This window comes from Sabethes cyaneus, chromosome 2 (genome assembly GCF_943734655.1).
Source record: "Sabethes cyaneus chromosome 2, idSabCyanKW18_F2, whole genome shotgun sequence".
Classification (NCBI taxonomy): domain Eukaryota; kingdom Metazoa; phylum Arthropoda; class Insecta; order Diptera; family Culicidae; genus Sabethes; species Sabethes cyaneus.
In genome coordinates this window covers 220,443,390-220,513,042 of record NC_071354.1, presented here as the reverse complement: position 1 = coordinate 220,513,042, position 69,653 = coordinate 220,443,390, and the positions used below count along the sequence as shown (strand labels likewise).

General features: G+C 41.3%; 8 protein-coding genes across 13 annotated transcripts; 5 read left to right on the top strand and 3 right to left on the bottom strand.

The window, feature by feature from the left end:
- Window positions 1-3,632: 3,632 nt before the first annotated feature.
- On the top strand, window positions 3,633-5,686 carry LOC128737860 (uncharacterized protein DDB_G0281497). Its single transcript, XM_053832593.1, has 2 exons — window positions 3,633-4,684; window positions 4,840-5,686. The coding sequence occupies exons 1-2, from the start codon at window positions 3,633-3,635 to the stop codon at window positions 5,684-5,686; spliced, it is 1,899 nt and encodes a 632-aa protein (XP_053688568.1).
- A 13,105-nt stretch (window positions 5,687-18,791) lies between these two features.
- Window positions 18,792-19,554, top strand: LOC128736676 (uncharacterized). Its single transcript, XM_053831165.1, has 3 exons — window positions 18,792-18,883; window positions 18,953-19,365; window positions 19,424-19,554. Exons 1-3 carry the CDS (start codon window positions 18,792-18,794, stop codon window positions 19,552-19,554), a joined length of 636 nt encoding a protein of 211 aa, XP_053687140.1.
- Window positions 19,555-19,604: 50 nt separating this feature from the next.
- Window positions 19,605-24,240, bottom strand: LOC128736893 (probable nucleoporin Nup54). Its single transcript, XM_053831393.1, has 4 exons — window positions 24,094-24,240; window positions 21,185-21,517; window positions 19,870-21,129; window positions 19,605-19,803 (listed from the first exon to the last, which is right to left on the bottom strand). The coding sequence occupies exons 1-4, from the start codon at window positions 24,152-24,154 to the stop codon at window positions 19,670-19,672; spliced, it is 1,788 nt and encodes a 595-aa protein (XP_053687368.1). The 5' UTR covers window positions 24,155-24,240; the 3' UTR covers window positions 19,605-19,669.
- Window positions 23,128-23,707, top strand: LOC128736894 (uncharacterized). The gene is made up of 3 exons (XM_053831394.1): window positions 23,128-23,305; window positions 23,369-23,510; window positions 23,566-23,707. The coding sequence occupies exons 1-3, from the start codon at window positions 23,128-23,130 to the stop codon at window positions 23,705-23,707; spliced, it is 462 nt and encodes a 153-aa protein (XP_053687369.1).
- Window positions 24,241-27,681: 3,441 nt separating the features above from the next.
- On the top strand, window positions 27,682-54,973 carry LOC128733977 (mitoferrin). Of its 4 annotated transcripts, none has more exons than XM_053827907.1 (3): window positions 27,682-27,982; window positions 29,305-29,427; window positions 52,244-54,973. In XM_053827907.1, exon 3 carries the CDS (start codon window positions 52,418-52,420, stop codon window positions 53,579-53,581), a length of 1,164 nt encoding a protein of 387 aa, XP_053683882.1. In that variant the 5' UTR covers window positions 27,682-27,982; window positions 29,305-29,427; window positions 52,244-52,417; the 3' UTR covers window positions 53,582-54,973. The 4 variants fall into 4 exon arrangements, with proteins under 4 accessions (XP_053683882.1, XP_053683883.1, XP_053683885.1 ...); XM_053827908.1 differs by lacking the exon at window positions 27,682-27,982 and adding an exon at window positions 28,750-28,887; XM_053827910.1 differs by lacking the exons at window positions 27,682-27,982; window positions 29,305-29,427 and adding an exon at window positions 41,306-41,438.
- A 9,325-nt stretch (window positions 54,974-64,298) lies between these two features.
- LOC128737537 (programmed cell death protein 5) lies at window positions 64,299-65,178 on the bottom strand. Its single transcript, XM_053832205.1, has 2 exons — window positions 65,030-65,178; window positions 64,299-64,869 (listed from the first exon to the last, which is right to left on the bottom strand). The coding sequence occupies exons 1-2, from the start codon at window positions 65,081-65,083 to the stop codon at window positions 64,537-64,539; spliced, it is 387 nt and encodes a 128-aa protein (XP_053688180.1). The 5' UTR covers window positions 65,084-65,178; the 3' UTR covers window positions 64,299-64,536.
- A 465-nt stretch (window positions 65,179-65,643) lies between these two features.
- On the top strand, window positions 65,644-67,135 carry LOC128734442 (nuclear envelope phosphatase-regulatory subunit 1 homolog). Of its 3 annotated transcripts, none has more exons than XM_053828646.1 (5): window positions 65,644-65,811; window positions 65,872-65,943; window positions 66,005-66,139; window positions 66,212-66,379; window positions 66,505-67,135. In XM_053828646.1, exons 1-4 carry the CDS (start codon window positions 65,784-65,786, stop codon window positions 66,376-66,378), a joined length of 402 nt encoding a protein of 133 aa, XP_053684621.1. In that variant the 5' UTR covers window positions 65,644-65,783; the 3' UTR covers window position 66,379; window positions 66,505-67,135. The 3 variants fall into 3 exon arrangements, with proteins under 3 accessions (XP_053684621.1, XP_053684620.1, XP_053684619.1); XM_053828645.1 differs by having other exon boundaries at window positions 66,444-67,135; XM_053828644.1 differs by having other exon boundaries at window positions 66,212-66,414.
- Window positions 67,131-67,828, bottom strand: LOC128734443 (transcription elongation factor SPT4). The gene is made up of 3 exons (XM_053828647.1): window positions 67,596-67,828; window positions 67,367-67,529; window positions 67,131-67,302 (listed from the first exon to the last, which is right to left on the bottom strand). The coding sequence occupies exons 1-3, from the start codon at window positions 67,662-67,664 to the stop codon at window positions 67,184-67,186; spliced, it is 351 nt and encodes a 116-aa protein (XP_053684622.1). The 5' UTR covers window positions 67,665-67,828; the 3' UTR covers window positions 67,131-67,183.
- Between the last annotated feature and the right edge of the window lie 1,825 nt (window positions 67,829-69,653).

Sequence of the window (69,653 nt, the reverse complement as noted above, 5' to 3'; positions counted from 1 at the left end):
AAATAGATGCGTGCCTTAAACAAGTATCACACCATTGGAATCCTGTTGGCATTTTGAGATATAGAGATAGATTGTTTTAAAAAAACCCCACTGTGCGCTGTTTTACTTCTTCCAGTAAAATGGATCGATAGAAGACAATTCGATATAAGACAGTTTTTACCTCGATATAATACAAATCCCCTTGACATAACTGGTAACGATACCAGAGCTAAATTCTCATTCTAAACTCGGCGCCACGAAGATGTTCATTATTTCAAAATAACCCTAAAACTTGAAAAAAACTAATAGCTCAAACAATAATAAATAATTCAAAAAACGTAAACACACAACACAGAGCCAATTGGTGACTGCTAATGCAATTTTTTTTGAAAAAATCTTGTTTCGATATAAGACAGCTTTTCGAAATTATAATTTGTCTATCGAGGTATCCCTGTATAGAGTAAGGAGGGGTAAAAGTGCGATGCGGGTAAAAGTGCGATTCAATGATTTATCGGTGCAGATTCCGAGTAAATTTTCTACATTGGCATGGATGGGTGACAACTTTGACAGCTTGAATCTAACGTAAACTTTGGTTGCTTACGAAGCATAGTTGCTGAGTTATGTGTAATTTTTCGTTATACGGCAAATACGATATCAAAAGGAGGATATTACTTGTTGAAAATTTGTAGCAGCGTTTTGCATCACTCACATATCTGTTTTGAAAATACGGTGAAAAGAATTTACAAAATATATTTCGCTTTTCCGTAATTTAATCTGACCCCGTCAAGCGCGAAGCTAAAAGTTCGATTCACGGACGGGGCAAAAGTGCGATTCATGGACGAGGCAAAAATGTATAGCTAATTATATACAGCTTTAGGCACTATATTACAGATACTAGAAATGAAAGATCTGCAGAAAACTGTGTGCTCTACAGATGTTGGCCGAAGAAAAACAATGTGTTTCCGCTGATAAAACAAAAAACAAACGGTTGGAAAAGTTTTGATCTGACGGAGGCTGCAATACATCAGCGCAAAATAGAAAAGGTGCAAATTGAGAATATTCCTTACCGAAACATAACGCAGATTGAAGATAATATGGTTTTGTTAGCTACTGCTGGGCTAATTTCATGGATTCTAGCTTCGAACTTTTGCCCCGTGGTATTCGCACTTTTGCCCCGCTAGTGGGGTAAAAGTGCAAATCTGCACTTGATCAAAAGAAAGAAGAATTTATTTTGCAAAACACTATTACCGCAGATGATTCATAGTTGAATGTAAAGACATTGAGTTACTGCATCACTATAAAATATATTATGTTGTTGTCCATCTTTATATCTCACGAAAATTGATGACAACTTCAAACATCGCACTTATGCCCCTCCCTACTCTATGTATTGTGATGATACAAAAATGGTTATGTTAAAATGGCTTGGCTGTGCTGCAGGTTGAGAAATCAAAATTTTTGCTAGTCGAACATTGTTTACAATGTTTTATCCATTTTTTATGATTGTAAACTACTATATAAATAAGCTAAAGGTTTTTGAAATATGCGTTGTGCATTTTTATGCTTTATATTTGGTTGACGGTCAAATAAACATTGGCGTCCCTACCGATCGCTATTGTCTTGTCTTGGCCATCATTTTCGACAGAAATTGGTCTAAATTTATTGCTTGATGTTGGAAAAATACCTTTGTTTTTATTATTGTAAAAAACGAAAAATGTCTCAACCTGCAGCAACAATGTTTTTTCGCGAATTTTAGGGACTTTCACGGAAATGACCATAATTTCTTTATTTTTCTAAAATCAAATATTTTGCAATTTTCTCTCTATAGACAATAGAAATACATTTCTAATGATGTATAACACTCATAATTAAAACATTCTGATGAAGTTTCATGAAGCGAAAACAAAATTGGTCTCAACCTGCAGCTCCCCTAGAATTAAATGTAAAAATATCTAATATTTTTGAATACACTCAAACCGCTTTTTACGCGGCTACGTTCCGCGTAAATGCCGAAAAACCGCGTAAATGGCGACGTTCGCGTAAATTCCGAAATTCGCGTAAAAAAACCTCGTGGATGCTAAAAAAAACGCGTAAATAGCGACTTCGGTGTATTATCATAGCGTCATAGTATCATAGTATTTTGATCTATTGTAATATCATCCTGGTGATTTTTCTGTATTCCGCACTTCGTTCCTTCTGCAGTCTATTAATTAGACGAACTGCTTATCATCCGTGCTTGAGTGTCGGTTTTTCATTCTTTTTCTACTCCATATTGTTTACTACTTTTCAATCAAATTTGCCTTTCAGAGCCAGAAAATGCGAAGGCTAGTGATAATTTGTTCTTGGATAAGAAATACCATTACGCACTTAGAGCCAGTACCATTAAAGTTCATTAAATTAAATTGTTTGATTCACTACACTTGAAAACAGAAATAATCCACAGTCTGATGCATTGCGCTAAAATAATATTTTTAAAATAGCTTTCTAAGAATTGTTAAGTTACTCTTTGTAGAATTTCAGTAGAATCAGTCCATCCGATGTCTAGTGATTTTAGCATGGGTTTATCCTTAGGCTTCTCACCCTTTCTTCATGGTGAATTCTATAATTATCCTTTTTGACAGTGCAAAAGTCCTCGCAATGCAATGAGATCAATGGTCCACACTTGAAAAAAAAACGCTTAGCTCACGAAAATACAGATTCCTCGAGAGAAAGTAATAGATTTTTAGATATTTGTTTTTGATAAATCGACACAGGCGTGCCCAGGCCCACTGAGAAACGTGCCTCACTTGCGCTACAAAATTACACGTGAAAAAAAAACTAAAAAATAAAGCCCGGTATTTCAAGTCTAAATTAAAGTCGAGTTTCATTTTCGATTGCAAGTAAAAAATTAAATTCAACTTTAAATTCTATTTCGAGTTCAACTTTAATTTCAAGTCCAATTTAACGTCCAATTCAAGACTAGTTTCAAGTAAAGTTTCCAGTTCAACCTTAAAACCTATTTCAAGTCCAATTTCATGTTTCATTGCAAGTCTAATTTGAAGTTCAAATTCAAGCTTAATTTAGAGTCCAATTTCCAATTCAATTAAGATTTTAGTCTAAGTTGGTTTAAACTTAAGTCCAATTTCTTGCTTTTCAGTAATATATAATTCCGATTTCGTGTCTAATTTTAGGTCGAATTCGAACTCAAAATTCAGGTCCAACCTCAAGCCAATTTCAAGTGCAACTTTTATATCAATCTGAAATAAAACTTCAAGACTAAATTGATCCATAATTGTGACTTCTTTCATGTCAATTTAAAGTCTAATTTCATGTCCGATTTAATTCCTAAAGTCAAGTCCAATTTCATGTCGCATTTCATATATATATTTATTAAAGAATATGTTTTCTTTCACTTATCCATAGGTCAAGATGCATTTTGCCCGGATTTGGTACGTACTTGTAAGATTACCGCAGATCCACAATCCGGACGAAACTCCCCCGAGCCAGCATCGAACGCCAACAGCAACGACCAAGACGTCTACGTAGAAATAGAAGAACTAAACCAAAGCCTCTCTGCCGTTCAAATTGCGACCGCAACCAATGCTGACATACCTAGTACATCGACCACGGGAACCGATAGTCAAACTACCGAAACCACGACGACCGTCTGTGATATGGGTCAGAACTTGAGCATCCGAAGACCGAAGATATCACTTACATGGGTCCTACGTGAACAATCGCAACAGCAATCACAACAACAGCAGCAGCAGCGTCAGCATTCTTCCCGGAGTCACCGACGATCGGTAAGCCCACCGAATGTCAATCTCCATCACCATCATCATCAGCACGTGACTCAATCGCGCCGAGCATCACCTGTGAAAGCGATCATTGGCAACAGCTCGGCACCTGTTCAACCGCCGAACACCACAACCGGTAGCCAACTTGTGGTTCCAGTCAGAAAGAAATCCCGCACACGCAGCAAGGAGCGCTTGTTTAGCGAAAAGTACGTCAGCGATAATAATCTGACGGAGTACCACAATGAGCTGAAGCTAAAAGCCAGCGGCAATTGCATTGCGCAAAATGGAGCCACAGCAGCCGCAGCAAGTGAGCATCATAACCACAACGGCATTTATCGCAAAAGTAATCGAAGCTATCGGAAGAATAGCGATCGGCTAAGGAAAAAGGAGCGCTCTCAGATATATCCCAGCTTAGTTCAGAGCGAGACCGTTGACGTCCTGCTAAATAACAATAACAATAATAATAATAATAACAACAACAATAACAGTATTATCATTAATCTAAACCAAGAAGACCAGTTGCTGAAGGAAAAATCAGCGGCAGTTTCGTTGAAAAATACCTACTCGGAGCCCTCCCTCTATACCACCGTTTCGGAACCATCCTCCTCTAAGAAGCATCGCCACCGACGCCGACGGGAACGCTACCGCTCGCAACGGTTCGGCTACGAGATTCAAAATGTCGACGAGTTTCTCTCGAAATGTTCCTTGTCCTCGCCGGGTAACATTCCGGTGGTACTGTCCTCAGCTGCCACCCTCTACCAAACCCGCCCCGGCAGTTACCAGATCGAGATCCCGCTGCCCCTCGGGATGGTCGTAAATGCCGTGTTCAAAAATCAAAACTGGCTGTACGTGCAAACACCGCACGCCGAGGAGGGTTACGTAGCATACGAAACGTGCCTGCCGCTGGGAATATTGCCACCAAACCAAAGGTGAGTGGGCGGTGCCTAGCTACTGCCTTCAGTAGTTGTAAAACAAAAAGGTTTACTTCGTATCTTCTCAGAGGAGTAAATACTAGTAGTAAACCTTACATTTTGTTGTTAGCTAATCCATCTGTTGCTTCAAATTAACCTGTATTTTTTCGCAGATCGAGCTCGACTTCGAAACCGACGCCATGTTGGGAATCGAACAAGGACGTTTTTCCCCGGCCAAGCGGAAACCTGACCGACAGTGAAAAGGAAATTCAACAACTACGCGGCGGCACACGTTCGGAAGGTCGCCGAACGCCCAGGCTGAAGCGAGGGGGAACCAGCAGCCGCAGTGTAACGTCGGTCACATGCAATAGCGAGAAAAACCTAGACTCGCTGTACCTGCGAGTAGCTAATCAGCTTAAATCGGTTGACTCACAGACACAATTTGCTCAACTTAAACTTACGAACAAGGTGCTCATCGGAAACGGTAGCAAACTGGAAAAAGTGCTGAACTTTGAACAAACAAAAGAGAAAACCGATGCCACTGCCACCGGTGCTACTGTAACTAACGGAGGAGATTACTGTTCCCTGCAGTCTCAGCCCGTGTTTCATCATCATCATCATCTTCACAAAATTCTGGTAAAAAGTGGCAGCGCCGGTAGCGGTTCAACCAGCAGTGTCATCAATGGAGGACATTACCATAAGACTGTAAACAATATTAGTTATAGTAGCAGTAATAATACTAATAATAATAACAATAACAATAATGTTAAGTTAGTCAGCAACAATAGCAGCAATAACCTGCGCTCAACAGCCGCAGTCCGGCAGACCCTGCTGGCCATAACCGACAGCTACTGTTCGGATTCCGTCAACGTGCAAAAGGGCGACGTGGTCACGCTGCTGGCCTGCAAAGAGTACCAGGAGAAGGGTCTGAAAAATTTCAAACAATGGTTTTTCGTACGGACTCGTGACGGCCACGAAGGCTACATTCCGGCAGAAGCTGCCGGTCATGGTTTTCTCTAGAATTGGCTAGGAGTAAGGAACTCGTCATATGTACGAGTTGACATATGTAGTAGGATGAAGTTGTATAAATTATTAGCTGTTCAGGTACTGTAAGCACTGTGTTGGACTTAGGCGTTGTTTGTTTATAACCAAATAATATTTAAATTGCAAAATGAAATGAACAAAAAATGTTGGAAAAAATATGATGACACATTGAAAATTGTGGTCTTCTTTAACTACTAACGAAATTCCTTGCATCAAACATTGAATACGTGATTTTTAAGTTCTGGAAGCATACTTATTTGAAAGACTGAATGCAACTTTTACTGAAACTCGTGTCAATTTTCTGAGGTGTTCTGTAACCGCAAGGTTTCCTAGTCTGCTTGACAAGCGAGTAGTCGTGGCAGAATGAGACCATTGCATGTCAAGGGACTTTGGCATGGATTTATTCTGAGGATCCTCCACACAAATTACATTACATCCGGGTGCATCCGATAGATGTTGTCAATATCATTCATCTCGAATTACGCCCCTAGGTATTGTATATCGTTGATGTAATTGTGTTGCAGGTTTTACCAACGATCATTGTTAGCGTCATTTCTTACGTTACTCTCACAGTTCTGCCAACAACAAAGATCATAGATAATCTGTTTTATCCATTACAGGCACATCATGTTCTTTTGATTAGTTGAATCTGTCGCGGTCGATAAAACCACGAGGATGATGATGTAGGATTCTCTAACAAGCATTTTCCGTTGGCTTCGGCATTTATTGGCACTATTGATGTCAAAAATATGTATACGAATCAGATGTCTCTTCATTTCGCTATGACGGCACCGCACGACCTCTTTTCCACCTACAGAACTGCCCGTAGCTGAATGCGTGAAAATTATTTTCGACATATTCTGTCTTTTGCACTCTTTAACAAATCGCTATTCTGCTTCACGCAAACTCGAAACTAATGTAGGTGTCTCCACTGCGGCGCCGTCATAGCGAATTTTCATGGAATCGGTATTTGTATTTATTGTGGCGTCAAATCCCCATTTTATAACTAAACTTATAGTTGAAGTAAGTTCTCGTCAGAAAAATGCTCAAGATTCTCCATAGTTGCCTGTAGCATATGAAGTGAAGTATGATATAACAGTTTCTGCATCGGCACGTCGGCACTTTAATAGTTGCTTTTAAACAATATCTAGTTTTATAATAGATACAGATATGCGTTTCTAAGGTTGGTAAACCTGGATTGTAAATGGTTGAATAATGCGCTCCAGAACTATCACGAAGTTCCACAGCCTCTTATTTAGCAACTCCTATCTCTACCTCCTCGTGGTACCATCCGAGATACGCTCCTTAGTGGAAATCGGACAACCGGTGGAAACTAGGGTCGTATGCGGACAGAGAAGGGGGCACTCATGCGAAGGCTGAGTGTAAACTCTCCGCTTGCAAATGACGGATCTCGGTAGAAGCATGTTCGATGAACCTGAAAATACCGAGAACCTGAGCAGAGGGTCCAAAGCCCCCAAAGGAGGATGGTTTTAATAGCTATTATCCATGGCTAAAAGTAAAAACATGAATGGATAAACCCCTAATCCAAGGTGTCATGCGACCCGTGCCGAGGGATGAATGGTGGGGGGGGGTTCTATAAATACTCAGCCTCAAACGGAGCCTGTGGAGTACCAGAGCGCCCTCCACAGTAATCAGCCCTTACCGCATCATGAGGGGCTCTGATGTGGCGGACTTTTCTTTCCCCTCAACTCGTGGGATTCTTATGGAAGACAAAATCAAAAATATAACAAGTGTGGATACGGTGGAAAACCCGTTCGCTAGAGGAGGCATCCAGCGTTCTCCACCAAGGGTGGAGAAGGATGCAACTAGGAGCGCTAGTGTGGGTGGCAAAGGCAGCGGTATGCCTACCACGCCGGACACAGCGATGAACGGCCCAGCGCTTATCAGGGCGATGGAGAAAAATAGAGATGCTGTACCTAAAGTGGTAGCAGCGTCACAGCAGCTCGAGATAATAATCGAGTTCACGTCAGGTCGCGGAAATTTCTCCAAGGACCTGAAGCAGAGCTTGCTCATGCTTCGGAGAACCTTGAATGCAGCGACCAAAACGCACAACGACCTCGTGGCCCGTGCAGGAGAGGCTAAGAAGGTGACCGTGAAGGCGTCGAAGGCAGTACAAACGGACGCTTGCCCGTTGACGGAGTGTCGTAACGCGGCCCAGGAGGCTACGGAAGGCGCTACCAGCAGCGGTAAGGCATCCGCTAAGCGCCCGAGACAGTCCCCGGGGGATAGCACCCCTGGCGGACCGAAAAAACGCCTGATCGGTAAAAGCCCTCAGGCTAGCGGGTTGGCAGAGCTAACCGATGAACCAGCGGGAAGCTCCAAGACAGGTGGCCCGTGGACCGAGGTTAGGGCCAAGAGAAAAGGCGGAGGAGGCTCCAGTAAAAAAACTGCTCCACCTAAACCGGCAAGAAAGCGAGCGAAGAAGGGCGACGCTCTTATCCTGAAAACCGACGGGTCGAAATACTCGGAGGTTCTGAAGGCCATGAGAGGAGACGCCCTACTCAAGGATCTGGGCGCGGACGTACGGAGCATCCGCCGCTCACGCACGGGCGATATGATCCTCGAGTTAAAGAAGGACGCCACAAAGAAGAGTTCCGCATACAAGCCAATAGCGGAAGGAGTGCTCGGGGACGGAGTGAAGGTACGTGCTCTCACACCAGAAGTGACTCTCCAGCTTAAGAACCTGGACGAGATCACCGAAGTGCGTGAGGTCGTACAAGCTCTCAAAGAGCAAAGTGGAGTGGTGGTGGCAACCGAGGCGGTTCGCCTACGCAAGGGTCCGGCCGGGACCCAGGTAGCCACCATACGACTTCCGCTGATTGACGGAAACAAAGCCCTGAAAGCTGCTAGGCTAAAAGTGGGGTGGTCGGTATGCCCACTGAGCGTGTCCAAGCAGTCGGAAGCTTGCTTCCGGTGTTTCGAGCACGGACATAAAGCCTGGAACTGCAAGGGGCCAGATAGGAGCCAGTTGTGCAGGAGATGTGGCAGTGCTGGCCATAAAGCAAAGGACTGCGCGGAGCCTCCTAAGTGCCTGATCTGCACCGGTAAACGGGACGCAAAGCACGTAACGGGAGGTCCAAGGTGCCCGGCCGGTGCGCCGGCGACTAAGCCACGTTCATAGTGCAAGTGACACAACTCAACCTGAACCACTGCAGCACAGCTCAGCAGCTGTTACACCAAGCAGTTTCTGAGTCAGCAATGGACATTGCCATAGTCTCGGATCCATATCGCGTCCCTGCCGGAAACGGCAACTGGGTCTCGGATAGGTCTGCGACGGCGGCTATATGGACAACAAGCAGGTTGTCCCGGTTCAGGAGGTTGTGTCAACTGCAGACGAGGGGTTTGCGGTTGCCAAAGTGGGTGGAGTGTTCTACTGCAGTTGTTATGCTCCGCCGAGTTGGTCTATCGAGCAGTTTACGCGGATGGTAGACCGAGTATCAGTAGTGCTGTCTGGTTTAAGGCCGGTGGTTGTGGCGGGCGACTTTAACGCTTGGGCGGTAGAGTGGGGAAGTCGTCGCACGAACCATAGGGGTCGGATTCTGCTTGAAGCTCTGGCAAAGCTTAACGTAGATCTGGCCAACGTCGGCAACACAAGTACCTTCAGTAGGAACGGTGCGGAGTCTATCATCGACGTGACTTTCGGCAGTCCTGGTCTGATAGGAGACTGGCGGGTAGATAATGGCTACACTCACAGTGACCACCAGGCGGTCCGCTATGGTGTCGGTCAGATAACGAGGCGGCAGGCGGCGAGTAGGGCCAACACTCCAACCACCCGTGGATGGAAGACATCATACTTCGATCCCGAAGTATTTGTGGAAGCGATCCGGAGAGAGTGCGGTGATCGCGGTATGCCCGATCCGAACGCTGATCATTTGGTTGAGGTACTGTCGCGAGCATGTGACGCTACCATGCCTAGGAAAGGTCGTCCTAGGTATGGCAGGTCACCGGCTTACTGGTGGACAGATGAAATTGCGGAACTCCGCGGAGCGTGCTTTCGTGCGAGGAGAATTATGCAAAGAGCTCGTTCGGATGAAAGCAGGGCTGAATGTCGAGTAGCACTCGTTGCTGCACGCGCAGCGCTTAAGAGCGGGATAAAAGCTAGTAAACGAGACTGCTTTGAAAGGTTATGTGCTAGTGCCAATGCGAACCCGTGGGGTGATGCCTACAGAGTCGTAATGGCAAAGACCAAGGGTGTGATGGCGCCCGCTGAGCAATCGCCAGAGATGCTGGAGCGGATCATCGAGGGCCTCTTTCCGCGCCACGAGCCAAGGCCCTGGCCTCAGACCGCTGAGTCGTCCCACGGCCGACGTTCCAGTATCTCAGACCATAGCGTAGGATGGTCGGCCTCCCAGCCGAACATCCAAAGTAACGTGGGCGACGGCGGTTTGGAGGTCGGGGAGGAAGTGACGGTTACGAACGAGGAACTCATTGATATCGCTAAATCCCTAAAGGTGAGCAAGGCACCGGGGCCAGACGGTATCCCGAATATGGCCTTTAAAGCGGCTATTTTGGAGGCTCCCGAATTATTCGGGGCAGTAATGAATAGATACCTGGCGGCTGGCCACTTCCCGGACAGATGGAAGCGACAGAACCTGGTCCTATTGCCGAAGCCGGGAAAACCTCCGGGTGTCCCCTCGTCATATAGGCCGATCTGTCTACTCGATACTGCCGGCAAGGTGCTGGAGAGGGTTATCCTTAACAGACTCGTACAGTACACGGAGGGTACAAACGGTCTGTCAAGGAACCAATTCGGCTTCCGAAAAGGCAAATCTACGGTGGATGCCATCTTGTCTGTCACTAAGACAGCCGAGGTGGCAATCCAGCCCAAGAGGACAGGTATTCGTTATTGCGCAGTTGTCACGCTCGACGTGAGAAATGCGTTTAATAGCGCTAGCTGGGACTCCATAGCCAGCTCGCTTCGGAACGTCCAAGTGCCGGTGTCGCTGTACAGAATTCTGGAAAATTATTTCCAGAATCGTGTGCTATGCTACAACACGGAGGATGGCCAGAAATGCGTTCCAATCACCTCAGGGGTTCCGCAAGGTTCCATACTGGGCCCGGTGTTGTGGAACGTCATGTATGACGAGGTGTTGAAGCTAAAGTTTCCGGTAGGGGTGGCAATTGTCGGCTTTGCGGACGATATCACCTTGGAAGTCTACGGTGAATCTATCAGAGAGGTTGAGTTGACGGCTGCTCACTCTATAAGCATTGTTGAAGATTGGATGCGATCCAGGAAACTGGACCTAGCGCATCATAAAACGGAGGTTATCGTGGTTAACAACCGCAAGTCGGTGCAGCAAGCAAATATCAGTGTCGGGGACTGCACTATTTCGTCAACGCGGTTCTTAAAACTCCTTGGAGTCATGGTCGACGACAAGCTCAAGTTCGGGAGCCACGTCGACTATGCCTGCAAGAAGGCTTCCACAGCTATTTCGGCATTGTCTCGTATGATGTCTAATAGCTCTGCGGTATATGGCAGCAAGCGAAGGCTTTTAGCCAACGTGGTCCAGTCCATACTCAGGTATGGCGGGCCGGTGTGGTCATCGGCGTTAGGTACCAAAAGCTATCTAGCCAAGCTGGAAAGCACCTATCGTCTCATGTGCTTAAGAGTGGCGAGTGCGTACCGCACAGTTTCACATGACGCAATCTGCGTCTTAGCGGGTATGATGCCTATTGGTATCATCATCAGCGAGGACGTAGAGTGCTTCAACCAACGTGGAACTAGAGGCATACGGAGTACCACAAGATCGGCCTCGATGATCACATGGCAGCGGGCATGGTCTGATTCCACAAAAGGCCGGTGGACACATAGACTTATCCCGGAACTATCCGGATGGGTCAACAGGCGTCATGGCGAAGTCAACTTTCACCTGACACAGATTCTGTCAGGGCATGGTTGTTTTAGACAGTATCTGCACAAATTTGGGCATGCGGAGTCCCCCGAGTGTCCTGAATGCGCGGACGTTGAGGAAACTGCAGAACATGCTTTCTTCATATGCCCTCGTTTCGAGGGCGTGAGAAGCAACATGATGGCAGTTAGCGGACAGGACACTACTCCGGATAACTTAGTCCAAAGGATGTGTTCTAGCTCGGACGTCTGGGGTGCGGTCAATGCGGCTGCTACCCAGATCGTACTTGAGCTACAAAATCGTTGGAAAGCCGATCAACGGCGAATAAACAGCCTAACTACCATAGTCCAGTAGTTATCTAAGAGCGTGCGTTAAGCACAATAGCCCCTCCCTGAAGTAATACCGATAAGGTGGTTCCAGGGGGGATTGAGGCTGGAGACTCGAGTAGGGTTTTAGTGGGTCTGGATCTCCACGATCTTCACGGGATACCAAACCCCACTCCCTGAGCTGTCTTTTCAGGTGTCTGATAGCAGATTTCCCTACTCGCTAAAAAAAAAAAAAAAAAAAAAAGGTTGGTAAACGGCTGGACAATGCGTGAAACAAACCCCATAGTGGTTCTCAGCCTCTAATTCAGCAACTCCTATCCCTACCTCTTCGTGGTACTAGCCGGGATACGAGCAACCTTAGCGGAGATCGGGTAACCAACCAACTAAGGTCGTATGATGAGCCTCTGGCGACACAGTACAAAGTTCTCGGCAAAAAGTATACGATACAGCATTGTTAAAGCGAAAATGCTGCGGCTTCGACTTTTTATCATATCCTAAGATCTCTAACAACTACTCGCAAGCAAGGTAGCGAAAGACCAACCAAAATTATGGACGCAGAAGTACTTCGTTCTCTTTCTCGTACCTTCAACAACAGAGATTCCGTGAGCCAACGGGATGCTACTAAAAAGTTCAACTCCCGGAAATGATCGAACATACATTTAAACATACATTTGAACAGAAAGTGATATTGTACATTGCGATTTCCGAGAAAGGTATTCCTAAGCTTTGGTTTGGCTATCAATCAAAATGTGTACCAGAACGAATGTTCGAAGAAAATTTCCCGTTTCTACAAATACATCATGCAGATGGACAATACATCCTTCAGCCGGGTAAAGCATCATCGCATCATTACGCCAAAAAAACATAATCGTTCCTGAATACCCATTTGATCCCATTTGTACCCAAAAACCACAACCCGACAAATCTGTCTCACTGTCGCCTAAAAAAACATTTCTTTGGGATTTTGAGCTCCTTGGTGTACAAAAATAATTGGAGAACCACGAATTGCAAACAGTTGATTGGTAGAACATGACGCCCGTATAACGTTCCTGCTCTGACATCAAACGGACAACAGCCGGACCGTTTTCAAATGTACACTAATTGTTTTTCAACAATGGATAATGTATCTTTAATCTCGGAAAATGATTGGCGGAACTAGGAGAGATTTAGCTCCCCCCCCCCTAGAAAAATAGACTTCTTGGCTGACCAATTAAACAGTCGAAAGAAATGAGCGCTAGGTCCGCCAATGGATAAATCAGATCTTCCTTCTTCATGCATTTTTGTCTGTTTTTGACAGCTTGGGAAATAAATTCCAAAATTTTAGTTGTCACCCGTTAGTCAGAATATGGGAAACAGAACAGTACACTCAAAAAAAATCGACACGTCGCATCCACGTGAAAAATCATGTAAACTTCTGTACAGCAAGTTACGTGAACTTCATGTACTAGTTAATGGGAAAACTGATAAAACCTACCGGAATCGCACGTAAACTGGTTAGTATGAGTGCGAGTTACCAACAATTTACGTAAATGTTACATGGAAAGTGTGATGGATGAGAATTACCTATGTTTTCAGGTAAACTTGACGTGCCGATTTTTTTGAGTGTAGAAGGAGGAAGTAATATACAAGAAGAGCGATAAGTTGGAATGTGACAACTATCGAGCGATCACCATTCTCAACGTTGCCTATTAAAGTGCTTTCTAAGATCATGTTTCTCTATCTATCACCGCTTACAAATGGATTTGTGGGAAGTTATCAAGCCGGTTTCGTAGACGGGCGATCAACAACTGATCAAATCTTTGTTCTGCGACATATCCTACAAAAGTGTCGCGAATAACGGGTGGCAACTAAAATTTTGGAATTTTTTCGCGGCCCTTATGCTCAACAACAAACGAGCTCAGAGAGAAATGAAAGTATGTATGTGTTAGCTCTCTCTCCTCTTTTTGTTAATATTTTTTGTTTTGTTTATGCTTGCCCAGTTTTGCTAAAAATGGCCTCGAACCAAGACGCATTTCGGGAGCGCGTTGTACACTTCTACGAACTGCAACAGAAATCTTGGCAAAAAGTATACGGTACTACATTTGAAAAGCAAATATGTTGCGGCTTCGACTGTTTCGCATATCCTATGATGCCCAACAACTATTCGCAAGCAAGGTAGTGGAAGACCAGTCAAAATTATGGACGCAGAAGGACACCGTTCTCTTTCTCGTTTCTTAAACAACAAGCACTCTGTTTTGGCTATCAATTAAGATGCACCAGAAGAAGTGTTTGAAGAAAATTTTGATCCCGTTTCTACAAAAACATCATGCAGATGGACAATACGTGTTTTGGCCGGATAGAGCATCATTGCATTACGCCAAAAAACACAATCGTTCCCGAATACCCGTTCGATTCCATTTTTACTCAAAAACCATGACTTGAAAAATCTGTGTCAGTGCGCCCAATCGAAGATTGGATCGATCGCCCAAAATTCTTCGGGATTTGAGTTCCTTGGTGTACAAAAATAACTGGAGAGCCACGAATTGCAAACAGTTGATTGGTAAAATCAAGAGATGCATTCGCAAAGTTGACATGACGCCCGTATAACGCTCCTGTTTCGACATCAAACGAAAGCTTCGCCGAATAGCCGATTGCGGACCGTTTTCAAACGTACACTAATTTTTTTTCAACAATGGATAATGTATCTTTAATTTCGGTTAATCAGATCTTCTTCATGTATCTTTGTCTCTTTTTGAGCTTGAGCTTGAGCTCAGCTTCAGCTTGAGAAAAAAATTCCAAAATTTTAGTTGCCTCCCGTTACCAAGTCCCTACGCACTACCTGTTGATACATTTCAAGGCCGCCTACGACACTATCGATCGTGAAGAGCTATGGAAAATTATGGACGGAAGCGGCTTTCCCGGGAAGCTGACAAGACTGATTAAGACGACGATGGATGGTGTACAGTACTGTGTGAGGATATCGGGCGTGTTATCAATCCCGTTTGAAATACGAAGGGTACTTCGACAAGTCTATGGTATTTCCTATCTCCTGTTCAACATCGCGGTAGAAAGTGTTATTAAACATGCCGGTTTTAGCATGCTAGGCACGATCTTCAGTAAATCTAGCTAATATATCTGTTTCGCAGTGGACGTGGGCATTGTCGGAAGGACGTTCCAGGAGGATGCCAAGCAGAGTATACGAAACTGAAACGTGGAGCAGTGAAGGTTGAATTAGTGGTGAATACGTTTACAATAACCTGTTAGCAGGAGGAATCGAGCGCGATCGAGCACACATAGGCAGTAGTGTGATAGTCGACGGTGACGAGTTCGAGGTGGTGGACGAATTTGTATACCTCGGGTCGTTGATGACGTCGGATAACAACTGCAGCAGAGAAATAAGCAGACGTATTCATGACGGAAGTCGTGCTTATTACGGATGCCACAAGACACTAAGGTCTGGTAAGCTTCTCCGTTTGGCTGTTTTTGAACCCAGTAACTCGATACTTAGACCAAGTGTATAGCAAGACCTGGAAAGTGTGGAGCATTCGAGAAATTGTAGACGGACAGGCATGGACCGAGTTTGTAGGCAGAACATTGTTATGCAGGTAAAATCCTAAAGGACATCGCACCAGGGTAAGTAGGTAAGTAAGTAAGCTGAAGTCCGATTTCTAGTTAAATCTTAAGTCAAATTTCAAATAAACTTGAAGTTCAAATTCAAGCACCAATTTGAACGTAAGCTCAAGTCCAATTTCAGGTTGACTGATAAGCCCGGGCTGAGGCCCGTGCTGCACCTTCTTGCGTAAAAAAGTAAAAATAGATTCGCCATTCTACTTGATTACATCGTGTTGGTGTTACCAGACCACAATATGCTTTTGAAAGGTCGGTGCCCTACTTTATGTTTTTGTCCTGGCACGTCAATGTGCATAATTCTGGATACCGACGAAAAAATCGATTCAAGCATGTCCGGAAATCATGATCAAGACGAGATAGGAAGTTTCACTTCATTGCTACTGATAATAGGCCGTATGAATAACAGAATTCGCTTTACTTCTTCACAGATTTTACGCTCCCACCGTGACCAGCATGAAAACCAACCGGGTTACGGGGCTTTCCTACAGGCTAGAACAGGGATGAAAAAAAATCGCTTCTAGCGATCAAGATCATAGGAGCGATCAGATTCAGATTCATTGAAATCACTTTGTAGCGATCTGTACAAATTATGATAAACCTTATGTCAGATCATGTTCATTGCATGATTGTGTTGAGAAATATAACAGATACAGACGATTGGTTGTGTTCATCGTATGAATCACAATACAAACAATATGTGTGACCTTTTTTCTCGCAGCTAGGTAAGATGTAACACTGTGATCGACTGCTGAGACTGTTTAGAGAACAATATCTTGTCAACGCTAATGGTTCACTGTTTGTCATGATCTGTACGGATCGTGATCTGTGCGTGCGGCGGTAGCTCACAGATTTGATCAAAACCACTGATTTTCCATCCCTGGGCTAGAACAAAGATTTTGATTTAGAGCCCAAGGGTTGACTACTTTGAAATTTCGTGACGATCGGTGGCGTTTAACATGCCAGCATATGCCAGCCACCATCGTAAAGTATTTTATTTTTTGTTTGTTGTACGATGCTTGGTTCATAAAAATAAAATTTTGATGCAGACAGTCTTCAGGAAATTAATTCTTGCCGGTCATAACTCAGAAACCCAAAAAAACCTATCGTCAATTTTTTGTCGGGCAGAATTGTCGAATATGATGTTAAACATAATATTTTCCTCTACAAAGTTTTCCACAACAAGAGAACATTCATTTTAAGAAATCTTTTCCGCGCAATATTTTACCAGCATTTTTGACAAAATCTGTTGCATGTTCATAAGAAACGTTTTTTCTACGATGGTTGTGAATTTTCAAAATAAGTGATTCTCGAGGAATTTGAAAAATTACTCTTTGTTTTCTAGGAAAATATAGGGATCATTCAATAATGACGTCCATTGCTTATGGGGGGAGGGGGGTGTCAATTTTGTGACAGGTTGTGACAAAGGGGGGGAGGGGGTCTAGGCAAAAGTTACATCCGTCGAAAAAAATTGCATTTTCATCAAAAGGCAGCAAAAATATGTTTCTCAGTCATTCATCACTCATCGATTTATCTCGATCTTCGAACTTATTGTTCCAGCTGACGCGGCCCTTGAAAGTCAGGCACAATTTGTCAATGTTAACTAGATAGACCACGCGTTACGTTGAAGGATATATGTAAATCATATTATGTTCATTTGTAATCAAAGTTTCTAGCTTTTTACTAAACATTGGATAGAAAAGTACAATGAACTCTAAAAGCTATCGTCACGATGTAGTGAAACCTGCTTCGCCGACACAGATTGAAGCTTGTTTTGAAGCGGAGCCGTGCTACTTCAATTGAAACCAAAGCTTCATTTCTTCATTGATTTATAACAATTTGCAGTTGAATGTTGTTAGAGCCCTTGTTCGCAGTTATTATTTGTTATTTTCTATATTTTTTTTTACATACACTAACTCTTAAAAGGTTAAGCTATTTTTATAAACCACTTTTTACTTTCAACACGCTTTTCATTTTAATTTTGAGTTTTTGTGTGACGTCCAAGGGGGGCGGGGGGAGGTTGAGTTTTGTGACACGATCAGACCGACGGGGGAGGGGGGCGGGGGGGGGGGGGGTTGGTGTCTAAAAAAGCAGAAATTTGGTGGACGTCATATTTGAATCGTCCCATACCTAAAACTACGAATTTTTTAAAATAATTTCTCGTTCGTCAGTCAACCAATTGATCCATGCACAAAATTTAATTAAACTCATAGATACTTCAACCCAATTTCGATTCTACAAATCTCATAAACTTAACCTTCTGCGTCTGAGGTGCCCTAATCTTAACGATTATGCTGATGTGGTAGTCTGCTGGACACCTAAGCTTAACTTAATAATTCTTATTATTAAATTATGTATTTTTATTTTTGAATTGAGAACAAATGTTTAGCAACCTATTGGATGTAATAAAACCGCAGGTATGAGTTGGGAAGACATTGCAAACTTTAGAATCAAATTACAATACATAACGCATCTCTTGCATTTGTCTGATTTTTTAGTGTCTGTCAGACTACCACCTCAGCCGCAGAAGGTTAAAAGGCCCCGAAATAATTCTAAATTAAGTTTAAAATCACTGGAAAATACCTGTGAAGATTAGAAAATGATAAAGCAGAAAACGATTGCGAATTATGCCCAAGGTTGCATGATGTAAGTATTAACTCTTAACCTTCTTAACCAGTCACAATAATGACTAATTGTCCCTTTATAACTTTTTCGAACAATAATTAAATATTTCAATAATAGCAGGACAAAAGAGTTGTACACTGGAGAATGGACAGTAAAGAATGCAGCAGCAGTAAATTGACGTAAATCCTTTTTAAATTGAAGTAAATCCTTTTCTCGACCGTTCTAGAAAATCCTAAACAACACGTACGCACAAGTGGAATAAAGTTAAGGGATGTTTGTCTTATTAACGGGTATAGAAGCTGGTAGCTTTCACGAAGAAATGAGGGATACCAGCGGCCATAAAGCTGTTTATGTTACCACGCAACATGTTGCCACCTGAGGTACCTTCTACGTGTGGCTACGAATCAAACGACTCCAACGAATTTGATCCATCGTACACAAGTGCAGTTTATATCCAACTTCAAATGTAATCACAAGCAGGCACCGACTTGCTTAGCCGAAATTAAATAGTAATAATTAATTTATGCTTATTAGAAGGTAAATATTTTCATCATCCAAAAAAACTGCAAAAACATATTAATATTATATCAGAATTGGACGGCTTTCTGTGCTATTTTGGTACACGCGGTGGAGTTTTTTGCGCTAAAAAGAACGATGAAATCTATTAAGAAACCTGGAGGGGAACGTCCTTTGCCGGACCGAATTCAGCAGAACAGTATGGAGCCCATCGTACGAGATGGCAAAATGTAAGACTTTGAATAAGTTATAATCTAGGATTAGGTAAAACTTTTGATTGTGTTTTCTGCTCCTAACAGTCGAGAACAAATCGAACTGGAGAATAAAGTCCGCCGAGAGTACCCGAAGAAATGGGGTTTCATAACGCAGCCGGAGACGACCGACTATATGAACCTCAGAAAGAACAATCAACGACTGAAGGACCTGCACCAGCAAAAGGGCGAAAAAATTACCATACGTGAGTACGACGGACATGGGGAGTCGTACTTTCTTTCGCGGCAAATGTTTAAGACACTGCTGGATACTTGCCGCTGCGGCCGGAAGAAAGTAGCCAACATGCATGCTTTGAAGTGTTTGGAAAAACCAAAAACCGTGTACGAGAAAACGGACGATGAAGAAGAGGAAGAGGACACCAAGAAGGATCAGGTAAAAAAGGAAAAACTTGAAGAAAAAAGTACCAGTTATATTCCGAAGGTGCCGACTTTGAGCTCCGGTAAGATTTTATTTAAACGAACGGATAGGATGACTGATAATCAAAACTTTTTGGTCAGGAATGTACGGTTGGCCGCAGAACCGCTTCGTCGAGATGGAAAGAACGACCTACTATATTTCACCACGCTACACCATGCCTGGCTATCCGATTGTGGATTGTCATCCGTATCATAACATTATTTTGGGTTAACTTTCAACACAGAATCTACGCACTGATGATCATCATTTCACGAACAGAAAAATGTATTTCATTCAATTTCCTCAATTTGAAATTTAAGAAAACAGACCTACCTTTACAAAGCAACTTAGCTCTGTATCAGCCGAGACATTCCATCCGAAATCACTTTGAGATCTTTCAGGTCTTTATTGACGGTCTCCACCAGATAAGCCATCGCTTTCTGTTGCATGGTAAGGAAGCTTTTCATTTCTTCTGATGATTCTGTAAAAGTAAAGGGATTCATTAGGGTAACCTCTAGAAAATAAAGTATTGGATATTTTCCACAACCTTTATCCAGCGTGTACTCGTTGACTCCCCCGGCATGGGCCCACTGGTTGCGTTGCATCCGCATCTGCGACAGCAGTTCGCTCAGTTTTCCCTTGAACTGTGTTGGAGTGGAAACCAGCGCGTGCATATTCTCCAGCTTGCTGCGAATGATTTCCTCCTCCGGCGACAGGGTTAGTCCCATTTTGCGTGTACTCTCCTGCTTCACGATAATCTTCAGAATTCGATGGCTAAGCTCGGCAAACTTCCGCCGGTGTTCCATTATTTTGGCCGTAGTATTAGTGTGTCTTTGCTTTAGTTGCTCGATTTCCTTTTCGACCTTCGCGAGATAGGAAACATGAAGGTCGGTTTCGGCGTCCTGGCACTTGATGCGCCATTTGAGCTCTTGGAAACCAATCATCGGTGCCGGAATGAATCGTTTTGGATCTGGATTGTCAATTTTTGCCTGCTGCCACATGCGTGGATCGATGCCTTTCGGGGGATTATCTAGGTATTCTTTCAGTTGATCCTCTTCCGGTAGGACTAATGCAACAATACTCTCAATACCTAGCGAGGTCAGCTGTTGTTTGGGTGCTGGTTGATTCAAATAGTTAGCTACCTCCGTAGCTAGAATTCTTTTTGTTTCGTTGGAATTCATAGCCTTTTCTTCGATGTATATGATGACCTGCGATTTGGTGTCTCCGACTGGTTTGATGCCGTCTACAGTAATTGCGAAATTCGGTTTGTTTCCGAGAACTTGATTCAAGCTAGCAATAAACTGCTGTTGTTGATCTTTTATTTGGGCAGCGGTTTTATTGGTTGTCAAACCAACGAGGCCCATCTTATTTTCCTTTCCTGGCAGTTTTGTATAGCCCATGGTCTTGAAACGACACAGATAGTTGCTTGGTGTTATCTCCACCGGCGCATTGTGGTGTGAATAAAATGCCTTTCCAGTGCCGAGCATGGCCTGTAGATAATTCCACTTAGCAAGCACTGTATCGCGCTCATCGCCAAAGATGGACACGTTGAAAATCGATTGTGCGAATGCTTCTTCTGGTGTTAAAGCCGGAGGCTGTTGTTGCTGCTGTTGTTGGAAACTCTGACCAAAACCTAAGCCACCAGTATTGACCGCTTGCTGTTGACCAAAGGCACTGCCTGTACCGAAGGCGGTTGCGCCGAAACCACCGAAACCGGTTCCGGTATTTGTGTTTGTCTGACCGAACAGCGAAGGTGCCGAGCTAGTCGCTGTCGTTCCAAACCCACCGAACCCACCAAAAGCAGGAGCTGTAAAAATAAAAATCAAATAAAATTTATCGATTTTGTTGTAAAGAACACTCACCGCTCGTAGTTGTGGTTCCACCAAATCCTCCAAAGCCGGTGTTGGCCGAAGTAGTGGCCGTTCCAAAGCCACCGAATGTCGGAGCAGCCGTCGACACGGCCGTTCCGAACCCAAATGCAGGCGTTGCCGTGGCCGTGTTGGTACCGAAGCTAAACGCCGATGTACTAGCGGCTACTGGAGCCACCGCCGGCGTAGCTCCGAAGCCTCCGAAACCGGTACTAGTGCTGGTATTAGCTTGGCCACCGAACGGCAGCGCCGCCGAACTGGTCACGGTCGTTCCGAACGCAGGCGTCGATGTCTGTGCATTGAACGAAAAATTTCCAAAGCCGCCCGCTGAAATAAGTACAGAAACGGAGCAAATAATCAATAGGCGTAGTGTCCGTTTCGTCTGAGTGGCACGCGTCCCAAAGTGACATGTGCGAACTGCACGAATGTTTACCATTTGCAATCCTTCTTTGATTGTAAGCAGTCATGTTTAGATTATTGCACTTTATGCTTGGCCACCTTTGTGACCGAAGCAAAGCGTATCAGCTGGGCTTTGATTAGATGAAGCTACTTTGGACGTATTTAATTCCTCGTGAATTATTACTTAGCCCATCGAGATCAATAATAAATTTGATTTTTAACCTCCTTTGTTAAAATTTTACTCTCTCGTAAAGGTGTCCAAAGAAACCCAAGCCAACGGTAACCGGTTTCTTCCTAATTCGATTACTTCGAAGGCAGTTCGTTTCGTGCTAGTCGAGCGAGGAAAGGAGAAATGCTCAAAGTAATAAACCGGGAAATTTACAATAATCGAATCTGCAGAACACTCGACCGGTGTCCTGTCAACGCGCCGTGATTGTTGTGGCATAGCTAATCGGCTTTGCTTTTGTCAGCTTTTTGTTAGCCGTCACACATTCCCTAAGACATTCCCATTTCGTATAAGACAAAGATATTTTGGTAATAATGTACTAGAACCAATCGTAAACCTATTAGTTCCCTACTGTCGGTCAGTCTTAGTCGGTGGGTTCAGTCGACATAACGGTGCACTATGAGACACTCAGTGTAAAAAGTTAGAGAAAAAATTAGAGATGTCGAATGACTGACTTCTGGTTAATCTCTGCAACATTCTCATTATTTTTTGATACCTACAAATAGGAGCATGAATTGCCAGCTCAATCAACGTATAGCAAAACGGCACTTTGTTTGAATCTACCTTAATTAAATTAAAACAAACATATCAAAATAAATCGCGAACTAATCGCGGACAAAACTACAGTTGACTGAAGCTCGTGCATCCGAAACAGTTTCAGTCGGTGATAGTACGGGCAAGCGAAAGGACGTTTCAGTCGTCTAGTTCCGGGATATTAGCGCTTCGACCACGCGACGTAGCTAATAAGTGTCACTTAGTCTCGGTGCAGTGACCGCCGTGGCACGTGATGCTCAACGGGTGTACCACAGCAGTCACATGAAAACGCTTATCGTTTGGATTATCCACTTCAATACCCAGTAGAGCGTGAAAGCTAAGGACGTACGGAAATAAATCCTTTCTCTTTTACTAAGTTTTTAAAAACAATTAGCTGTGATGGACCATTCTGTTTCGCGGTGCCGTAATCTGGACTATTCCACTTAATTGGTAACTTTTTTCATTAATGTTATTAATTGCTAGTTAGTGTATGATAATCGTTAAAGTTGTGTCCTGCTATTTTTTAAATCTAAAAATGCTTCATTGAAACGTGTTTTTAGGTTTTGTCTGACCAATGCATACTTGCATACGATTTTTTAGTGGATTATTTCGGCTATTTTACTAGACTTTTTTTTAAATCTTGCGTAATTGGGGCCAGTATTGTTAGAGATCGTTGTTCTAGCTACTTATGGTTTCTATCCTTTCTAGCTACTTCTGTTTCTTGGTTTCTGAACAACGTGCACTATTTTCAACTAAGATCTCTATTGGTTTCAGAACCATGTACATCAAATCGGGACACCGATTTCTCAGTGACAAGGGCCAAATAGTATTCCCCGGACCACCAACGCGGTCAGCGTTTTCATTCTCGTATACTACCTCCACCACGACTACAACCAGCACCACAACACCAGCCCCGCCGGAAGTTCCACATGCCGATGAGAATAACAATTTTATTGGTAAGACTCCAACTCCAACTTAATAACCGTCGAAACAATAATACTGATTTTTGTTCTAATCAGACATGTGGCGAAATAAATCTGCATCCAGTTCCGATATGCTCTCGGATAAGATACAGATGTTTTACATCTACATTACGGTGACGATAACTTCGGTGCTTGTATTCTTCCTTCTGATCATGTTCGCTTATATGTGCTATAAAAGGTAAGTAAATCATTAGATTCCAGTATAAAGCACACCCTTAAAATGTTGTTCGCAGGAAAGGCTTTCAAAACATTGAAAGCCAACAAACTTTCGAGAGCACTCGAAGACAGAGCAGGCGGCGATCGCGAAGTCATTCAAGGAATTACTCCAGAGAACGGGGTATCGAAGAATACCCGAGTCAGACTCTTTTACAGTAAACCATGATAACATATATCAATGTAAAATCAAATGATCATTTGAGTTTAGAACAAAGTTTAAAAACAAGCAATAAGCTATATATTTAAATTTGTTAATAATCATTTGCTTCAATCAAAAACAGGCTTATTTTCGATTATGGACCAGATAATAATAATGTTATAGAGCGCTAGATCGAAAGACTAGCCCTAATAAATTAATGAACTGTACATTTTGTAAATGTTTATATTCTATTCTATGTATTAATAAAAGACGAATTTGTGTACATATTTTTCAAAACCAACATGAGTTTCAGAAACCGTTGTAAAAACTGATTCCATAGGAAGCTTGAACAATAATTCAATTAAAATATAACCTGATCACGAAATATAATAAAATTTATGCTTACGTTTCGCCGGGGTACTTGTTGATCCTAGTCCAGTAGAAGTCGTGTTTCCAAAGAAAGACATTTTTGCTCTAAACGGGCGCCACAATTACCAAGTTACTAACGATTTAGTTCAACTTTTAATACACGAATTACCACACTCACTGTAGCTATACTACCCGGAATAAAGCTTTGCGATTGCGATACCAAAATCTGTCATTTATTACAAACGTTGGTTTTGTTTATGACGAAGAGGAACGAAAGAGAAGAACAACAACAAAAGACAAAAATGTCAAACATCGTCAAGCGCGCACAAAATTGAACGAAAATGAAATTTATTCAGCAGTGGTTACACAAAACGGGTAAAATTGTAGATGGTACACTGAGGCAAATTTCCTTATACTTTTTATGTATGAAACTACATATTTTTTTGCAATTTGATCTGACAAATAATATCCCTCCGTATGTGTTCAGATCCAATATTGCTGATTGCAAGGAAAATTGTGCCATCCAAAGTGCGATATCGCTCATAAAAGTCCTATTTTACATTAAATCGTTTCGGTGTCTTCGGCGCATTTTTTCGTTACATTCCAAGTAAAACAAAACAAAGAGAATTTGTGAAGAGAATTTGAGAATTTGAGAAGAGTGCGAAAAAAACAAAGAGAATTTTTGATCGAGCAAAAAAAATATGAATTTTAGGCATTTTTACTTAAAGTTTAAACGTGAAAAAATCTATTCTTGCTTTTAATAAATACGTGGTTATTTTTCATGCAAAAATCTACGAAGAAAAAGACAAAAACGAAAGAAAATTTTTTTGGCCGAGTTTCGGAAATTCCACTGTTTGAACTCGGCTTGAACTTCCATTTCTATTTCGTGCTAGAAGCGTTAACTCAACTCGTACACTCATTTTTGGAGTTTTCAGGCTGTAGAGCCCATAGACAATTAATATTTTTTGAAACGATGATTCTACAATTCTCGCGTCACTTTTGATTTCGTCCAATGTAACAATTCCACCATATTGAGAAAAACGAGATCGAAGTTCTTCGAATTGAATTTTAAATTGTTTCAAAATGAAATAATTTTCAGTCATTCACTCAACGTGGTTGATGAATAATTACATTCAATATTTAACGGAGATTTTAAAAATCTAATTCAAACTAAGCAGTTTTGGTTTATTATGGAAAAAGTTACATTGGACTGTTTACCATCTCATGCTGTACTTTGGACGGTTTGATTTTTCCAGGCTATTGCACATAAATTAAGCGAAATCACCGTAAAATACGTGCGTTGCCGTGCTACGCTATTTTCGAGGTTATTTTTCAATATTAGACCGCTTGTTTCACTTAAAATGCGAAAAAAAACTTTCACTTGCTAAACGTCCAATGTACAGATTGGGTTTGTTTTGATTTTTTTTGCACTTTGGACATCAGATGAGAACGACCGAAGTAACAGTCAGTCATTCGTAATTCGAATGTGCACATTGGACATTTTGATAATGCTAATTTTTTCACCTCAAAATAATTCTATTTGGGCAGGTGTTTTTGTATAACATAGAGTTTAAAAAGAGCAATAATTTGTTGTGATAAACCGGATTTGTTTACATTTGTTACATTGGACGAAATGAAAAGTGACGCGAGAATTGATGAAGGGACAGTAAGGGAAAGTAAAGAAGAAGGATTTTTTCGGGAATGAAGGGGAAGGGTAGAAAGGACCCCCCCCCCTTCGAACCAAGCTGTAATCAGAGATTATAACCGGATTTTACAGCTTGGTTCGACCCATGCACCTTCCAGCATTGGAAAAAAGATAGGAGTCACAACGACAACTTGTTAAGCATAGCTACCTATTACCCTCCCCCTTCATTTCCACCCTTCCCCTTCATTCCCGAAAAAATCCTTCTTCATTACTTTCCCTTACCGATACCGTCCCTTCATCAATTGTAGAATCATCGTTTCAAAAAAATATTAATATATGCCTGACCACATTTCAAGGTCATGACTAAAGTCACGAGTTTGGTCAATTTCCATAGACAATTGATTCTATAACAAAAAATTTAACTCATCCTACAAATTATTTTTTTGCCCCCCGATTTTTCAAGCCAGTTTCCAAGGCGGGGGGGGGGGGCGGTGTGACAAAAACTTTGAAAATGATTTGCAATGGCCTAACTGTTAGGTTTGAAATATCGTAAGTGTAGCGTTTTGGTTTTTCAACCTTGGTTAGTTCCAACCCGGCCGGATTAGTTCGCAAACACTGTTAATAAATACTTTATTATATTGCCCGTTTCTTTGGTAACAAAACGCGCTGCTCACTTTTTTGTTAGCTTGAAAACGTCGCAGAAAGAATCTGCTTGGCTGTATGTAAGTTTTAAGTATCCAGCTTTTTACGAGCCATAATGGCGGACGTGTTCATAATATTTGAACAGCATTTTTGACATTTCCCTAATTCATCGCACGTTTTCTTTCCGTAAATTCCTTTAGTTTTACCGTGAACACGTGGAAAGAAAACGTGCGATTTACATTTTTACTTTACTCTTTACACTCGAACAACAAACAATCATGAATGTTTCCATAGTAACTCCGTCAGGGCGAACTCGACGTTCCTGCAATGAATGTCAAAAGATTGTGCCCACTTGTGCTCAATAACCGCCATTATCGTTAGTGGAAAGCTGGATAGGTTTGCTGGATTTATATTTGGGCTACATGCTCGTCTGTGTGTTATCGTCACGAATTATATTGGACATTGGAATATGCTGGGCTTCGAAGATCAAAGTTTTACATGCACCATGTCAACAGATTATGCAGTTTAAATCATACCCCTGCAACTTTGTCAGAGAAACGGTGTTACAATCAATAAACATCAATCACTAAAAGTCTGTCAGGGAAACAGTGCTTATGTAATCAATAAATTAGGCTGAATTACGCATTTTAATCGAAAACGGGTATTCAATTAAGAGATGTGGATATAATATTCAAATAAAGTATGGTTTAAAAATTCGATAACTTAATTTTTAATCGTTTTAACTTTCATGTCAATACTACTCGCTAAACGAAATGTACAGAATGTTTTCGGATAGATAAGTGCGCAGCGTAGATAGCACGAACGAAAGAAAGAAAAGCAGATAATGAATTGGGTGCTCAGCTGTCGTTTTTTCGTCCGGTGCCGCCCGGTGCCCACTCAACACATATAAAACCGTACCTAACCAAAAAATTGGCACCGATGTGCGGAGTTTTTGTTCGTACGAGAGTCGGAGAAGTGCACTGAAACCGGGTACGTGTGACGTATGAACGAAGAATGTTTTGGCACGGTGTGCGGAGCGGTGCGTGCTTTCACATGTCTGCTGTTAAATAATTTTACTGGGGAAGGAAAAACAGCATGGAAATTTGCTTAAATTTTTTTTTATTTTTGTAGTCGCGCAAACTTATTTAAGCCCATCAAAAATTTATAATTACTCATAATTACTTCTTTTGTTCTAAAGTGCACTTAACGTGTAGGTAACCGAAGGAAAACGTCAGATCTTTCGTTAAAAAAAAGTTTCTCCCTCGCGTGTTGACCTCAGCAAGCGCAGCGGTTCTCTGCAATTTGCTTTACAGCACACTTTACTGCCATTAGCCATTCACCATTCACATTCACAGTTTTGTTCGTCGCTCTGTAGATCGGAGAGTCTACTTGGTTAGTGTGTCTCGTGCGCAATATTAAAAACGCGAAACCTCTTGGTCGTCAGTCCTATCGTATGTGTAAATATAACACATTTCGGCCGAGCGAGAGTCCATTACGTGATAAGCGAGAGCAAGGAAAAGTAATTGCCAGGCCAAAAACATCGTTCCGAGTTCTGAAACTACATACCACGTTAGCTGATCGGAAAACATTGACGACGGATATTGGATATTGGAAGGGAGAAACCTCAGCAGTGGAATAGGTAATTCGGTGAAAAATAATCCTTGAACAATTTGACCATTTTGTGATTGGATTGGAAGGTCTCCTTCGTGCATAGTTTTTTCTTCTGTTCCATTATTCAGCCCTTTTCGTTGCTCGGTTTAAGGTTTTAAGTTAGTGAGGAAAAAAATGAGCAGAGTTATGTGGGACTCAAAAATTGCCCCATGATAGCGAAGAAATAAGGTGTTGGGTCCACCACTCGGTTTAATGTATTCGGTTGTGGTATTCGGCTGGTAGGGTGGGCGGAGCGACGGGAGGAGGGGTGCAAATGTGTTATGCAAAAGCTCGAGAACGGCAAGAATTTTTACCGTAGGAAACGAGCTGTACTTAGTTTGTTGTTGCGGTTCGTATTTTGCGCAAAAAAACTACCTAATTGGAGAGAAAGTTTTTGGATCGTTGCTGTTGGTGTTGCCGCTACCTGCCGCGGGCAGTCTTCGGGATGTCAACAGTGAATCCTGTGCCCTTTGGCAAGTTTGTTTTGAGAAAATCTGACATTTATTTCTACTCATTGTGTAATTCTTTGCTGTCGATTTGCGTAGAAATCTTATAAACTTATAAGTTCTCCTTTTGCTAGATTTGTTATCTACTTCTTGGTGATCGAACATCACATTTTTTGCATCTAAAATCCTTAACTCCGGAGCAATTCATTGCCATCATCAGTTGCACAATGCATGAGCTCATCAGTTTAATTGAACAGCTGAGAATCACCGGAACTTTTCTTGTACGATCACTGCTGCTTCGTAAACGCATTCTTTCAATGGCATATTTGCAAGTTGTTTACTGGCAATTCCTGATATCAATTCGGTTTTGATAAATACGATTTTCTAAATAGTTATGGTTGTATACATCCTACTCACTACTTTCTTTTTATAGATCCCAAATGATCAGGTAAAAATTGTGCATTATCCTAAGGAATAGGTAGTTTCAAGTCCTGAAAATATCCGTTGAGTTTGACAGATTTGTTTCTCCTCGGAGGATCAGAGAATGGTTTTTTATTTCAAAAGGTATAATATAGTGAATACAAAGAGTTTAAATCATTTGTGGCAATTGCTGTGAATATTGTGAAGTTTAATACCACAGAGACCTCTAGAGCTATCGGGATAATTAATTAAATCCATACATCAGATGAAATTAACTGAAATGAAATACTAAATGTCAGTGCAAGAATGCATGTAGAATGTGTCGATCTAAGATTTGAACGCTATTACTACCGAAACAATTTGTGTTCGACTATGGAATCGTGTTTGAAATGATTATCTGTTTGTTTGCATAATATAATTAAACTTTTTATCATTCTATCCACAGATTGTCCCCAACTGCGAGCAAAGCTCGGTACACTCAGGGGGATCCCCTGTTGCGAAGTACAGCTTTGAGCCGAAGACAGTACTGACTCTGGAGACTATTTGACAATCGTTCAACTAATGGTTGGTAAGTGAAACAATTTTTTTTTCATTGATTTACCTATAAAAGAAATTATTTATTTTTTCGATGATCGGGTAGGATCATCTAATGTAAAAAAAATATTTTTGCGAAAAAATTTTGCGAAACTTTTTAGACAAGCAAGGCATAATATTGCTTGTTTTAAAATAATTTTGTGCGAAAATCAAACGTGCATGCATTAGAATGTGGTTCACAGAGATCATGTTTTGATTCGTACCTCGGTGATTCTTGTCATTATTTAGCAACAAGGCATAAAATTGCTTCCAGTAAACCAAATCTACGGTATTTGACACGCTAATTCTATTCTCCGTCCCTAATTTTTGTGGCTCTTTTTAAAAGTACAAACGGTTCTAGGAATTTTTTCACTACTATTTCTTTGTCCTTGAAAAGAATTTGCAATGACCCTAGGTTTCATTTTATTTTTTTTCTCGTTCAACTTCTGCAACGAGAGCCGGTGGCTAAAGTTGCTGATCTACGCTAAACGCATGCAATTTCACCATCGCTGGTCTAAGTCTGATGAAAAGCCTCTAAATTTACTTCGCTACGACATTATGAGACGATAAAGGCATGGGCACGGACGGTACGTTCGTTCAACCAACCGAGCAAGCAATGTGAGAAACAGCCAGTCGAACAGACTGCACAAGATGGCCGCTCTTGCTGTGGCGTTTTATAGCAACTCACACGGCAGCAGCGGTCGAAGATATTGATTTTTGTTTCGCTCTACCGTACGCTGCTGACGGCGAGGGCGGTCTTGTTGGAAATTATTCCGGACATATTTTTGGGCAACGAACGGGAATACCAGTTTACGTTTTCTCGAATATAAACAAAATCTTTGCATCACAGTAGTCTACGACTTATGAAATAATATTGATTAATTTTTTTCTTTTATGACATTTAGTCTAGAAAACACAAAAAAGTTTTTTTTTTGCAAAGAATTAGTTTGTTAATTTTATTGGAAAACAAAATAATTTATTATGCCAAACATCGGACGCACATAGAACAGATAAAATTGCGGAGTGGAATATTCCGCGTGCTATCTTTTGTTGTTTTGGCGTGACGCGTTTTTGTATTTTGCCGGTGTGTTATATAATCATTTTTATGATAAAACATTTAACTTTAGTTAAATATTTTAAGACATATCTTTTGGGTTCTGTTTACGAATTGTTGCAATATCCGATTAATAATTTTATTTGTTAGCTAAGGATGTTGTTGGGATGCTGAAATTACAAATGTGTGTCATAGCTTATTAAAGCTGCCCTGTAGTTACGGTTAGTGTATTTATAAACAAAACCCGAAAATACAGCAATTTAGTAATAAACATGTTCATTGGCGGCTTCTCACATCCATTCTCAAATTGCGTTCTCAAAGCCAGAAGTTCACACACACACACAAACACTGTCGTAGAACCGCTTAACAAACAGCAACTGCTCTGCTTGCTGCTTGCTGAGCCAAGGGATCATTATTTCCTTCCGTGCATCAAACAGAGATAGAGAATCGATAGCTCGCCGCTGAGGCAATCATCAGCTATGCTGCGCTGCTACGTCACTCTTGATGATGGTACAGGCACTGTGCGGAGCGGAGGAGATATCAGGAGGATGGAAAAATAAAAATCGATAAATCATGGTCGCGTGTGAGCCAGAGCCGCACCACAGTTCAAGGCTACATGTAAACGGTATGCCTACGCACGAGTGAGCCACCCTGGATCAGCATGACCTTGCTTAACGAGGTTGATAAATTCTTTTCGATGTGTTTGTATCAAAATTTTTAGTTTTGTGGACTGGTTTATGCGTATCAATTCTTGCAGCTTCGACATTTTAAAGTTTGAATTTTTTCATTCTCCAATCCCTTAATTTGTTAACATAGTCGATATTATTTTCCCGATCGAATACAAGCAAAAGCAGCTTAGTTTCATTTAAAGATATTTATTCTGGCGAACGCCAGATAAAAAACGCCTAGCGCTCCAAATTTTCTAGATATTTTTTTCAAATTAGTTCAGTTCAGAGCAGATTTTATAAAACTTAAATAAAGGATGTTAACTGTTCCCACGAAAGTTATGAAGTCGTGCATTTAATTCTAAAAAATACGTTTTTCAAGTAGGTATTACAGTAACAAAAATGTTCGGAAAAATTTGCTGCGCAATTTTGACATATCTAACACAATGTCTTTCTGGAAGTTAGCTAGTATAGAGGGCCATTCCAAAAAATCTATCTCGAAAAGTGGTCAGCTTTCGGCCGACAATAACGGTTTCCTGATCGATTTTCAATATTTTTACCCCAATCGGTCGGTAAATGTTCTACGCGTCGATTCAAATGAAGAAGTATATTGATTCTTGAGGTTACACTACTGAGATATTTGAAATAATGAACCATTATCCAACTGAAAATCCTCGCTACGTGATTGGTTGGAAAAGATGTCATTAAAGTTTTAACCTGATTTCAATATAAACGTGACATAATCTCGTGACAGGTTAAAAATTCTTCACGGTAGTTAAACCTACATCAATTTGGGAAATACGCCAAAAAAAGTGACAAAACTCTCTCGTTCTAACAACAGGTCGAAGATCTTTGAAGTAGCATTGGGCGATACTGTATCTGTATCGAAAAAATCGATACTTTTGAGCCGATACATCGATATTTTGGATCGATACTAAGCGTCCCGATACCGGCCAGTATCGATGCTAAAACGACGATATTTGTATCGATACCTTTATAGTTAATGCTAGGGAAACTAAAATACTTTACTTATCCTAATGCGATGTCCATTAGGATTTCACCTGCATAACAATGTTCCGCCAACAAACTCGATCCATGGCTGTCCTCCTCCAATTTCTCGAATGTCCCACACTTTCCAGGACTTGCTCCATATGGTCTAACCGTCAAGCACGCTGCGTACCTCTGCGCCTGGTACCAACCGAATTCGAGGCAAACATCATTTTTACGGGATTGTTTTGCGGCATTCTCACATGTCCCGGCCATTGTACTCTTCCAGCCTCAGCAACTTTCTGAATACTGGGTTGGCCGGTTGGCTGCTCCAGTTTGTGGTTCATGTTTTTCATCCATAGACCGTACTCACATACACCACCAAAGATAATCCTAAGCACACGACGTCCAAAAGTGACCAGTCTCAGTCGAGCATTGTCCACGTTTTGTGCCCGTAGACTATCGGTCTTATTTGCGCTTTGTACATGGTACATTTGGTACAGGGATGAAGCTTGCCAGATTTTAGGGTCTTGTAGAATCCGTAGTAAGCACGACTTCCGGCAAGAATACCTCTGCGTATTTCTCTGCTGCAGATGTTATCCGACCACCTCGAACTCGTAGAAATTAAAATAAGAGGTGTACCTAATTAATGCGGCAGCTAATTTTTTTTTCGATAAATAAACTCTGCAAAAATAGATGCATTCCTAGTTCCAGTCTTAAATCAAATTTTAAGTAAAACTTCAATTTCAATTTGAAATCTAATTTAAAGTCGGATTTCTTGGGTGATGTAAAAACATCAAATTCAATTTCAAATCCTATTTCAAGTCCAATTATAAGTCCGATTTAACTCCAATTTCTGGCAAAGTTGTAAGTATAATTTCTAGTCAAATTTTTCATCCAATTCACTATTAGTTACTAGTAAAATTTTAAATTCTTTATTATGTCCTATTTCAAGTTCAATTTCATGTCTCATTATAAGTCCTGTTTCATGTGTAATTTGAAGTCCAATTTATATATTCTAGTTTGAATTGGTCCAAACTTGAGTTTAACTTCGCGTCCAATTTTAAGTGTGATTTGAAGTCCAAATTCAAGTTCCACTTCAAGTTTAATTTTAAGTTAAATTTAAAGTCTTACTTCCAGGTCAATTTAAAGTAAAGATTCAAGTTGAAATTGATTCAGACTGAAGTCCAATATCATTTGATCATCAATAACAATTTGAAGTACAATTTTAAGCATAATGCCATGCTCAATTCTAAGTTAAATTTCAGTTCCCATTTCAAGTTCAATATCAAGTTTAATTTCAGGTTCAATTTTAAGTAAAATTTCAAGTGCAATTCCAGCTCCGATTTTAAAATTAATTTCAAATGCGATCAATTAGACAACTCGCAAGTTGCTGAGTGAAGCTCTGCTTTCCTCAATGGAGGTAGCTATCTTGGCACTCGAAGATGGATGTGGTTGGATACGCTAGACCGTCAATGAAGCCGCAACTGCGTTGTTAAGTGAAGAAACCCTGAGTGCATGAAATGACTTTTGACGGAGATGAACTGGAAGGGGTTGATGAATTCATAAATTAGGGATCTCTGTCAACCGCCGTCAATCATACGAGTAAGCAGATTCAACGACGCATTCTAGCTAAGTCAGGTCTACTTTTCCCTTCGTAAGTCATTTCGATCAAGGAGCATAAACCGTACGCAAAATATAAAAGCATTTGCTAGCGCTTGGCTGAGTGGTCGATTTCTGGTCGGCCCGGCCGGTTTTTCACTTGCAAAGCCGGTGACCGATCAATCTGGCAAAAAGTCGGTTTACCAACTTAAGAAAACGGATTTGTACTTTTTGTCCGATTTTTAAAATTTATTTTTCATTTCCATCATTCCACTAGATTTTCTAATAAATTTTGTAGCAATCCTGACCAATTCGTTGCAGTTTCCGGTCAAAAGAGTTTAAAACCGCAGGCCTGACCAGTCCGACATCAGCTATTATTTCGTTCCTAACGAGATTTCGTATGAGAACGAAAGAGAATCAACAGTAGTAAAAGCACACGCATACAATTTTCTAAAAAATTAAGCTAAATAATAAACAAAAGTGTGGTTTTCGTTGCACCCTGTCAGTGTATCGATACCGATATCGATACCACTGGTATCGATACTTGCCGCCCGATATTTCAACGGGATCGATACCTTTACAAAAATTGTATCGATATTCGAATATCGATGCTTTTCGCAGTATCGCCCAATGCTACTTTGAAGTGCGACGATGAATCCTAGGTCAATTTGATGTCTGTGTTGGAGGAGTGGGTTGTAACATAATCCTAAATGTATGCGCATGTTGCCATTTCATTGGAAGAGTAGTGAAAAGAGAATGTATTGTCTTGTGGTAGCGATGTGCTACCGATAAAATGCTGATAAAACAATCCTTGATTTCTGTAAGGTAACAGGTCAGTAAAAGTTTTGTTCTTGATTTTAAACAGCGAGTTTGGAAGACGTAAATATCCAGTGATTAATATCTTTTCTCCTGCGCTGGGTTTACGATAAAACGTTTATTTTTTGCTGCTGTTGAAAGGCAGAAGAAGAATTTAGTTCTTACTTCTTTTCTTCTAGGTTTTAGGATCACAACATACAGTTGGGTACATTTTTTTGTGTCAACTTTTTCATCCAGTAGTGCGAATCTTGTTTGTCAATTAACATGTAGCTCTGTTATTTATTGCATGTTGCCTATGCAAAGTGCTGGAAGCTTCGCAGTTTTGGGACTAGTCACTGAAAATGCATGGTGGCTACAGCTTGATTTAAAACTTGACGGGCAATCAGTAGGAATTCGAACGAGATCCTTTTTTATATAAAAAAATTGACATTAGAAATTGACTACATATTAATAATCAACGATCGCAACCATTTTATGCTCAAAAAGTCCGCCGTTCGATGCAAGTGAGATTTTGACAACCTGCGGTAACACGTAGTCCTACGGTAATGAAAATTATTGTTCGAAACATTCTAAAACCGCAAACTTTTGTTCATGAACACAAAGAGGGCATCATTTTTCCGTTATTTAAAGCATGCATGCGGAATTGACTGATATTTAAGCATATTTTTAGAAGTGAGATATTTTGTGTTGCCAAAAACGGATACTTTTGTTGCCAAAATCGAGGCATGCCCAAATCGAAAGCCCAATGTATATCAAAACAGAGCTTGCAATATCAAGCAAACGATTTTGAACATATGTTTTTATATCCTGGATTGAAACAATGTTCATGCATGGCTTTGGGGCTCCCGTTAGAGGAGGTAATATATCATTCAATCCTGCCGAGAAAAATAGGGGCAGCCTTTTTTAAACTTTTAAGCTATCACAGGACTTCTAAGATGATCAGTTTATGCCATATTTTTTTAGAAAAATTCGAACAGCTAGAAAAATTCCATCCCAGAAAACACACACTGAATTCCCCTACGATAAAACTGAACCTTGTCGTGGTGTAGGGCTTTTTAAGTAATCAGTAAATGAACACCGGTCACGTTTACTTCTGAATGTAGGTATATGTCAAAATACTTTTGTGATTTCAATTGTTGCGTTGTTCAGAAAGTGCTTTTATTCCGTTTAAGAATAAGGTCAGTATTGGGATCTCTGATAATTAATAGATGAATGTTTCTGGGATTCATCCCTATTTATCACAGCTGTCACAAATATCTCCGAAAAATGTCGGATTGATTGAGTCAGTCGGGGGCTTAGGGTTAGTAAGGGGATGTAAGCGGGATACCAGATGCCGGTTGGATGCCGAAGGACCACTCTATAATGGTTACGGGTAATAACAGAAGTGCTTAGGTAGCAGATGGGAAAACTAGGTCAATTCGTGTCGTGTGCTCGAGTCTCGGCTGGGCGGTGCTCCTAGATATAGTCAGTAGGATTTTTGCACTGGCCCCGTGGGTGTCCTGTGCTCTGATGGCCGCCCGCGGGCTCTGTCGATGGGAAGGGGTCGAGTCTTAGAGAGACGTTTAAGCCCACAGCTTCACTGCACTAGCTCTTTGGTCTCGAGGGTTGGAAGGCGGGTGTCTATATTTTGAAGCTTCTGTCGACTACTGCGAACGTCCAGCTTGTGTTGCGCTTAATTTACTTTGTATCTTGGGACAGTGTATGAATGCTAAGGGGCTTCGAAATTTGTCTTGCCTATCAATTCATTTGGGGTTGTATGTGTTGGTAAATTGAAAGCGGGCGCGCGGTTGAGGACCGGTATCAGGCGGGGCTGACGAATCCTCCACTTCTTCACTATACCACATTTTGCAACTCGAGTGGTACAAAAAGTCCAAAGCACATTCACAAATTCGATCTATCATTTTTCTTCTCATCGTCATCATTATCATCATTATCGTCATCATCATCGGTATATTTAAAAAATGACATTCCGGCCTTTGGCAGAGAGCTCTTAGAGTCAGTTCGTGGAGTCCGCGCAGGCCCGGAACGCCTCCGCCTGCGGGTATAGGCGTGACGGCTATGCTTGGGGCTCTACCTGTGTTTTAGTGGACGACATTGCCTGTCCAGTGTCCAGTCAGGTAGAACTGATGTTTGAGGTCTCCCTGACACTTTGTTGACATCACAAAAGGGCCCAGCGCAGAGTTTTATACGCTATTAAGCGACCAGTTGGATAACCCGAAAAAAAGGAAAAACAAATTAAACTGAATTCACACTCTTTTTGTTTCCCAAAAATACTTATTTTTGATTCTACAAATTTTTTGATAGAAGCTATAGCTATTATTCGAAATAACAAAGCTTATTGTTGGACTAAAAGGTCAAATAGTTAGAGTCAAAAAATATCTGGGTAAGCCTAAGTCTACAATATTTTTTGATGAATTTATACAAAATATTTTTGCATTTGAAAATTATTTGTCCATGTCCGCCGGTCCGGCAGAACAAAGGGATGAAATCAGAGATCTCCACTGCTGACGGTTACCCGCCATGGCTTTTACCTGTCGCCAGGACAGGTTCTCGTCTACAACCTGGATGTCGTTGGCTAGGCTGCGTCGCCATGAGCCTCTGGGTCTGCCTCTTTTACGCTGTCCTTGTGGATTTCAGTCGAGTGCTTCACTGCAAACCTCGTTTGCTCCTTTCCTCAAGGTGGGTCCGATGCACTTCCACCTACGTTCACGAATTTCTGTGGCTATCGGTTGTTGATGACACCGACGATGACGAGATCCTCATTGGATATTCAGTTATTAGGCCACCAGGCACGAATGATGTATCGTAGGCACCGGTTAATGAATACCTGCAGTTCTTGCGTTGTCTCCGCTGAGACGCACCATGTTTCGCAGGCCTACAGCAGTACGGATTTAACGTTTGAATTAAAGATTCGGGTTTTCGTACGTAGAGTGATCTGGTTTGAGCGCCAAATGTTTCGCAGACCTGCAAAGGCACCCCTGGCCTTCCTGATCCGTGTGGCTAAATCAGTCTTGGTACCACCATCGGGCGTTGTTTGGCTACCAAGATATTGAAAGATGGCTACCTGCTCAACTTGTTGTCCCGCTACTGTAAAGTTGGTGGAATTGTCAGTGTTCACTACCATAGACTTAGTTTTCGCTACATTGACTGTGAGACCTGCTGCCTGGGAGCTCTCGGAGAGGTCGTCTAACTTGCTCTGCATATCGTTTCGGCGTTGTGCGAGCAAGACAATGTCGTCGGCTAGGTCGAGGTCATTTAGCTGCTCCATCGTTAGAGGATTCCAAGGCAATCCTCGATTTGGTCTACTGTCAATTGCTCCAACTAATATCTCATCCATAACGATGAGAAACAGAAGCGGTGATAAAATGCAGCCCTGTCTCGCGCCAGCAGTGACCCTTATGGGGTCGGACAAGACGTCGTCGTGCAAAACCTTGCACGAGAACGCCTTGTACTGAGCCTCGATGAGATGGACTAGCTTATCTGGAACTCCTCTACGCCTAAGTGCGCCCCAGATGTTTTCGTGGTTAAGTCGGTCGAACGCCTTTTCGAAGTCAACGAGCACCAGCAGAAGCGAGTCGTGAAATTCGTTGATCTGCTCCAATATAATGCTGAGCGTTGTGATATGATCTACACATGATCGACCAGCACGGAATCCAGCTTGCTGCCGCCGGAGAGTAGCGTCGATCTTCTCCTGGATCCGGTTGAGGATTACCTTTTAGAGTACTTTGAGAGTAATACAGAGCAACGTGATGCCACACCAGTTACCGCATTCAGTTAGGTATCCTTTCTTAGGGACTTTGACCAATATGCCACCGGAAAAGTTGCGGTTTCTCATACGTTGCTGAAAAGCTGGTGCATCATGTTGGCTGACAAAGATGGGTCAGCTTTGAGCATTTCGAGCTGAAATACAGTCTATCCCTGGCGCTCTATTGGATTTCAAACTCTTGATGGCTGCAATTTCCTGTGATCCAGTGATGGTGCCTCATGGTTGGATGCGATATCAGCGCTGCGTTTGTTGCGTACATCAAGAAGGCTCCTTCCCCATGTTCGGCTGATGCAGATGTGGTCGATTTGGTTTTTTGTTCGGCCGTCGCGGGAAACCCACGTGACTTTATGTACTGGTCTGTGAAAAAGCGATCCACCAATGACCATGTTGTTAGTACCACAGTATTCTGTAAACAGCTCCTCGTTTTCGCTCATCTCTCCGAGACCATGGCGTCCCATGACGCGTTCAAGGTCCGCATTGTTTGAGCCAATCTTCGCGTTGAGGTCACCCAAGTGGATTTGGATGTCTTCCTACGGGATTTTCTCAACCACGCTGTTCAGCTGTAAAAACTCTCTTTCGGACCCGATTCGGAACATGGAATATACTGATCCTTATCCAGCAGGGCTGGCTGACTCAACTTGCAAGGGAAGCTGACCGCCTGAAGCTTGAAATGAAACTCAATGTTTCTATAATATCTCCAGCGCGTGACAAGACGTAAAGGGGAAAGAGCGGAAAATTAGATATCGGGAAGGTCATTGAAGCAACACTTATAGGTTCGTAGTTCGTTCCGTTTTATCAAACTGGGAGATCCACGAATAAGAGACAGTTTAACACCAATTGTAACAAATTCACAATTGGTTTAAGTGAACTAAATTGAGTTTGAACGATTTCAGTATATTGCGCAATTCACTTTTTACATGAAAAACAGAAGTGTACCAAAACATAGCGACCAATATGGTGTGCAAAAAGGTTGAGACAAGCGTTAATTAGCAATGTGTGATAGTTTTGGTTTTATTAGTGCTATATTTTGTTATATATCGTATTCGAATTGAATATGTACAAAGTTGAATGAAAGAAAAGTCGAAACTAGTTTTACAATTAAATTCCTAATCCCTTGTACTGATCCGACTCGAAAACTAGCCGAACCAGTTTTGTCTTTCTACTATATTTCTATTGTATGAATGTCGATGCAGACATAACGGTGTACGTGACGAAGGGCATGCTGCTCTCTAGGCACTGCCAAGTTCGTGAAGAACATTGACTTTTGAAAGGTTCGCGAATAAATACCCTGAGGCTAGAGAGTTGTCAACAAGTCCCACTCCCCGTTGGAATCGTGTGGTGGTGGAACTCCGAATAAGATTCGTACAGATTGCCGTGCTTATAGAGACAAGATTATTGTATGAGAATCCAACAGGCGAATCCTCAGGCAGGATTTCTATTGTTCGGTATTCTAAAAGCAGGAATCCTGTGTGTAAGGATCGATCAATGATATGCTTGGAAATGAGGAATAGGCCATCAGTTTGGCGAAGGACATTAGGTCTTCCATGAGCAGGGCGACTTGGAAATCAGAAATTGCGCCATAGATTTTCTACAGCTGGTTCTCAGACACTATCCATTACAATACATTGACATGTAGAAAAAAAAGTTATTTTCTTCACTGAAGACATGTTGAAAGTTTCATTAAAATCGGGGTCACGGGAGATTGTTAATTTTTGTGGTGGATTTCACCTGGAATTTCCAAGCTGGAAATGCATAATTTTTATTAGCGTTCGTCAGAAAAAGAAGCTTTCCGAGGGATGTGATTGCTACTAGCGCTGCGGCTGGTACATTCAAAGTAGTAATGTGTTCGCTGTTTTCCGTACTTCACAGATGGCCTCGAGGTGCGACGCGGGTCTAGAAAGCCTCTGCTGAGAGAGGCTGCTAGAGTCAATAGGATGATAGCACTAGCCTCGCAATTGTCCTGTACTCTAACAGCTGGCTGCGAAATCGGTCTAATAAAAACCGAAGGTCGCATTTCGAAAACCTTAGTGGCTGAGTTGAATCGCTTTTAAAATTATACAACTGATAATACGAAACCCCCAACTAGTGGAACTTACAGCGCCAGTAATGCGTTATGTGTTATTTTAACCTCCTTTTACTTAGGGTCAGATTGATAGCGGAAATTATAACCGATAGTTGATGACTAAGAAAAAGTGTTTCATAACCGGTAATGAAACTTTACAAGCATTAATTTATTTGCAAATTAATGGTTTGTGCCTGTGATAGTAGGGGTATCGTCAAAAAACGTATGAGGGTTCACGGGTTGAGGGTTCTAGCGTATTCAAGGGACATAATCATAGCCATAGACATAGCCGATTTTCTTTTAAATGCATCGCAAAATAAATTTTGGTTGAGAATCGGATCTACTGGGTTCAAAGATATTAGTTGGCACCCTGAAAGGTACCAATCTGTGAACATTTAGAGCCAAATTTCATGGTTTGTCTAGGAAACAATAAGTTTCTGGTAACCGCACCGGCTGTTGGGTTTATCCTTTAAATGACATGTTCCAAAATTAGTTGAATTCTCGACTAATCATGCATGTGCCGTTGGTTTTGTCTCCTCAGCGCGTGCTATTATTATTGGCAAAATTCAATTAATTTGATTTGCTTCAGGAATTAGCAACATTTCTTGGAAGGATAGTGCTGATAAGTGTTCTCGCAGCCAACTCCATTACGTTTAGCCACATTCAGTGTTTGCAATATGAACATACGAATAGACTGCGCCAGTTATAAACTGTTGTTTTATTCTGGGCGATGAAAATAACCTATTGATATTGAAAATGCAGTAAAGACGAAACGCTCGCCAATAGTTTTACAGAAACTAACTTATCATTCCACTATTGTCTGTAACCACAAGCGGAAGGAATCGTTTAATTTAAATATCTATAGGTTTCCATAATTATTCACTGCAATTTGATATTCATCTCGCGACGCAATGAGACATCAAGGCACGGACAAGTGCACATTTCGCCTCAGTAGGTAAAGATCGATAGCCACAGTCAGTGGGTTTTACTGTGAGAAATGTGACACATACTTACCGTGGAATATCGTTGTAGTGGTTCGTAAGTCGGATCTGAAGTAAGTCGTTTAGTATCATCTAGTATATCGCTGTTTTCGTGAAGAAGTCAGTCTTCAAACTCAATTACAAAAATTACCACTAACTTATTAAACAAGGAGCATTATATATCAAACGTACTAAACTAGGGTTTTTGTTCTACTCAAATAAAAATGCGTAGTAAATATAGTAGTTCACTTCTCCGCCATGATTAGTGCATCTTTGTCGTGATGAGTAGGTTGAGTAGGCATCACCCGTGCTGCTTTTCTGCGCAGAATCTAAACTCTCTCACGTGAAATATAATTGTGGTGAGATCGTTCGGTTTCAGTTGCATTCCTCGCGACAGAAACCGGCTGTCCGATTAAGTTTGTTGCAACCAACCTACATAAGTAATTATCGCTGATTTCGTAATATTTTGGGGAAACTCGTATTCGAATCCATTTTCGGATGATAATAATCCATTCCAATAATGGTGCTGTTTTTGTGTTGGCACAAATAGTTTTTTAACGGCGAAGTCATTCATCTATTTAATTGTTATAGAACACATTCGAGAACTAAAAATCACGCCTGGCCTATTTTAATTAGCGGTAGATTCGTGTGTAACATTCAAGTGGCCGATATCAGCTGCAACTGCATATGCAACGCATGCACACCTGTTGGTTTGCGTTTGTGCGAGTGTATAAGTAACATACTAATTCGGGCATAACCTGCTGCTAAGTCATAACATCATGAGGAGAAATCAAATGCTATCGTGTGAGACGTGCGTTTTTGATTTTCTCTACTAGCTCAACTATTGGCAAGCTAAACGTAGTTTACTGTAACTCTTGTTAGAGAATATATCGTAAGATAACTTGACCAACCGCCCAGTCGCTGTGCGACGTGCTCTAGATTTCTGTTTTCTAAGAACCGGACAAGCCATAGTGTAGTAAACATTTGCCATTCGCACCCGCTGCCGCAGGGAGGAATGCACAGCAGGAAAGTAATGCTCGAATGAAAACGATCGAACGGACCGGACGCCAGCCAGCAATGAGGTAGCGCTATTTACTACATCACTCGCTGCTAAGTAGATACTGATAAGTAAGTAACATAGTCATCGTGAGTTGCCAAAACGTCAGGAAAGAAAAATCAGAATGGAAACAACTCTCTATAGTGGTCGCTGCGAAGGGTGGGGGCTGGTTTACTAGAATCATACTGTGATGTGCAGTTTCTAAAAAAAATTTCTACAATACAGTACAGTATAATAAAATTTTACGAATACACATGTGTTCTGTAATTTTTTCCACATTTCTAAAGAACGAACGTGATGGGGGTGAAAAACTGCCAGCAGATGAAAAGTTGCATTTAATTGAATCGTAATAAATGTAATGAACACGAAAAATTGTAACGTTTAAAGTCGAAAGTCAGACTTTCACAACTAGTAACATTTAGATTCTGTCTGGATAAGGAAGGATAAGATAAGTAAAAAATAATAAAACCATCAATTTGTATAATGGTTTCTGACGGAACCTTCAACCCACTGCATTCTCGAGCGTCTCGTGAATTTATGTTCTTTTCACTGCAGTCATTCAGTTACCTATACCTATAGTTTTTGGTCGTTAAATAATTCATTTTACTGTGTAAAACAGCATGCTAAACAGTATGGCACGCGATTCGAACTTTACTTCTTCATTACAGATATCGCAAACAAACAATCACCAATGCAAACACAAGTGTGTCTGAGCTCACTGAAACGAGGTATTTCTATTCGCTAGAAACACCATTTAATATTGTTTTTTTATTGTTTATTGGTTTGAAAGCTCTTTTCCGCTAAGAATTCAACTTTTTAGAGATTCAACTCCACGTGAGTTTAATTATATCGCCAAAGATTTAACTGACGTTTCTGGCAGGCTTAACGTTTGGTACAACTTTTGCGGGGATTCTATCTCCATAGATACAGCATAGACACCGCATAGTTGATGGTACTTGATCGTCGGCAAAGTCGCCATACTCAGTTAAGCTCATTTAACTGTATTACCTCATAGAAGCAAAAGCTGTAAGTAAAAGTCATGTATGGAACATTTGTAGAGTTCAGTGCAACTTGCGATTTTCCTGACTTGAGTATTGCATTATTTTTTCAACCTACGCAGCTAATGTTTTGTAAACTTTGTTATTTGCAAATGCACGTTTTTTTGGCCGATTGGAAATGGTCTTATTACAGCGTATATACAACAAATAATCGAGTACTAATTCAGAAAGATTATAGATTACACTCAGGTTGTAACGGGGCGGGATGGGTTTTCGTGCAGGGAGCAGTGATAACCTTCACTTAAGCGCCAGGCAAGGATTATCTTACCGTGAAGGAGCGTGTTTTTAGACACCAATCCTGGTCCGGCTAGAACACCTCAGGGTAGGTCCATCAAATCAACTAAAACTTATGGACGAAATACCGACGAACCTTAGGTCAGTTGAAACCGACTCAAAAAGGGAACAAGAACAACCATCGGATAGTGTAGTATCCCCTAGGCGTCCCACACTAACCTAACTCAAGTCCTAGGGGTAGACCTTCGTTTGAAGGAGGGTGCTTCTCTTAGGTGGTTGTCTTCAAAATGGCGCATTCCCCCAGACTTTTGTGCCTGCCAAGTACAGCACTTTGCAACTGGGCCGACGAATTAGCTTTGGCTAGTTTCGCCAGGTTCCATCCGGTGGGCATTATCAGGATTTATTTACTGTCGCGGTACCCTAACCTTTTTTCGGGGACGCGAAAAGGCTTTTGGTGAAGGTTGTGTGTGGGATTGGACTATAGGACCTTAATTATTTTGTAACATCATTGCAAGGTCTACAAATGTTTCCTTACATGATTTTTACATATTTTGCTTCTATAAACCAATGAACCCGAATAAGCGTAAATGACCAACTATGAACCTTGAATATATTACCAGAACGTTCGTGGACTTCCGACTAAAATTTGCGAGTTACGTGTCTTTATTTCTGTCCCCTGCCCTTTAATGACAAGGTCGTCAGAGTACATATATGGCAGTCAGTATGGCACCGAATATCACCCTTCCCTTCCCTTCTTCAGGAAACCATCACAAAAAAATAAAATCAGTTCAACTAACCTGCTAGCCGTAATGAAATCTTGCAACTCAAAGCACTAAACATTGCATTCTATAGGTTCTCTTACTTTTTGGGGCATAAATTATACTAAATACTGAGATTTCTGCCCAATTAAAATTCATCACTAAATTTTCACTTTTTCGCCGTCGATTTATCATTAATTTTTTTCGGCCGTTCCATTCGTCACATCGCTCGCGAAAACTTTAATTTACCACCCGAACAGTTATTTAGTAAGATATTATAATGATTTTGCCCAAATTGTTCACTTGAATTGATAGAAAAACTTCACTTCGTTTCGATTGCAATTCCGAATCCGCGACCGTCGTTGTTGTACGTTGCCAAGGAAACGGACGTTTATATGGAGTGATGCCAACGTGAACATTTGAGCATGAAATTGTCCAATTATTTTCGCTATTAAATTAAAGGTCGTAGAGTGTCGATAATAAAATTTACCGCAAACAACATTTTATGTGATAGAATATACTGTCGGATCTAGTTCAACAGCAAAAATAGATACGCGATTCTACGCTTCATAATTGTTCATACCAGATTGATTATTACCTACTACAAGCAACTCTTTTCTCAACAAAACGATAGTGGCAACAAGTACTGAAATCAGTAAAAAAGCAACTGGACTCTGACGACCTTAACGGCGCAATTTTTCGAAAAATTGTTACTGTGAAACAACTGCTTTTCCTACAACGAATTTAGCTAACGTTAGCTAACGTTGCTCGATTTTTCTCCTTTTTAGGGCAAGCGACTGATTTTAAATAGCCTTTTTACCAAAAGTTTTCACCTACATAATTGTGTGGGTCATGTGCTTAAAGGGTTAGACATTGCATTAGCTTTGCCGACCCGTCACCCATTTGTGGTACACTTGAACAGCTCTGGGATAATATTTTAACGCCTTCTCGAAGCACCAGCTAGGGCGTCATTTATTTACCCCCGATCGTAGATTAGATATTACTTCAAATGAAACTCGTATTAGTTCTTTTCATTCTATTTGGACTCGATTGGGAGAGGCTGTAATGGTCAACAGGATCGTAGTACTAGTCCCGTCCTCGCAGTTGGCCTCGAGGTATGATGCTGGTCCAATAAGCCAGTACTCGTATGTTCGAAACCCGATATGAGTTTGGACATCCATAGAGCTAATCTTGGTTCTCTGCGTGTTGCTAGGGTATGTTGCTGCTTCGTCGTAATTGCCTATTCCCGTCCTATCCAACACAACTTATTAAAAATATCAGCATTTTTATGACACACAATGCAAAACTAGTTATTCCCTAATATTTTAGTTTGTTGTCTATCATACACGATCAATCAAAGTGAGCTGAGTGAGATCTATATAAATGCTTTTTATCATTAAAGAAGTCCTACCAGCCAAATTTCCTACGTTTTTTCGTGCGACGAAGAAGAAAATGTCAACTAATCGTTTTAATTTTCGTCATTCATAAATGAAAATAACTCACGCAAGGCATTGTCGTTATTCTACAGCCAGGAAAACTTGCCTGACCTGCAGAAATTTTACACAATAACATTTGTCATGCCGTCCTACACAAATACATGCGCGTTAGCTTCGTAAACAAAACATTGTTGTGATTTTTAGTTCGGACGATGAAAAATTTTGATGGACGGATTTTAAAACGGTGCGATGAATTTAAGAAATAAAGTCAGTTGCGTAATTTCAATAATATGCTTTAATAATCGCTTTTCAGTGATTTCAAAGTTCACGGATCGGAAGGTAAGTGTGTTTTAGTCAAATCAGCACAAGAACTTTTGAAGTATTCATTAAATCCATCCAACAAATGATGAAAATTAGAATGGCTTTATTTACTACGACGGGAATTAGAAATAGCCCCTATTTCTTAAATCGATTAGGAATTTTTAGAGTCTTAACTGGCTTAGACTAGTCTAGCTCTACTGTCACATCAGCAGCCGCTTGTTATGTTACTCAGCGTCGAATAATTCGAAAACCTCGTTCATCTTCGACAGCTAACAAATCAAAAGGGTTTTGTTCAAGATTTGAATCATTGGAGATTTCAGAACAGTCCTCGAATTTCTCAGAAGTGCGCAGGGTAGCAATTTAAGACTAATGCTCTTTGTCAGCGTTTTTGTTTTCAAGCCTGAGTTAGTTCCAATCCGAACATTGAATAAAAATGTTCACTAATGATGTAACGCTGCTGCTTCCGGATTGCGAAGCCCACTCTTGTGTGGTCTAATTTTCTTACACACGCGTACTCATTCTAACGAACACGCCGGTGTAAGCATCCCTTTCGGACTCTTGCTCTTATTTATTCATGTTCTGCGAGGAGTTTTTTGACTGTGTGTTTAGCTAACAGCCACGGTCGTTGCTGTCGCTAGTCATTGCGGTCCGAGCCACTGATGCCGATCGCTCGTGAGGGCTCGCATTTCCGTCCGTGAGTAAAGTCGAGGGCGAACTCACAAGTTGTTTGACTCGCGAGTGGGCAATGTAGAAAAACGCTGCGAGGCTGCGCGTTCGCAAGTGCGAATTTCTGCACACAACAATGGCGACTGTGTGTCTTACGCTTGCGTGAGTGGCGTAAGTGTTGAATGCTTCCCATACTCGCTCGCAGGAGGCGTCTAGCTCAATTTGCATTTACTCATTGCCTAAAACTATGCGCCCGCAATCTATCGAGAGCTACCCGCGAATACTGGCTAAGGTACTTAGACCTTCCTCGGAGGAGTTTTTTTTTGTATGGCAGAAGGGCATTGGGTTAAAAGGCCACTGACTGCGACAGTCTTGTGGTAGGCCTCGATTGCTGTACACAGCTTACGGACTACTCCCTGTACCAAAATCAAAGCTTTGCGTACAAACGTCCTTGAGCCAAACCAATGACCTTTTGGGGCTTAGGGTCCACTTGGAGAGGAGTAAGTAGCAAACATCTGAATTCGTTACGCAGGCATGCATTAAAAAATGGACTAATCTCGAATGGCGGTGAAGTTCGAAAGATAATTCAATGCAACAAATTTTTGTTAAATCCTACGTTTATAAGGCCTTCTATAAAAATCCTTCGATGCACTGGCGGGCAGCCTTACGGGAGTTTGCCGGAACTTTAACCATGGCCGATAAATAGATGGATGTCATTATGCTCGTTAGCTGTTTCGTGGTTTTGGCCGTTGGCGAACAGCTACTTCTTCGCTATTGCTACAAAATTAATCGAGTTGACCATCCATGACCATGGTCGCAGTTGGGGAACGCGTCGTTCACCTTTAGCCACCATACGAGAGCAGCACAGGTTATCTTAGGCCGTGCGATACTAGTGTATAACCAAAGGGCTAATTGAGGTTTCAATTCAATTCATTCATATTTTCCAGTTCATCCAATTTATCGTATATTCCATATCAAGCACCTGCCTGAAAGACAATTCTGCTTAAGCTAGTGAAAAAGTCCAGCTTGGGTTTTGAAGGTGATGGTTTGAGTACTTTCTCCAACAGTTACAAGACTTGTTTTTAACTTTTGGTGAAATTTTTAATGTAGCTATTTCAAAGAACGTAAGATATTTAGGATTTAATTGGTTCATGTAATGCTTGGTTGTAGACTGGAACGTGAATTTTTAATATAACAAAACAACTGTTGCTCAGCACCGTGAGCGTGTCTTTGAATTAACAAATAAACACGTACTCAAGTCCATATCGGAAAATAGATAGGAATAGAACACCAACGTTAGGTATTTACATGTGACTAATGGCTAAACTATTTTTACGGGCATGCCAAATGCCAAAACATGTGAAATATAGTTCCAAAAAGTGCTCCAAATCTTTTTCTAAAATTTACAAATACATATAAACTTTGTCATAGAAAAGTTTTGCTTCGATACTTTAGTTTGGAGGATAGTTTTAAATTTAGAAATGATTGATAGTTTCTGATTATTCAAAGTGAAGTATACAGTAGATGATTATATTCGCGTTGTTTGTAGGTATAGTGAAATGTCAAATAGATATCATTCGCTTTGATGACTTGTGGTTTTTCATTAAGTATCTGAGTGTGCTAAGTGCTCAATAACGTATGTATTTTTTGTTTGCTAACTGGTAAATGGTAAATATAAATCTGGCTTGCGGTTGCAGCAGCAAACTCATTCATACCGCAATGCCGCCGATAAACAATTCTAAATAGGAGAAAAGGCGCTCGTCACTTTCTCTGGTAATGAAGTAAATTTCAAAAATTTTAATCCATTTTCATAACTTTGGCCTAGAAGATGTGTAATCAAAATACGCATGAATTGAATTAAATTAATATAATCGCCTTCAAATGTCAGACTAGATTAGTATCAAGCTTACATGCGCCACAAAGCATAAAAAAATGGATCGATTATTACGAATCTTAGATTGGTACAATACATTCACGTGATATAACTCTTCCAAAAAAAAAAGGTTTAACCTCAACCAACAATCAGTAGGTCTATCAGTTAGCAAGTCAGTCAAGTTAGCAGACGTACTCGCATTCGATTTTCTGATTTCCTAGTGTGTACACACTCGGTGTAAATCCACACTGTGTTGTATTGCTAGACTTTGAGTATTTGCATCGATGAATGGCCTCTTGTGACCTGCGATTACTTGAAGTGCAAAAAAATTGTTTACTGTTTACTAGGATTTTCGCACCATTCGGAACTACTTTTTTCTGGTTTGAGTATGGTCACTAACCACTTGGGGATGCGGTTCATCGCCGTTGCTGATAAGAACCATATGGGGGTTATGTATAAATAGTGTTTTTGGCTCTAAACGGAACCTGACCTACATTATCTTTTATGGCGAGGGGACAGTTCAAAATCTAATTACTCGTCGGGTCCTGTCTGCTTACTAATATAGTGCGGATGAATCGAACGTACAGGTTTTGTCAAAGAAAAGATTGGATGATAACAGCATCGCCGGCTTTGTGCAAATCGTGCAAATACAATACCTACTACTTTCTCATGGGATTCGGGTCAGACCAGAATTGCAAACCAAGATTTTTCGCTTATGCTTAAAGAACAGAATGAACCAATTGAAAGATTTATGCGTCAGCTGATTGTTGACCGTTGCAGATGCAGAATCATTCGAGTTTTTCCCGTATCTTCGTACGTTTGCTATTGTACGCTCTCGATGTTTTGTTGAGAGCATTATTGTCACGGTGATATGCCAACGTTAAATAGGCCGATAAAAGCTTGCCGTGCCGTTGGTCGTGTGAGATAACCTTATCTGGCATACGTACGGCGATAACGGTAGACAGTTTTAAACTACTAGTCATAATAGCCATTTATCATGTGTTGTTCTTGAATTGTACAAGATGTACGTAAGCACGTACTTTTGAACAGTGATTTACTGAACATCGGAAGGAGCTTATAAATTTATCATTCACTATGGCAAAGCGGTAGAATGTCTCATTTTCATCACAGGAGCCGTTGCTAGTCTTGCAAATAACAAATAACCGTTTCTATAAACAAACTAGTATTTGGTATTTCCAGACACACTAAGTAAATCAAATTATGTGAATTTAAGGTGATAATTTATTTGTTTGTGTTGCTCCGGACAATGTAAGTCAAAGGCACGTTATCGCCTAATTGCAAAGTAAGCAGCTATTACGGAGTCCTAATGTTTGAATCTAAAAGGTTAGTTTACATTGCCTTTAATTTGATCTCACCCTTTAGTCCTAAATATCAGGTCTGAAATATTGAATTCGCTTGTCACCTCTGTAGTTTATAGACTCTGAAGCATTTGCAGTTATGCAAAGCAACTGCACTATTAGTAAATATGTGAGTGTTTGCTGTTTTTATCAGCCTGACAATTGTTTCAGCTGGGTGTAAAAGTATACCAACTTCTAGTTTTGAATAGTTTCTAAAAGGATGATAAATTTGCGTAAATAATTAACACCTAATTCAAGACATTGTCTAAAGGCATGAATCGTTTTCGTAAATAAGCTGTATTTTGTTGACGAATCAATATAAGTATTCAGTTGCGTTTGTATGGGCAAGCATGGGCTTTACACTAAGCTCAGAAAATGTTAGCAGGCAAAAGCATGTTACAATCAAAATGTGGCCAAACTAGAATGCGTTGTGCTATGATTAAATTCTCTATTAAAATTATTCGTTTACTTCCTGTTTTTCGTCCTTTTTGTTACTGCCTTTCCTTGCTGCAGTCTTTAGCTGTCGTTGTCATCTCGTTTATTAACGTCTGTTCGTCTTTTTGTCTCTTTTCCCAATGATTTGTTGTTATTTTTTATCGTCTTTTTGTCTCTTTTCCCAGCGATTTGTTGTTATTTTTTATCGTCTTTTGTGCCGTTTTTGGTTGCTCTTGATGACGTCTTTTTGTCGTCGTTGGTTGTATTTTGGCATTTCTGATCCATGCTTTGTCGTCTTTTTTTCGTCTCCTAATCACGTTTTCTGCATATATTTAAAGTATTTTCCTCGTTTTCTACGGTCCTTTTGGACATTTTTGTCGCTTCTTTGGTCTTTCCTTCATCGCATGTGGTTTTAACCAGTTGGTCATTCACAACAAATGCGTATGTTATTCGCAACATAAGGCGTCGTTTTACCATTTTCTCTTCACATTTTCCTTGCCTATGCTTCTTTTTCAGCATTTTTTGATGGTCTTTCGTTTTTTTTGTCATCTTTTATCTACGTTTCACCGTTTTTGTTGTTTTTTTAAATTATTTATTGCCATTTTTTCGTCGTCCTTTTTGTTGTTCAGACAACAACAATGTTTTTTATGGTCTTTTCAGCGTTCTTTCGTCATGTTTTCGTCGGTTTTCACTGCTTGGATGTTTTTGAAGCATCTTTTTGTCATTTTTATTGTGCTTTTTGCTTCTCGGTCGATGTTTTGCATCTTTTTGTCATCTTCGTCGTCATTTTCGTCATATTGCCGTTTTTCATCTCGGTCGTAATTTTGTCGTCTTTTCATAGTATTTTTGCCATTTTTCCGCGTCAGTTCATCGTTTTTGTCACTGTTTTGAACATTTTTGTCGCTTTTTTCGGAGCCTTTTTGTCGTTTTTTGTTTTTTTGGTTATCCTTTCGTCATTTTTTGTCATTGTTTCGCCGTTTTTTTGTTATCTTTTTATCATTTTTTTGTTATTTTGTCGCCGTCTTGTTTGTTGTTGATACAACAAAAATGTTTTTTCCTGCCTTTTCATCGTTATTTGGCCAGGTTTTCGTCGTATTTTCTTATTTTCTTGTCTTATTCATGCTTTTTAAATTGTTTTAGCCTTTTTTATCGTACTTTTTTGACGTTTTTTTGTCGTCATCGTATTTTTTATTTCCGTTATTTCCGTTGTATTTTCTTTGTATTTCTTCTTTGTATTTTCACTACCTTTCATCACTTTTTCGTCAACTTTTCATCACCTTTTCGTCGTTGTTACACCGTCTTTTTGCTGTCTCTTCGTCGTTGTTTTTTTTTTGTTTTCTTTTCATCACCTTTTTGCTAAGCGGAAAATATCAGTATTTTTTTGCGTTGCTCCTCTTGTTTGACTGCCATTTTTATTACTGAAGAGCAAATGTCAAAGGGGGGCATGATTCTCAGGCACACACCTACAAAATGAAGAATATTCGGTTTACTAAATGCTCGACTAAAGGAACTGCGTAAATTAAGCTCGACCAAATTTTGATTGTAACAGCCTTTAGCATGACTTACATAAAACAGGTTTGTCATTTCACAATTATCATACGGGAAAAAAAACTGTGATTTTCATTCATTAGATTCGAACCTTCTGCTGTTGATTATAATGAGCTGTTCTTTTTTTCTTTCCAGATTGTTTCTGCCCAACGGAGATGCTGCTAATCTAGTGCGGCTGCAGCGCTGACACACAACCTTTCGAAAAAAAATCATTCAATTAAACACACAATCCCGCTTCGCTTCGAAACCGGCGAGCGAACGAATCAATCTCTGTGTGTGCAACCGCCGCCAAAGCGATTGTATGTTGTCATGAATCCTGACGAATATGAACAGCTGCCGACGACGAGTGTAGCTACCAACATGACGGCTGGAGCGATAGCCGGCATTATGGAACACTGCGTAATGTATCCGCTGGACTCGGTGAAGACCCGGATGCAGTCGCTAACGCACATGCACGCGCACGACACAATCGTTTCGACGATGCGCGACATGGTACGAGCCGAAGGTTTGCTACGACCGTTCCGCGGTGTGATGGCCGTTGTTGCCGGGGCGGGCCCCGCACATGCCTTATACTTCGGAGCGTACGAGTACTCCAAGGAAGCGATTGGACGCTTCTCGGATCGCCATCAGATCAATTACATGATCTCGGCTGCTCTGGCAACCCTCGTGCACGATGCTGTCTCCAATCCAGCCGATGTGGTCAAACAGAGGCTACAGATGTATAACTCGCCTTACAGATCAATTATGCACTGCACACGAGTCGTTTACCAGATGGAAGGCTTTCGAGCGTTCTACCGATCATACTCGACGCAGCTTGTAATGAACATACCGTATTCGGCAATACAATTCCCAACCTATGAATTTCTGCAGAAGCTGCTCAACAAAGACAATAACTACAATCCGCCTGTACATATGGTTGCGGGAGGTGCTGCAGGCGCTGCGGCTGCAGCCCTCACAACACCGCTGGACGTTTGTAAGACACTGCTGAATACGCAAGAAGATGGTGCTGGTAAAACCAGAGGTCTCCTAGAGGCAGTCAAGAAAATCTACCATACAGCAGGACCGCTAGGATTCTTCAAAGGACTGCAAGCTCGAGTCCTCTACCAGATGCCAGCTACCGCCATCTGTTGGTCAACGTACGAATTCTTCAAGTACATCCTGAGTGGAGGAACCCGAAACCCGCTAAGGACCAGTTCCTCGGAAATAGTTTCCACAGCCGAACTGGTTAAAGACGACAAGAAACTGTCCGATTTACGATACGTGATACCTGTCAGTGCCGCCTCGGCTGAAACATCCCCAAACAGTCTAATCGTCAGAAGCGGGCCCAGTTCGGGGGGTGAACGTGAATGTGGTCGCCGCGAACTACCGGCCATGTCCGGGGCCGGAATCTACGGAGCAATGAGCTATAATACAATGCATTCGAATGATGCGAACCACATCACTGATCACACTGCGCTACGAAGGACCAACTGAATGACAATACCGGCGTTGCAACGACGAGAGACAGGTTGGTTCTGTTGGAAACACTGATAAAAGCATAAACTTTTTTTGGTCTAAATTAGTCTGAACTAGTTATCGATTGCATCCACTATCGTTTGCCGAATGGTTTCCACTAAAATTGATTGTGAATTGTCTTGCAAATGATATGAACCCACCTCGTGCAAGATTTGTTTTCCTTGAATCCCAGTTAAGCGTTAACGGTTAAGAAACCCTGCCTTCCCTAACGATTTCGCCCCTTATCCTTGCTATATACCTATACGATATCATACGGAAATGTGATTTAAAATCAAATCATTTGATTGTAAGTAAATTACACGCATTAATTTATGCCGGCCCTATCGTTTAATGTTCCTTTTATTTACTTATTTTACTCGTTTCAACATCTTTGTGGTATGTAAAGAAAGCGGCGGCAGTAGATTTCGCGTCAAGCTAATCTAAGTGATTCGTAATTCGACCATAATGCATCACTGGAGCGGGTGAATTCAGGTCATTGGAAGAACCGGTGTTATGTTAATGTGTAAATATGAGATGATCTTTTCGTTTCACACGAAGCGATCAAACGAAGCAAATTCTGTTTTGCATATCTGGCCAAAGCAGGCAACTTCTTGGACAGTCCTCCTTGAATTTATTATTGAGAGGATGGTAACCAAACTGCGAGTGGTACTCTATCGATGAGAAAACCATCTAATATATTTTTTTCTTGAATCGAAAGCTCCTAGTTTTTTAGTTACATTTCTGGCTATTTGTTAATGTTGAAAGTAGTGCGATATACGATTATTACCACCTTATTTTATTAATCTGTGAATTCAATGTATAAACAATTTCGTACTGTGCCCCATTGTCGCCAGCTATCTGCACATCGAAAATAGAAATAAATAAGTTGTAGTAGTAGAACCAATCTTATTTTTGAAATCAAATCAAGCACAAGCCACACGTGCTATGCTTAGGGAAACCCTTACTTTGTTGGAATCGGTACTAAGTATCGTCTCATGGTAAGATGCCATAGGAATGCTTGATACCAAAGGATCAAGATGTTTTGTTAAACGGCTCCATAGGAACCATAACAACAGGAAAAAAAGCGAACAAACAACCTAAACTCAAGATGATAATGTCTTAAACTTCGTTTGAAAGTTCCATATCCATATGGAGCAGACGAATGAGAGTAAAAATTAAGCAAAAACCCTAGAAAAAGTGCACCGTGAAAAGTGTATGGGCCCAAACATAATGTATCCCTTTTCAAAAAAAAAAACGGATGCATTGTGTTTGCGTCTTATATGTACAGTTGCGTACGAAGAGAAGGAAATTTTCAAATTAAGAAACAACAATAAATTCTGTATATGAAAAACCGTTAAAGTTACACGTATAAAATACATAATGCGTACGTTTTGATGAGAACAACATACCGAACTGCCTAAGTGAGACAGGGTTACATAACTGTCACCAATATTGTTCCTCGTTCGAGCATGTTCGAGCATTGGAATCATTGACAGTAAACCTAATCGAGGCTAACCCTGGAAGCCCTTGACAATGGAGCGATTAAATGCACTCGACCTGGCCGACGACATTCTTTTGCTCACCCAATGGCCATATGATATGCAGAGAAAGCTTGATGGTCTTTGAGACAACTGCAAGGCAACAGGACTCATAGTCAACGTCACAAAGACCAAGAATGGGAGTGAACATTAGTTGTGGAGGTGGAAGACTTTCAATATCTTGGTAGCCAGACAACCCCAGACTGTGCGTTGGTACCAAGACTGATATAGACACATAAGTCAGGATGGCCAGTGGTGACTTTTTGGATCCTTGGAATGTTCCTTGGATGAATTTTCAATTTGAACGTGGAATCTTCTTTTGACTGCGAAACGTGGTACGTATCAGCGGAGACAACTGCATGTCCTTGTTATTCATTGCCTGTATTAATTATTGGGGCTTAGTACCCCTACACTTGAATTTCTAATTTATAACTCGATCATCGATATCACCAGCGCCAGTTAGAAACACAGATTCGGAAACGTATCTAACAGAATGTACCCGACTTAAGCGACATGGACGAATCGATAAATTTATCGTACGGGACGGTACGGTCAATATTGTACGCCACGGAAAAGTTATCCGGATTCTGCACCGTTCACAATTACTTAACCTATCCAATTGAATATTCACTTCCTTCCTTGCTTCCTATCGTTTCATTCCCTATTTTTTTCCTTGAATCCATCCGCTCCTAAAAGTTATAAAAAATTACCTATCCATGTTATATTCATTTCCTGCGCATCTCTATATCCTTTGATTCCCATCACTTAGTTATCCATGAATATTCCCTCCTGAAAGTTTCGTTGCTGCTGTTGTTGCTGTTGTTGCCATTGCTATTGGATCAGCTGATCTCCAATCGGATTTGGATGCTACCGATATCATCACGATGGATAATAATTACGCTGCTGTTGTAATTTTTGGATGTACTGTTACTATTCAATATAACTGTGCTAGTTGGTTTTCTCGCATATTGCTATCGAAGAACGGAGACTATAGATTGTCGACTGAGCCGCGTCACATGTGCATTAATGAATAGATTTTTTAGATGTAGTTTAATTTTTTCGATTGATGCTGCTAATTTGTGTATGGGGTGTTCAATAGTTAGGTTTTGTTTAATGATTTCCGTCTTTTTTAAACATGGCTATGGATAGTGTCCAAATACGATCTACCTCCACGAACAACCTCATACCTAGAGCAGTTTTCACTTCAGCACTAATGAATAATAAGCTGAATGTTTGTCTTTTGAATGTGCAAAGTATATGCGCTCGCGGTTTTACTAAGTTTAATGAATTGAGGGAGAATTTTGATCAAAGTGTAATAGATATAGTGTGCATGACTGAAACTTGGCTTGATGAAACTGTGATAGATACAATGATCTCTATAGACGGCTATAATTTGTATAGATATGACCGAAACAGACATGGGGGTGGAATCTGTGTCTACGTGAATAAGAAGCTGCGGTGTCGGATAGTTCGAAAACCAGATTCAACTGACATTCATTACACAACTGAATTTTTATTGCTAGAAATCGAATGTGGCAATGACCGTTTCATGCTAGGTGTTTACTATAATCCACCAACTGTGGACTGTGCTGATTTAATTATGCACCATCTTGATGAATTCACTGTGAAGTATAACTCAACATACTTCATAGGCGATTTTAACACAGATCTCAGTAAAAATACTGCTAGAGTTAGAAGATTTAGTGATGTTTTATCCAGTTTCGCGTACTCATGTATAAATACTGAACCTACTTTCTTCCATCAATCTGGTTGCTCATTGCTTGATTTGTTCATATCTGATTCCCCAAATTCTATTCTTAAATTTGGTCAGGTGTCTATGCCTGGTATCTCAAATCATGATATGTTATTTGCTACATTAGATTACTCTTCGGTAGTAGAACCTCAGGTAATAAAGTATCGTGACTACAAGAATTTTGACGCGGAGGCTTTGCGGTTAGCTTTTCTTTCGTTTGATTGGTCAGAATTTCTTAGTATCACAAACTCAGATATTTTACTGGAGATGCTCAATGGTCATTTCAATTGGCTACACGATAATTTTATACCACTGCGCGTGAGCAAGCAAAGACTAAACGCTTGGTTCAACAGTGATATTGAAAAAGCTATTATCGAAAGAAATATTGCCTACCGTAATTGGAAATGCTCTAGAAATCCCGTTGAACATTTAAACTACAAACGTAAGAGAAATCTGGCCACCAATATGATTAAAAAGGCAAAAGACAACTACGACCAGCGTAAATTTAATGTCAACTTACCTAGTAAACAGCTTTGGAATAACATACGGAAGCTTGGTCTTACAAAAAACCAAGCGTCTGATACTTCTTGTAATTCTTCAGAGGAAGAGATAAACGAATACTTTGCCTCCAACTTCACACCTGAACCAGTTATTGATTCGATAATACCCGTCAACAATGATGGCTTCCGCTTTCGTCCTGTTCAGGACTATGACGTTGTGAATTCAATTTTTTCTATAAAGTCGAATGCAATTGGTCTAGACAACATTCCAATACAATTTTTAAAAATTCTGCTACCCTTGGCTCTTCCATATATCAACCATTTTTTCAACACCATTTTAGCCACATCAATTTTTCCGAAAGCATGGAAGATTGTTAAAGTGATTCCCATCAAAAAGAAAGCAAACTCCAATCATCTCACCAATTTAAGACCAATAAGTTTGCTAAGCACGCTCTCTAAAGCTTTTGAAAAGATCATGCAAAACCAAATGTCACACTTTGTAACTGAAATGAATTTCCTAACCAAATTTCAATCCGGATTCAGAAGGTCTCACAGCACTGAAACAGCACTTATGAAAGTCCACGATGATATCGCACAATCAATCGACAAACGTGGAGCCACTACCTTATTATTAATTGATTTCTCTAAAGCCTTTGATCGCGTCTCTCACTCCAAGCTGGTTTACAAACTGTCGTCTTTATTCCAGTTTTCCAGCCAAGCAGTCAATCTAATCCGCTCTTATTTACGTGGCCGCAGCCAAGCCGTGTTCTATAATGGTAAAATATCTTCATATCTACCTATAGATTCTGGAGTCCCTCAAGGATCCGTGCTGGGTCCCCTGTTGTTCTCAATGTTTATCAATGATTTACCCACAGTTCTGCAATTTTCCTCAATACATCTCTTTGCAGATGATGTCCAGATTTATTACTGTGCCCAAAATAATGAAAGCACTCAAAACATCTCAAGAAAGATCAATCATGATTTGAACAATGTTTTTCTTTGGTCGCAAAGAAACCTTTTGCCGATTAACACCTCCAAAACTCAAGCAATGATGATCAGCCGATCTAGAACTTTGATGGAGACACCATCGTTATTCATGAATAGTGAACGTGTGAATTTTTCCAACACTGTCAACAATCTCGGTATGATTTTTACTTCAAGTTTAAACTGGGATCTCCAAATAAATGCCCAGTGTGGAAAAATTTATGGTACGCTTAAACGTTTGAATCTAGTCACACGTCATTTCTCAGTCGATACCAAAATCAAGCTTTTCAAAAGTTTGATACTTCCACATTTTTTATATGGGGATTTTGCGTATTCGAATGCTTCTGCGGCATCTCTAGCTAAACTAAGAGTGGCTTTAAATTCCTCGGTAAGATATGTCTACAACTTGTCTAGGTATTCCAGTGTATCACATTTACAAGCTTCATTATTAGGTTGCAAATTCACTGATTTCTACAAGTTTCGGTCATGTGTTCACTTATATAAAATAATAAAAACAGAAAAACCTGATTATCTATTTTCTAAGCTGATACCACTCAGACAGACTAGAACGTCTAACTTTATTATTCCATCTCATCGCTCATCATACTATAACGAATCATTGTTCGTCAGAGGTATAGTAGTTTGGAATCACTTACCGAATGCAGTCAAAAATAGTACTTCAAAACTAGTATTTAAACGGAATCTACTAACAGAGCTCAACCGCACGAATTAGTTAAGCTTCAATCGAAAAAAGAAATAGTTTATTAGTTTGTAAGACAAATTTTTCTTTGATTTGAATTATATTGCACCATATCAGTCTCCAATTGTAACAAATTAAAAGGCAATAGCCTTACGTTACGAAAAATAAACAAATAAATAAATAAATAAATAAATAACATATTCTGTCTAACATATTTTGAGGAGAGAAACGAGCGAAATCTGCAGGAAGACACTCAACTGGAATCCGCAGGGACAACGTAGAAAAGGCTCATGGCAGCATAGCCTAGTCAACTGTAATCAGAGGGATTGAGAGTTGCGAATTTCTCATGGCTACAAATGAAAGCCAAGGCAGATGACCGTCAATAGTTGGTAAGCCAGACTTTTTCGTTCTGCCAAATCAGCTGACATAGACCTTGATTCCTTGATTTTCGATGCAAATTCCTGGTTTGTCCCCAGTTTCCATTTCTAATTCATCGACATCAACAGTTACTGTACGTGAAAGGCGAATGTCAATTCGTTCAGGAAACCGTTGTCGAGCATTATCTGCCCTAGCTGTTTGCGCTCGACTGTATCGTATGCTGTCCTAAAATCCTCGATGCGATGGCACTTTGTGCTCCCAGATTTCTGGAGGATTTGCGGAATTTTGATCCGTAATAGCACGGGCCCCCATAAAGCCCACCTGATACTTACTTACTTAATCAGCTCCAGGCCGTGGTTTCCTCTGCTGTACGAAGAAGTCGTCTCCATTCCACTCGGTCTATGGCCGCAATTCGCCAGCCACGTAGTCTACGTAGGGTCCGCAGGTCGCCTTCCACTTGATCGATCCATCTTGCTCGCTGCGTGCCCCGCCGTCCCGTTCCAGACCAGGATCGTTATTGAGATCTTTTTTAACCGGGCTGTCGTCTGACATCCTCACGACGTGCCCAGCCCATCGCAGGCGACCGATTTTTGCGGTGTGAGCGATGGGTGGTTCCCTAAGCAGCTGATGCAATTCATGGTTCGTTCGCCTCCTCTACGTTCCGTCTTCCATCTGCACTCCGCCGCAGATAGTGTGCAACACCTTCCGTTCGAAAGCACTAAGGGCGCATTGGTCCTCCACGAGCATAGGCCATGTCTCATGGTCGTAAAGGACTATCGGTTTAATCAGCGTCTTGTAGATTGTTAACTTCGTGCGCTGGCGAATTTTGTTCGATCGCAGCGTCCTACGGAGTCCAAAGTAGGCAAAATTTCCTGCCATAATGCGTCTTTGTATTTCTCTGCTGGTGTCGTTGTCTGCGGTAACCAGTGAGCCCAGATACACGAACTCTTCTACCACCTCGATTTCATCACCGTCTAAATGAATCCGGGAAGGGAGGTCAGCATTCACTACTCTAGAACTTCTTCCTTTCATGTATTTTGTTTTCGATACATTAATGACAAGTCCTATCCGTTTGGCTTCAGTTTTCAGTCCGATGTACGTTTCCGCCATCCTCTCAAAGGTACATGTAATGATGTCAACGTCGTCAGCGAAACCAAGAAGTTGGACGGACTTCGTGAATATCGTGCCACTCGTGTATATACCCGCTCTTCTTATCACACCCTCCAAAGCGATGTTGAACAGCAAACATGAAAGCCCATCACCTTGTCGTAATCCTCTTCGAGATCCAAAGGGACTCGAGACTGCCCCTGATACTCGAGCAACACGCATTACTCGATCCATCGTCGCCTTGACCAATCGCGTTAGTATATCCGGAAATTCGTAGTAGTGCATAATCTGCCATAGCTGATCTCGATCGATCGTGTTGTACGCCGCTTTGAAATCGATGAATAAATGATGCGTGGGCACGTTGTATTCGCGACATTTCTGCAACACTTGCCGAAACGCGAAAATCTGATCCGTGGTGGCACGGGCACCCATGAATCCCGCTTGATATTGCCCCACGAACTCCTTTGCAAATGGTGATAATCGACGACATAAAAGTTGGGAGAGTACCTTGTAGGCGGCGTTCAACAGTGTGATTGCGCGGTAATTACAACACTCCAACTTGTAGCCCTTTTTGTAGATCGGACACACGATGCCTTTCGTCCACTCCTCCGGTAGCAGCTCCTCCTCCCAAATCTTGACAATGACGCAGGGCAGCGCTCTAGCCAGTGCGTCACCACCGTATTTCAGCAGCTCGTCGGGTAGCTGATCAGCCTCAGCCGCTTTTTTGTTCTTCAGCGGACCGATCTCTTCTGCTACCTCCTGGAGGTCGGGGGCTGGTATTCTGTCGTCTTCTGCATGTGCTCCAAGATCTGTGGCCATATCGTCACCTTCATGTTCAGCTACATCGCTGTTAAGGTGCTCGCCATAATACTGCTACCACCTCTCGATCACCTCACGTTCGCGTGTGTGAATATTGCCGTCTGAATCCGGACACATATCGGCCTGCGGCACATAGCCTTTGCGCGAACGGTTTAGCTTCTCGTAGAACTTCCGTTTATCGTTAGCACGGTACAGTTCTTCCATCGCCTCGCGATCTCGATCTTCCTGTTGGCGCTTTTTCCTCCGGAAGACCGGAAGCGCCAAGTTGCTCTTCCGTTGGTAGCGCTGATTCCAGCTGCCGCGCGTATTCCTGGGTAACTCCGGTGTCTCGTAGCTGCTCGATGTTGGGTCGCGGCGTACGACTTCGACGCGTGTTATGCACCGTCGAGAGTTTTGAGTGCATGCAGACTGCAACTAGGAAATGATCCGAATCTATATTCGCACTGCGGTAGGTGCGAACGTTTATAACATCAGAGAAGAATTTACCGTCAATTAGAATATGGTCAATTTGGTTTTCTATTCGTTGGTCTGGTGATTTCCAGGTGGCCTTGTGGATATCTTTGCGGGTGAAGAAGGTACTTCGGACTACCATACCGCGGAAAGCTGCAAAATTTACGCATCGTTGGCCGTTGTCGTTCGTTGCGGCATGCAGGCTTTTTGACCCGATTACCGGTCTATATATAACTTCCCGTCCTACCTGCGCGTTCATGTCACCGATGACGATTTTCACGTTCCGTCGCGGGCAGCCATCATACACCTGCTCTAGCTGCGTGTAGAACGCCTCCTTCTCGTCATCGGTCATCATTGATGATGCTGTAATTGAAGAAACGGCCCTTAATCCTCAACTTGCACATCCTTGCGTTGATCGGTTGCCAACCAATCACACGCTGGCGCATCTTTCCCAGTACTATAAAGCCGGTTTCCAGCTCGTTGGTGGTGCCACAGCTCTGGTAGAAAGTAGCCGCTCGATGCCCGCTTTTCCATACCTTCTGTCCTGTCCAGCAATGTTCCTGCAGTGCTACGACTTCGAAGTTTCGGGGATGTAGTTCATCATATGTTATCCTATCGCAACCCGGGAAGCCGAGCGATTTGCAATTCCATGTCCCGAGTTTCCAATCGTAGTCCTTATATTGTCGCGTATGTCGACGCCGATTGTTCCGATCCGCCGCGGCGGCCTAATTGACGGCTTAGCGTCATCCGTCTTCGAGGCTCGAAACACCTAGCTCCACAGTGGAACCCAGTAAATATTTTTGCTATATAACAGCTTATTAAACGCCTGTAACCCGGTCCAGTTTTCCGCACAAACTAACGCGACTGATCAGAACTACATTGGGTCGAGTGATGTGTTTCGTACGCATCTCTGGGACACTCTCGAGTCCCTTCGAGACGCGGCGAGGGTTGAGACAAGGTGACGGTTTATTCTGCATGCTGTTCAACATCGCCCTTGAGGGGGTGATCCGACGAGCGGGCATTGAAACGAGAGGCACGATTTTCTAGGCTTTGCAGATGACTTCGATATCATAGCCAGGAACTTTGCGACGGTGGAGGCAATCTACGTCAGACTGAAAGCGTAGTCTAGAAGAATTGGGCTAAAAATAAATGCGTCGAAGACCAAATACATGAAAGGAAGAGGCTCAAAGGAAACAAGCGTGCGTCTCCCACGGACGGTAACCGCTGACGGCGACAAACTAGAAGTGGTAGAGGAGTTCGTGTATTTCGGATCGCTGGTAACCGCGGACAACAACACTAGTAAGAAGATCCAGCGGCGCATCCAAGCGAAAAATCGGGTCTACTTTGCCCTTCGTAAAACGTTACGATCAGGAAGCATACGCCGCTGCACGAAGCTAACAATGTACAAAACCCTTATTAGACCGGTAGTTCTTTATGGACTTGAAGCCGTGACGCTGCTCATGGAGGACATACGCGCCCTTGCCGTGTTTGAGCGGAAAGTGCTACGGACGATATTTGGCAGAGTACAAGCTAAAAGCGGAGAGTGGCGCAGGGGTATGAACCACGAGCTAAAGGCACTGCTTGGAGACTCCCATCGTACATCTAGCGAAAGTTAGCAGTCTACGGTAGGCCGGAGACGTCGTAAGGATCAGGAACCAGGAACATGGTGGCCCAACGTGTACGATGGCTCGACCAGGTCGAAAGCGATTTGCAACTTCTGAGACGACTAGGAAATTGGCGACGAGTGGCCCAAGACCGAGTTGAATGGAGATGAGTGCTTCAAACAGCAAGAGCCCCCCCGGCGCTATGCTGAAGAAGAAAAAGAAGAAGAAGAACCCGGTAATTAGTAATACAATGGTTGAATCGGCTACTATTCAACAATATTGTTTGTTTGGGAAGGTAAAATTTCTTCCAGTATGCGCGCGTATTTCTCGGCAATCCGCGCGTTATCTAATTGTCGAATGTTTAACCGAGGAGGGTGGTTTTGTCGCGAAGTATAGCCATCGATAGTTTTGAGCGCACATATGTAGTTTGATTTGGGTAGGTTGCTTTACTAGGACCACGCTACCGAGTCACGTAATCCGCCTGTTTCTGACTAAACTCTGTCGGGGCTGTTCCGTATTCCTGCTGGTGCTACGAGGAGGCAGGAACAGGTATTGGATAAGAGGCTAAGGATTACTGTGGAGCATATTTGATACCTGCGTGGCACCGGTGTTACGCGTTATCCAGACGTGCACCAACCTTATACACGCGCAACTGCTGAACAATGAGTTTATCTTGTCAAGTCCAAAAAAGACTGCCCAATGGTCTACATTTCCTTCACCCGAACTAGGACTTACGTTTTTCCATAACTTGGGAAAATAGATTTTCTAGAAATCAGTTGCTGAGAAGCTAAAATCTTAAATATAAATTTATATGGGAGGAGCACGTAATAATGGTCAGCATCGATTTTGGGTAAAACTGTACGTTCAAAAGTTTATTGCAAACAATCAAATGGCGCATAGTTGTTAGCAAGCGGCTTGTATTGTTACACGAAATCAAGTTAACTGCCCGTCCTATCTAAATGGCCTTCAGCCTATGCTATAACGTGAGTATTCGACGAGCTTGCTAACTGTATTTGAATAGTAATAGTAAGTTCGATTCACAATTTCTCTCGACAAACATCCTTCCGTCCCGACCAGGAGGATGGTCGATCCATCCTGCTCTCAAATCCCGTAATCATCGTCATCGTCCGAATCCATAGCCGCTCGTCGTCGATCAAACTTAACGCTAGAAGTGCTGCGAGGCATCTGCTGATTTAGACTTTCCAGCAGCTTCACCAGCGAGGCGTCGTCCAGCTTGCCGCCGATTTGTCCCATCTGCGCCATCCGAATGATCATACCTTCAACCATTTGAGCCTTGTCTGGTTTGCTTAGCTTCAAGGTGTTCAGTCGCGCGCGGGCATTCTGATCTAGCAATTGTGAGAGCATCGAGTTCTTCATTTCCTCCTGGGCGGCCATCTGTTCCTCTTTCGCCTTCTGCTGCTCGGGATTTCCGCCCTGGAGGAAGGTAATATTGGTTATTACAAATACATAATTGAAATAAGTATAAATAATACATCGTAATCGCTTCGAAAACTATTTTTAGTAAAGAAAAATACGGTGCGTTGTTGGTTTCGAAAATATTCATTATTTCGCAGTTTATTGTTTAGGTACCCACCTGCATTTGCTGAAGACGCTGCTGGCGGATAGCCTGAAGTTCTGGGTCGTCCATTTTCTGTGTGCTTACTGATATGCAAACAAATTTAAAATTCGAATATTTTTCACTATTCTCTAAGCGCTACACCATAGACCAAACATGCATCGGAAATTCAGGAAAATCGTGATTAATTTTAATAGTTTGACTTTGACATGCCGCATCGAGCAACGTGAACGTGCACCTTTTGTTGTTTTTTTTGTTGGGCCACTTGGCGACCCTTCAGAAATTCATCAATATGCTATACTAGCTGATACCCGGTCCTTGTTCAGCTTCCCTAAAGGCACAAATTTGGTAGACATTTCTCGTACATTTAAGTCTTCTTTTGAATGCAAGCAGCTTACAATTTTTGTTTTGCAGGTTTTGTAAAACCAATAACCGGGGTCAAGAATTTATTTAGGAATATATTAAACACTGCAAAATGACCAAAATAGCAAACACGTTTGTTTTATATGTAGAGGTGAAATGAAACACCCTGTCCTGTGCAAACCTGCAAACCGTGCAAATGACAGCCACACTGGAGTGACAGCCGTAAATTTTGCTTGTTCTTCTTCTTTTTATCGCGTACGGATTTGGACCATACTCTATCAGGGCAGGTAGTACGCGGATTTGCTAGATTTTTATTGCATATAATTTTATATAAGATAAAAAAAAATATGTAAAGCCTATAGTACCCGTGTTGGGAATAGATTGTGATAAAAATTACTCAAGTTAAACAATGTCATTAGAACCATCGGCTTGTGAAGGTAAGCAAAAGAAAATTTGAACAAGAAACTATTCGAGAATGCCTGATGATATATTTTCAGATTTGAAAGCCTTTGAGCGGCGCTTAACCGAGGTTATTGCCGCGCTTCAACCAGCAACTTTACGATGGAGGAGTAAGCCAAAATGATAGTTTAACGATGCCTGCAATTCACCGAATCCCTAATCTAATTTCAGTACTGTTATGCACCATGTCGTTGATCACTTTCGTAGGAGCATTCTACTGGCTAACCGATCCGCGAACCTCAATCGTCCCACTGATGGACTCGCTGTGGAACCATCCAGTATTCACCTTCTCAACTGCAATTTTATGTAAGCTCTTCAGTTAACTTTATCCTAAAAACTAGAATGGCATGATTTTGTATCTTCCTATCTTCTTGCTAGTGCTTTTATTTGTCTTCGGAATCCACAAGCTGGTGATCGCCCCGCAAATAATAACCTCGCGGACCCGCAGCGTTCTAGCCGAGTTCAACATGTCCTGCGACGAGACGGGGAAGCTGATCCTGCGACCCCGGCCGACCAATAATTCCCGCTACATGGACATGAGCTAGGGTATGTCCGATTGAGCTGTGTTTTTCATTTGAACTGTAAGCTTTTATTCATTTCAACACCTCAGCAACCATGTTCGATGGAACTAACCCTTTTATTTACATCCATTTGTTTCTACACCTTCATAGATTCTTAGGGAATAATAGTTGGTAGCGCGGCTTAAATTTAAAAATAAATAAGTTGTTCTGATGCAACGTGGACGATGGTTCAACAGGATCAAATATGTGTAATTATATATTTCAGATAGTAGAATCAAATTGTAAATAGGCATTTTTGGATTGTTTAGAATTTTCAAAATAGAAAGCCTATTTTGCTGAATCGTGTTAGTTGATGTTTAGTGTTGTATGAGGGTAGAAAATAAAATTGATCATCGGAAAGATTAAGATATTCCTTTAAGGAATGAGTGTCAAAATTTTATGAATTCAAATTGTGCGTCAAGGGGCAGAAAATACGTCATTTTTTTGTTATTTAAACCTTTTAGACTAGATGATGTAAGCGCTTTGCTTACCCAGTTCCTCAGAGCTTTCGGTTTTTCAATAGAATAGGAAGGGTATTACCGAATACACCAGTAACACGTGAGCGATTTCTACATTTTTGATCAAGTCAATTTCTAACCGTTTCAGCCTAGATTAATAAACATGAAACAATTTTAATTATCTAATTTTCAACGGAACTAAATAAATAAATTTGTATGAGTTCTGGCTTACATAGATTTATTACGGAATTTTTTTAAATAAATAATCTCGAGACAAGTATTAAAAATGATGAAAATTGTCCTTTATTTTGCAAAAGATTTTTCTTAACCAATTATCGTTGACTGGTATCCCTTGGCCTGTAGGGTATTCCCCTATTTTTCATCTCTCGTATGATTCCATTTGGCAGACGTCCAGAAACAGAAATAGCGTATATTCCTTTCGTAAATCGATCTATTAGAGAGAGTAAAACATTTCTTATTGTAGTAACAACGATTTCTAGCTTAGCGAAACTTACTGATACGTTGCCACTTGCAAACCCAGCTGTCCTCTGGGCTCATCACAGCTATCAACCCGTCAAAGTTATTACTCGTGCAATCGTACACTTGATCCTTGTTGTTTTTCATCCGGAGAAAATCCTCACAGTTTTCGCACCCATCGTATTCAAATTGATCGAAAGTCTATGGAAAAATATGTTATTGAATGTTGATTTTTATTGTAAAGCCTAATGGAATAAATAACCCTACCTTCACTAGTGAGCATACCAAACATGCCCGCAATCCTCGTAGGTCTTTTGGAATCGAATCAAATGACATTTTGAAAAGAGAGTTTTTACAGCAAAATATTGAATTCTATTCGTAATTTATCCGTGGAGCTTAACTTGGACCAACTTCTCTATTGTGCTGTGTTCGGCTTTTTATATTTGCTAATTGCTGATGCTTAATGCTTTTCTATTTTTTGAGATTGGGAGAACGCAAAAATGACAGGTAAACAAATGTTGGGTGGCTTTTGTCATCACTCATCAACTCGGTTGACAGTTCAGTACCTAATGGCCAGAGATGCCAGTTTCTTTTCAATTAATGAAACTTTCCGAAACCCGGGATAAAAACTGCTCGTTTTCCAAAAAAAATATTTATCGTCGTATGGAAAATAATTCCCAAATGCCTACATATATTTTTGCGAAGGCTAACCAAATATTTACGCTTTAAAGATATACGCGGAATATCTATATTCCATTGATTCCATTCCATTAAAATCTGCACATGCACAAAAAGCACTAAAAGCATGACAAATCTGCACATCTGGCATTCCTGCTTAGAAAAATCTTCAAATCCGACCTTGACTGTTGACTCCGACAACAGAACAAAATAAAGGATCATTTGAAAATGACATCCTTGTCCTTGCTGGAGCGTTGAAGCTGAGAAAGCCAAATGGGGTAAATTGAATATGATACTCATGAATTGTAATTTACAGATACAATTTCCGGCTGTTTAAACGTCCCTACAATCAATTTAATTAATTTGGTTTAGCTCGCAATTTGCAAACATTATTATCAGAATTGATGACATGTCAACGTCAAGTTTTGGTTCTGTGATTTTCAACACAGTGTTTTTTGCGTTTCTAAAGAGGAACTGGTGGATAAACCCATCAGCTAACTGGCACCTTTATCTCGTTTGCTTTGCGTTGACGAGAGCTAACATCAGGCGGGCTCAGGAGTCGTGGGCCCCACTGACAGCTGAAGAGCTAACTTGTGTGAAGAGTGGCGAATATATGATTTCTCGTTTACGCTAACGCTAACATAGAGCTTGCTAAGCCCAGTGCAAAAGGCTACAAAAACTTATTGTTTTTCACTCAAGCGTATGTTTTTTACCGGGGTATAACTGGGGGGAAACAAAAACAAACGTGTAAAATCAATGTAAAATCTAACAACAGCAACAACAAATCGCACGTCGATGTGTGCGTGCGGCAAACATCAGCAAGCTCAATGTTGGCATCGAAAACATGGCTGCCTGCCAGCTACTTGGATAAACCAAACTAAAATAAATAAATTTCAGTTTTCGCTGCTTTCCGTCCATCCCCGGTAATATGAATGACACCTCGTTACGTATAGGCGAGTTCATTTTTAATCTGGTTTTTTGGATGATGTTTTGAAAGTAAACAATTTTGTAAAAGTGTATAAAAACAACCCAGCATTATTGCTGGTTGCAAGCAAAATTGTACCATCCAAAGTGCGAAATCGCTCATTAAAGTTCGATGCTACAATAAATCGTTTCGGTATCTTCGGTACACTTTTTCGTTACATATTGCATATTTTTACAAGATTTGCCTGGAATGTGTAATGTGCGTTAATGACATATTATTTGGGTAGTCGCCGGAAGTCGGTTGACAGTTTCCCGTGAAAATGGGATGAACAGTCAGCTGTGGAGATAGCGAACGGTAAGACATCACAGTAGAAACCACAACGAACATTGAATGGATTATTGAAGATAGCTAGTTTCAGAGTGACAACTACTTGTTTCTGGTGCTAGTGGACAACTGATTGTATATTACCGCCAGAAGCAAATTATTGTCACTGCAACTCTGGCTATCTTCAATAGACTACTGCTCAGGATAGCTAACAAATTTATCAGTATTTTTTTGAAACGATGATTCTACAATTGATGAAGGGACGGTATCGGAAAGTAATGAAGAAGGATTTTTTCTGGGAATGAAGGGGAAGGGTGGAAAGGAATGGGGGGGGGGGTAATAGGTAGCTATGCTTAACAAGTTGTCGTTGTGACTCCTATCTTTTGTCCAATGCTGGA

Coding starts and splice junctions, on each gene's coding strand:
- LOC128737860 (XM_053832593.1), top strand. CDS start 3,633: ATGGGTCAGAACTTGAGCATCCGAAGACCGAAGATATCACTTACATGG. Junction 4,685..4,839: donor ATATTGCCACCAAACCAAAG/GTGAGTGGGCGG, acceptor ATTTTTTCGCAG/ATCGAGCTCGACTTCGAAAC.
- LOC128736893 (XM_053831393.1), bottom strand. CDS start 24,154: ATGTCTTTCTTTGGAAACACGACTTCTACTGGACTAGGATCAACAAGT. Junction 21,518..24,093: donor AACAAGTACCCCGGCGAAAC/GTAAGCATAAAT, acceptor TACTTATTTCAG/CGGGCGGCTTTGGAAATTTT. Junction 19,804..19,869: donor CGAGTACACGCTGGATAAAG/GTTGTGGAAAAT, acceptor TTACTTTTACAG/AATCATCAGAAGAAATGAAA.
- LOC128734442 (XM_053828646.1), top strand. CDS start 65,784: ATGTCATTAGAACCATCGGCTTGTGAAG. Junction 65,812..65,871: donor AGAACCATCGGCTTGTGAAG/GTAAGCAAAAGA, acceptor ATATATTTTCAG/ATTTGAAAGCCTTTGAGCGG. Junction 66,140..66,211: donor CTTCTCAACTGCAATTTTAT/GTAAGCTCTTCA, acceptor TCTTCTTGCTAG/TGCTTTTATTTGTCTTCGGA.
- LOC128737537 (XM_053832205.1), bottom strand. CDS start 65,083: ATGGACGACCCAGAACTTCAGGCTATCCGCCAGCAGCGTCTTCAGCAA. Junction 64,870..65,029: donor AGCGTCTTCAGCAAATGCAG/GTGGGTACCTAA, acceptor ACCTTCCTCCAG/GGCGGAAATCCCGAGCAGCA.
- LOC128734443 (XM_053828647.1), bottom strand. CDS start 67,664: ATGTCATTTGATTCGATTCCAAAAGACCTACGAGGATTGCGGGCATGT. Junction 67,530..67,595: donor TGGTATGCTCACTAGTGAAG/GTAGGGTTATTT, acceptor ATTTTTCCATAG/ACTTTCGATCAATTTGAATA. Junction 67,303..67,366: donor TTGCAAGTGGCAACGTATCA/GTAAGTTTCGCT, acceptor TCTCTCTAATAG/ATCGATTTACGAAAGGAATA.
- LOC128736676 (XM_053831165.1), top strand. CDS start 18,792: ATGAAATCTATTAAGAAACCTGGAGGGGAACGTCCTTTGCCGGACCGA. Junction 18,884..18,952: donor ATCGTACGAGATGGCAAAAT/GTAAGACTTTGA, acceptor TGCTCCTAACAG/TCGAGAACAAATCGAACTGG. Junction 19,366..19,423: donor GGTGCCGACTTTGAGCTCCG/GTAAGATTTTAT, acceptor CTTTTTGGTCAG/GAATGTACGGTTGGCCGCAG.
- LOC128736894 (XM_053831394.1), top strand. CDS start 23,128: ATGTACATCAAATCGGGACACCGATTTCTCAGTGACAAGGGCCAAATA. Junction 23,306..23,368: donor TGAGAATAACAATTTTATTG/GTAAGACTCCAA, acceptor TGTTCTAATCAG/ACATGTGGCGAAATAAATCT. Junction 23,511..23,565: donor GCTTATATGTGCTATAAAAG/GTAAGTAAATCA, acceptor TGTTGTTCGCAG/GAAAGGCTTTCAAAACATTG.
- LOC128733977 (XM_053827907.1), top strand. CDS start 52,418: ATGAATCCTGACGAATATGAACAGCTGCCGACGACGAGTGTAGCTACC.